Raw genomic sequence first — 69,681 nt, 5'->3', positions numbered from 1 at the left:
GCCATATTTTGTTATATAGCTTTATGCAAGTTAACTTGGTTGGTCATCAACCTATTCTAACAAAACAAGAAGGGTAGGAAAACAAGGAAACAACTAAGAAAAAGTGGGATTCAACACAGTATATGCTTGTAAAAATGTGATAGCTTAGGTTTGGAGACCGTAAGATATTTTATTTAGTATACTCTGATCTTTCATTGTCCTAACATTTTTCTCCTTGACGTTGCAGAAGGTTTTGTTAGGGAAACACGTTGATGATGGGGATTATTACTGTCAAGACTTTGGCGAATCATACAGCTGAGCTAAATCAGGTTTGACTTGACTTAACCTCACTGGAAAATGTTCCAAGTTAAAGCTCTTCAACTGCACATAAATGTAGGGAGCAACGAATCTAGAAAAAGATAGATGCATTTGATCTTCCAGTTGTATGTTGCCAAATCTATGAAAGATGTTGTAGCATATCCCCAGGTACTCAGTTGTTTTTACTCTGTCACAGTCTATACCTTTACACCTGTATTATTTCTCTCAAAGGATTATTTATTTTCTTTTATTTGTTTTGTTTATCTCAGAATGGTGTTCCGATCCTTTTATTTGTTTTGTTTGTCTCAGAAATGATTATATATTATAATTTTAGTATATTGAAACAAAATTAACATCATAGATTAAATGTTAACTTATGTGTAGAAAAATCTGATTGGAGAGTTGATTAAGATCAAGCAACAGTTGGCTGAGTCTGAGGGTACCCCATTCGAAGATGTTATAATGCCTATCCCTCTGCACTCAAATCTCTTGGCTAAGGAGCTCGGAACTGTGAAGGCTAAGATCATTCGAGGTGTGGGTTATGGTCTTCAAAAGGACACATTTTGTTCTTCAATCCCTACATCCACGTCTAACCCAACAAATGCTCAACTTATGAGGTACATTGTTCTACTGGAAGAGCGATTTGCTTCTCTTGAGGGTGAAGAACAACCTCTTACACATGATGTGGATGAAGAGGGTGGTGAGGAGGGTGATTTGGATGTGCTTTAGGTGTTGATATCCTCGTTAGTTTTTTGCAAGTTATATTTTGGATGTACAAATGAAGCCATGATATTTCCAAATGCATATATATCCCTTAATTTAGGGCTTTGGTAGGTTTTTGGGTCTTCGATGTCCGTATTAGCTTTTGTTAGGATACAATTTGGATGTAAAAATGATGCCTTGAAATTTCAAATGCATCTAGCACTTGATATGTAACTTTTCAAGTTACTATCTTTGTAAAATATTGCCTATTACTTCTTGTTGTAAAGTGTTGATCATATATACTATATATTGGAGAAAAAAGTTTGTTTATCACCCATTCCCAAAATTAAAAATTAATATTTTATAATTAGACTTGAAATTAATTTGTCACCAACAGTACTGCATTTGGCAGGTAAAAATAATTTTGGCACTAAAATTTAAAAATGATTCAAAAATAGTGACGAACTAGTTTTGTCACCAATATAGATAAATTTGGCGGTAGAAAAAAATTGGGGGCAAAAGTAAAAAAAAAAGGGTAATATTTGAAAAAGAATGGGTGACGAAATGTTAGAGATTGGGTGACTAATTTATTTCGTCACCCATACCCATTTTAGTGACGAACTTAGCATTTCGTGACCTAAAGGAATCAGTCACGCACTATAGGTGACGAAACTAGTGACAAACTTTTTTTGTCACCCATACCAATGGGTGACGAAATTTTCAGAATTGGTGACAAAAGTGGTTTGTCACTCATTGGGTAAATTCTTGTAGTGAGAAATCCGTGTGAAATACTAACAGATATGTAGCTCACACGGATTTTCGTGGTAAATTTCTTTCCCGCTCACTTTTTTGGAATAAATTCAATTTCCCTCCCGTAGTAGTACTACACACGGATTTCTGTGGATTACTGAGCCATACACACGGATATCAGTAGCAAGGGTAAATGTATTTCACACGGATATCCGTGGCAATTCCGCTTATATCCAGCACATTGATCCAAATCTGAAGCATATCGATCCCTATTTCTCTCCCTCCTCTCCCCGAGCTGAAAACAGAGCATGGAGTCTCCGGCTCCGTTCTCCCTCCTCCGGCCACCGTTTGACGCCAAACCACATCCTACAGCTTCGTATCTTCCTTGTGCAGCTTCCTGTGGTAGCCTTGAGCGGCGGCACGGCCTGTATCGGCGGCGGTAACCACGTTTCCATTTTCGGCCGTTTTGGTTCAAACCGAGATTTCTCCTATCTCCGGCCACCAAAACTCGAGTTCTTTAGTTTGTTGAACTAGTATCAAGGAGTAGAACATGCAGAAAGAAGGACCGGACCCGAAGCAACCGTTTTTACGTTGAACGGAGCATCTATCGGAAACTGCAGTTTTTCCGGCCAAACCGGACTGTTTTGGTAATTTTCGATCACTTTTACTCATTTTCTGACTTCGTGCTAGTTATAAATATTTCTCAAAATGATGAAACGAAGCGGAGAAGCCCGGCCCCAACACCATTGGAGGTGGTCGGCGGCGGCTCTGCCCGTAACTCCGGCGACCTTTTTCGGCCAGTTCCGGGGGTCCCAAGAGAAGTTTCTGCTCATTTTTAGATTCTACATGTCGATACGATCATTTTGATATATAGCATGTGAATTTTGGATATCGTATGATTTAGTTGTGAATTTTACAATTTCGATCGATTTTGATAGTTCGATTTGTGATATGTGAAGATCGGACCATCCGTTAGACTTGTAATTTTGATATGATGATCGTAGGACTGTCACAAATGTGGGTCTTGCAGAAACTACCTACCTATATTGATTTTCAATTTGCTTGAGACGTGTTACTCTATGACATTGTCTTGGTTGCCATACAGACGAATACCGGTAATCGAAGACAAAGTTCGGTTATGTCAAGCTCTCATCCAAACTTTTCACATTTCACTTGGAATGTTGCTGCTTGGGCAGACAATGAAATTAGTAGTACTTGCATTGTTGATGATCATGTACTAATTTTTATTCTAATTAGCATTGGTATGAAATGTAAAAAAATATCTTGCTATGAATGTAAAGTTTGAATATTTTCGATTGAGTTGTGGATTTGTTCATTTTATTGTAAATATTTGTAATATATTTAAATTGTAGAAAAATAAAAGTATTTTTTTTGAATAAAAAATAAAAGTATTATTATGTTTAGGTTGCAAATTAATTAGCAGAAATTTTTTTTTTAACATGCTGTTACTTTTACACACAGAAATCAGTGAGAGTTAGGGTAAAAGGATTTGACACAGAAATCCGTGTGAGATAGGTATGTATTTGACACAGAAATCCGTGTGAGATTGGTACGTATTTGGTACAGAAATCCGTGTGAAATAGAGTTGTTCACACGGATGCATTCCATTACGGTGATCTATATTTACGGAAAGATAGTGGGGCCCACTTCTAATATTCACACGGACAAAATAATCCGTGTGAGATAGGTATGTATTTGACACAGAAATCCGTGTGAGATAAGTACGTATTTGGCACAGAAATCCGTGTGAAATAGAGTTGTTCACACGTATTGCAGCTAATTCCGGTAATTTATATTTGTGGAATTATAGTGGGGCCCACGTAAGTATTTCACACGGACAACATAATCCGTGGCGGATGAGCATTACCCCCCCCTCCAAACCACACGGTAATACCAATCTGTGCGTGCACCGTGGGTAAAAGCTATCACACACTGAAATCCGTGTGAGATAGTCTTATTACCCACAGATTAAAATCCGTGGGTAATTGTTGTTTTGCTAGTAGTGCTTCCTGTGCTCCACGTGCAACCTTGATGAAGACTTCCTCCAATGTAGCATCAGATAGATTCCATGCATAAATGGTGAACTTTGTTTTTGCAATCTCTACTGCTTTGAAGACGTCTGCTATCTTGACCTCATTTTTAGGCAGCTCAAACTTCTGAGTTCCAGTTAAATGGTGCATCTTCTTAGCATTAGGAGATGAAGTTTGCACTAATTTTTCCCATCGCCCTCATGAACGGAAGATGTTTTTGCCGTGTAAACATAAACTTCTCCATATCTAGATATCAGCTGTCATATATACACCATTGGAGTAATAATTCATTTTTTGCCAAAAAAAAAGGTAAAAAGAATACACCTAGCTATATGTTGGTAATTACAAAGATTAGACATTAATTATCAACTCCATTACCTCTTCTGGGTTTCCTACACACTGCAAAATGCATGATATCTATGAAAATACGTACCTACTCGATGACACAGGACTTCTGCTTCCTCCATTGAATAGGCTGAAAATACAAGCTACCATTATCAGTAATGATTGACACGATCATGCAGTAATTGATTTACATGATCAAGTCAGTAATCAGAATTAAAAGAGAGATTACTACTGAGATGAGCAGAAACTACGAAAATGAACGGAATCCAGAAAACAGAAAGATGTGAGAGAGAGAGAGAGTGAGACATGAAAAGTTAGGTTCTTTCTGAGAAGAGCATTGGCCTGAGGCCAGAAACTGGCCGGCATGGCAATGTTTTGCAACACAATCCCCCATTCATAAAGCTGAATAATTTCCCGCCAAAATATAAGCTTTTTAGCAGTTGAACCCGTTTGAGTTTTGCTTTGTTGAAACTTAATTGATTAAAGGCTGAGTATAAGTCTTAATGGAAGTGTGTAAGTTTCTGTTTTTCTATCTGGCAAAGCACTTATGGTATAAAAAAGAAAGACGTACAAATGAAAAGTGTAAGCGTTTTTGGCCTTTCCATATATTTTAAACAAGAACTTGACTCTTCTAATTTTTGTAAGAACTTAACTCTGACTTTGATTGTTGGATTAAAGGTTTTACAGCAAGTAATAAAATGCACTCTGAAAAGCCAGTTAACCAATAATTTTACCTAATATTGTTTGGAATGGTGAAATCTGTTTTGGGGGCTGTGAAGCTACCTTCTGCAAATTCTATTGACAAGAAGGCTTTGTTTTTTGTACAAGCATAGAATTGGCTTAAGGTAGCTTCAAAGCCCAATTTGCTGTCAGAGCTTTACTTTCTGTGCCCTCTATATCTCCTGCTGACCAGCTGGTTTCAATTGATCAATTCAAACCAGTTGTTGGGCATTTATTTGCCTTGTAATGTTTCTTTGTTGTTTGTGTTTCAATTGCCACGATTTTTTTTCTGCTGCAGGTGGTTCAGGAATCAAAGCACTCCCTGAAGCCCTGAACCACCAGCTGCTGGTTTCAATTGATATATGGACAAAGAGTACAGTGCCTTTTGAGCATAATATTAAGCTTCTAACCTTTAAATAGACCAGAATCACAATCTTCTTGGTTCTATAATCCATGAATATCTAATTTCCCAAGGCATGCATGTGGCATGATTCATGTATTTTTCACCTTATTTCAGTTTCTGGTTCAAAAGCATGACCTACCCAATTTTTAGGGCTAATAGGATTTACATATATGTTTTTCTTTTATTAGGCTTTTAGATAAATTTGTTCAAGGATAAGCATGTAATTAAAACTTTCATTGAACATGAGCAACAAGAAACAGGTCCTGTGAATGCTTCTTTCACTTAATTCTATATAACAATAGGAGAGATTCTTTACAACAAATACATATTATCAAATATCATTGTACATACCTATTTTTATATCAGCTATAGAAGAAATAGAGATGTATAGTTCCAGATAAAAAATAAAATAAAAAAAAGATTATTGACGTACAGAACAGATGGGGTAGGCCGCTAAATTATGGCAATTATGCCAAGATATTGGAGGCTTGAGCCCCAAGTGCGACCTTGATGAAAACATCCTCCAAGGTAGTGTCAGCTAGACCCCATGCAAAAACTGTGAACTTGCTCTTTGCATTCTCCACGGCTTGGAATACATCTGCAATTTTGACTTCATGTTTCGGCAACTCAAACTTCTGGGTTCCAGAGAGATGGTATATCTTATTAGCATTTGGGGAGAGACTCCGCACTAAGTTCTCCACCTCTTCCTCGTGATTTGAAGATGTCGTCATTGTAAACACATAAGATCCTCCATATCTGGCTTTCAGCTGTAATATGTCATTGTAGTAACAAGTGGTACGTTTAGAAAGTGACTAGAAAAACATACCAACGATGATCTATGAGAATATAGTACCATAGAGAAGTTATGGCACTAATTTATGGTACCTCTTTTGGGTTTCCTATGCACTGCAAGCTGCCATCTACAAAAACTCCTAAACGATCACATAGAACCTCTGCCTCTTCCATGGAATGTGCTGGTATGTATACAAGCTTTATAAGTGAATTAAAGAGGCAAAAGATGTAATTATCCAGTCATTTGACTGGCCTGGCTCGAATTGACAATAAAGTAACACAGATAGGAGGAAGGGAGGGGGAGCGAGAGAGAGAGAGAGTACTTGTTAGGATGATTGCACGATCTTGTTTTGCCCGCTTCACAACATTCCATAGATTATGTCTTGAAGCTGGATCAAGTCCAGTGCTGGGCTCATCCATGTAAACAACCTACATATAGTTTGCAAATGAATGCAGTAAATAAGATATCAAGAAATTTATACATCCAGGAAAATTGTCACACAGCTAGAGTAGCTCAGCAGTGATCAAGACATACTTTAGGATCACCTATCAGTGAAATTGCGACGCTAAGCCTTCTCTTCATACCTCCACTATACTTTCCAGCTCTTTTGTCTGCAACCCCACCATGAAATAGACTGACACTTTTCAAAGATTCTTCCACTGCCTAGAGTAGGAAACAAAATTCAGACAAAAAAACAAGGAAAAATAGATAAGCTTAATCTGCAAGCACAAAATAAATAAATGTATGTAATGACTTACTTGTCTTAATCCAGAACCTTTGAGGTTCTTAAGTCTTCCATAAAAAAGTAGATGCTCCCTTCCAGTCAGGGTTTCCCATAGTAGGCTGCAAAAAGTCCCAAACTCAAGAAGTTGGTTAAATTCTAAATTTTTAAAGGGAAAGACCAGAAAAGAAAGTTTATGCCTTCTTGACAGATCAGGCAGATATCACGGCTTACTCATGCTGTGGACAAACTCCCATGCTGGTATATATTTCATCCATCTGAGTGTTGATGTCCAGACCTTGAACAAAAGCCGTGCCAGAGGTTGACTTTGTCAGACCAATCATCTGTTGAAAGATATAGAGATGCCATAAACCCATAGAATCACAAGAGCAATAACATGTAAGAATGTAGAAGTCACAGGACCACATCCAACGGGGAGAACCAAACCCAGAAATATAAACTCAGCAGACAGAGCACTACCAGAGCAGAGTGAAGCAGATGTAAATAGCTATAGCTCGGGCTAAAGTGACCCAAGTTATTCACTCATGTTGTTCAAATATAGGAATACTTGAAATTATAAATCTCCAATAAACATTTCTGTTATATATTGGAACAATGTAACATTATATTCTTTACAAACTTTCCAGCTACATTTAAAGTGGTAATGAATACTGATTCCACCAGAAAACGGGAAAAAAATATGCAGAAGGAAATTTTCATATATTGTAAGTTAATGGAAAAGGTTCTATCAGTATACTCACCATATTAATAAAAGAGGTCTTCCCAGCACCATTAGGGCCAAGCATACCAAAGCACTCCCCTCGAGACAAAGCAAGAGACATCCCTCTCACGGCAAATTTGTCAGGGTTTCCATCTCTTCCGGGATAAACCTTTTTGAGATTGTTGCAAATAATTGCATGACTTGTATCCGGTTCCAGTAGCAACTTGTTGACCTTCTCCATCTGGAAAGGAAGTGAAAGCTTTGTTTATGTTTTCAGTAAGATGAAAACTCATAAATATCCGGAAGACATGCATGAAGAAAATATCCACTGAAAATTTATAAGCGTATACAACATGAGATATGCAAAGGGTTCTAAACTTATGAACTATTGTCAAATCATATAACAATCACCGACTAGAGAAGGCCCCTTAATTGCCTCAGCTGGAAAAAAAATATATATATATATATATATATAAATAAAACAATCACTGACTGAATCATAGTAATACTAACAGGGAGTGATTTTGGCACTCCACGTTTCAACACTTTTTACATTGCACTCCACAATTAAGTAGTTGAAAGTGGACTGCCAACTCACTCCCCTAATACAAAGTTAGTTTGATCTTTCAACCTAAATGATCTGGAAACTCATTACAGCAATTCGTACCATCCCTAGTGCTGCACCAGATAGACTGGCTTGTTCAGAGCGTTAATAACTGCCTAAAATAAGTATACAAGTCATGAATACTAAGAATTGCAAGAAAGAGTTACCTCTTGCCCAACATCAGGTTTGTCCGTCTGAATAAGCAGTCCAGATTCCTGCCTTTGCAAAGAATGCATCCTACGAGATGACAGTTTCTTCCTTCCGCTTTGAAAGAAAAATAAAGGATATTTCACACTTCCTGATGATGATGCAGCTTGATCTAGGTAATATGCAAGAAAAAGCACCACAAACCACTCAACAGCCATGATAATCCAGACCTCTTTCATCCCATTCTCTCTGTCACTCAAATCTCGCCACCGCATCCCATCAGTCCCCATATAATCCCCATTGAAGGAGTATTGAGCAAACTCATATAACCCGCGATACAGAGAGAAGCCAGGATATAGCTCTAGAACAGTGATCCAACCTCCTACAAGAAACCAAAACAATTTCACAATTTCGTGAGTTTTTTAAAGTATAATTAAGAAGTGGCAAGTTAGAAGAAGTATAGTACGTTTTAGTCCACTTACTAGGGAATGACGGAGTTTGGAGAAAGAACTCAAAAAGAGAGGCTCCCAAAAGCCCAGTTCCAAAGACGCATATATAACCTATGACTATTATCATCAAAACAATCATGATAGTCATGTCAATCAACTCATCTTGCAAGATTAAAGTTAAGAAGTTCCCACTAGTCCACTACATTTCCATGAAAAGACAAACAAAAGAGTCAAACCTGCAGAAGTCTTCACATTTGAAAACATAGTAGATACTAGAAAAGCTGTTGATATTTGCAGGTTGATATAGATGAAGTAAAAGACAAATTGGATGCTGTAGTCATTCAGTGCGAAGAATTTTAATCCTGTAAGACAGTCAGCTTTGTTAAACCAATTCATCAAATACTTTTTTCAAGCAACTGGAAGTACAGCCAGAGTAATATAGTTTTCGAGATTATAGTATTTACCTATAAGTGAGCCAAATATAACAAAACATAGCATGTAGATTGAAGATACTGTAAGAAAATATATATATGAAATCATCCAATAAGGTCTGTCACCAAGTCCATGCATTTTCATCATGATTCTCAATTTTTGTTCTTTCTCATAAACCAGTGACGTCAACACCACCTACATCAGAGTTGAGCAAGAAGGGAAAGGTATAAGTACTCATGTCTAGATATATCAAATTTCTGTGCATAGCATGGAGGATAAAATTGGGAAAACTGAGGTACATTTACAACTATATTTCAAGTGGTAGTTTGAAAGGTTGCAATTGATTAAGGTACAGCCTCGCATAAGAAAAGATAATGTGGTTGAAAACAGATGGATAGGTTCGGTTTCAATTTCAGAGGCAAATGTTGCTAAGTTGTGGAAGCACGTGTAGCATGGTATGTTAATTTTCATGACTTCAATATTCAGATGATGGGAGACAACAAAGAGGATGATGACGTATTAATCTTACAATATTCCCAATCATTATACTTGACAATAGTTCAGAAAAAAAAAGGTGGTTATTTGTAATTTGTAAATGCAATTGGCCAGCTATCAAATTAAAAAATTAAAAAAAATTAAAAAAATTCTAGCAAAATCCATGGCAACAGACGGGACTTGTGAAACTTAACAAAGTCCTATGGAAAAACAATGCTTCCCATACTCACCGGGAATAGCTGTAAAATGACCCACGTGTAGAAGATTGTACCAATAAGAGAAGAAAAGTCCAGCCTGAGACTGGTTTCGGGCTTGGGCATTTCTTTGACAAACTCAAGCAACATGTTTGTACCAGATCCTAGCAAAAACTGAAGGTACGCATTGGATACCTGTGAATATATAAAATTATTAGCACTTATTATTGTATGTCAGTTAAAAACAAATAATAGATCATGCTAGTCAGGAAAGCAATTTAACCAAAAAGCACATGCAGTTTCAAATGTAGGACAATGGAAATGTCATTGATCATCAACTCATTATGGATCATTGATTGCAACAACAGATATGCAATGCCCTGATTGTAGCATGGCCAACATTAGCATTTTTTGTCAGAAACCTAGTACTGGCTGCACACTCCGAACAGGACCAACTACAACAATAATGCTCTAGCTGCATGAAGGTTTGGTTAACAGGTCCCGAGTACTACACAAGCAGTACTCCCACTAACATTCTAGTTCCCCCTTCGTCTCAGTCTTGCTCTATCTTCAGAGTCAAAACCTGCCTGAGTTAGCAACTTTTGGATTAAAGAGACTAAATTCTTTAAACAACTTGTAAGATGTCGCGGAAAATATTCTTATGAGTCACACTGTCTTTAAAAATAAAAACCATTACTATAAAGAAAACTCAATATATACAAGCTAGATATATACCAAATTTACTGAGCGTGGAAGCCGCAGCAAAGCAATAGGACTATTGCCTGTGTCATTCTTAAAGGTTGAATTGTACCATATGCTTACATTAAAGTTGTTCATATTTGAGTTAGAGAAGTCATAAGCTGCAAGAAAAACCACTATCAGTATTGCCCTGCAATACACAATGCTTATCATATCAAACAATAAAGGCAGATATATAAAATAGATAACCTGAAAGTAGTTCATTAATCTTCCTCTCTGAATTCCCATATCTGTAACCTTTATATAGCTCATTGTTTATCTCAGAAGAACTATTGCGCCACACATGCAAACCTTGAACACATCTCACCTCTGGGTTCAAACAAATAGGTGAGTAAAAGATTTAGAAGGTGACATGCAAAATAACTTGTGTATGTGGCCACAGAAATAAATTAAATTTTCAAGGACCGAACAATATGAAGTTCAACAAGCAGAGCTCACATGCTTGCGTCCTGGATGTGTGCACCTTAAATTGTACAGCAGAGAATTGAGGCTTTAAGATCTCATTATAAATAAAGGAGCAAGGACAATAGGACATGTTTACCTTGTTGTATTTCAAAGGATGATATATTAATGGGAACAGAAAAGACAGAGTTGTTTGAGCATCTGCTTTGCACAATATACATCGGAAGACCCGAATAGAAGGCAGGATCAAGGAAATTGGAAAATTCAGGCATTGATTCTGAGCCCTGAGACATTTCAAAAGAACTGACATGAGCCAACAGTAATCAAGATACTCAACAAAATGAAAAGTAGAAAAGGAAAGCTGAGAAAAGACAAACTTACTAAGACATTACTGGCTAAACTATCCAGATTATCAGAGGAATTCAATGTAAAAGAACTCGTGAACATATGCCGAGCCAAAACTATCAGAATGCAGAGATTAACACCGTTAAGTGAATCCAAAATGAACCTACTAACAAACAAGTAGCAGAGAAAGAGAGAGGGTAATATTAACCTTCCCCCATCGAATGATTACTCCCGGTGAACAATACGGTTACAGGACAAGACCCTGTCCTCTTGCACGACTCACTCGGCAAGTCTTTGTACGGAACAACGTCAGATATCACCGCACGGAATTCAGGGTTCGGCACTTGAAGCAATGGCGGCCATTCCGGGGGATGAAGAACGGGACAAGTGAACCCTTGATCCACAGTTGAGTATTCCAATCCACAAACTTTCTCACATTCGCCGTCTCCGTTAGTATCAACACAATCACAGCCACACCTATTCTCAGGCTTGTCCAGTTCATGGTTGACCAAAATTTGGATGAGAAGGAGCATTATACATAGCAAAATTGGGACTGAAACAAGCCGAACATTCTGTTTCATATTCCGTTTCTGCATAAAAGGACATACACAGTTACTTAACTCGAATCTTAGAACCAATACATAATCTTTTGTATCACTATAATAATTTAGCAACTGAAATGGACCCAGAAAGGCAACAGCTTGACCAAAAAGCAACCAAAGAATCAATCTTTATGTACCAAAACGCAAGAAAACCACAAAAACAAGCAAACCCAGAATTCTTGAGGCTCTTTCATTTCATAAAAAAACCAAATTTGAACCCAAACAAGAGGAGAGAGAGAGAGACTTGGAAAGTTAAGTTCTTTCTGAGCAGAGCATTTGCTCGAGTCCAGAAGCTGGCACGGCCATGATCAGATGACTCCTCCGGCATTGAAATGCTTGCCTGAACTTGAGAGACAGTAGCAGACATTTTGAATTTCCCACTCAAAATCGAAGCTTGCTCATTCGTTTTTTTCTTCTCTGAGATTTTGGACGGGAAGACCCAAAGGTCCCGGATTTGGATATATATACTCAAAAATCAAATGAAAGAAACCAAACTATTTGCTTTATTTACGAAAATGGCACCCGGACAATCATGCCCTTTACCGCGTCTTTGACTTAAAATCTTTTATATATTCGTAGAGATAATATATCTTGGTACCTAGTCTTGCGACTATAGTCGAAATCTTTGTTTTTGGTCAGATACTATAGTCGAATTCAGGACTAATATATTTACGAAGATGTTAATGTCGCTAAATACAGCTTCTAAGGGTTGACATCCTCCATTTCTAACCTGTGTCTGTACTCTGTAGCCAAGAGGACGCCCCACTTTTCTCTTCTTTGGTAGAGAAACCGGCAACAATTTTCTATAGGTTGAGCAAGTTTCGGGGCGGGTTCGAAATTCAGAGAAATAGGAACAGTCGCCAGATTAAGGCCAGTTTAAGCCTAAAATTGTGCATAAAAAATAGTTAAAATACAGTAAAATGATTTTACTAACATGGTAAAGATCACTTGTGTGCTTAATTTTATCTAATGCATTTAACATGTAGCTAAAAAAAATGATGCTATTGAAAATAGTTGAAATGATTTGTCTCCGCTCCTCCTCCTTTGAAAACTCAGCACGAAATGATCTTCCTGACTTCTGATTGACAATCGGTGCTTCAAGCCCCAAACCGATGCCATTGTGCCTAGTTATGAAGGCCTTCGGGTCGGGTTTCTTATTCTAAGAGAGAAACCTCCCCACGGCATAAGAGCTCCTAGAGATTGTGGTCGTTCCGACAGTTCCATAGAACTCTTCCATTATCAGAGATTGTAAGGGCAACAACAAAGGTCAAAGTGGCCAGGCACTGTGCTGCAATGCACAGTTACAGCATTTTACATGCTTCGAATGGGGTTTATTTTGGGCCTAAGAAGCTTTCGGGTCCCCTTGACAAAGTCAAAAAAAAAAAAAAAATAGATGAATCCCCTCAACCATCAGAATAATGTGATGCGTGCCGAAATTTTTTTAAAGAAACCCTAGAGTCTCTGACTAAGGGCTAGTTTGAGATTGCAATGACTTTAAAAAAAAAACTGTTATTACTGTGTTGTGAGAATAATCAGCTGTGAATTAAAACAGTTTCGTGTTTGGTAAATAATATTTTTAAAAGTATTGTCAGTACATAAAACAATTGCAGAGTGTGTTAAAGTTGGCTTCTAAAATCTGCTGTCCGTGACCTATAACTTTCAATTAAAGCTGTTTTTTATTTATTTACCGAACACAATAAAATCTAAAATTTTGAACAAAAACTGATTTTTTTTTTAAGCGAAGCATTTCCAAACGGGGCCTAAGGCCATGTTTGGTGTTGCGTTATGGGGCCTAATTAAACTTACTTATTTCTAACTAGGGCTGTCATTTCCGATACGACCAAATAACACGACTCGAAACCTGCACAAAATAAAGCGGGTTGAACCCGCACGATTAAAAAGTGGGTCGGCCGTGGGTCAACCCGTCATGACCCATTTAATAAACTGGTTGGCCACGGGCCAACCCACCAACACGAAGTGAACCCATATAACCCGATTATTTTATACTTCTTCGTGAAATACGTTGGAGTATTTGATCCTATGATTGGACAATTTGAAATATTTTAATTCAACATTATTTGATTTAATTATTTATGAATTATATATAATTATTTATATTTTTCGTTTTGTGGATTTTTTAGTGAATTTAATGAATTTATGATTTTTTTTTAGTTTATGGGTCGCAATGTATCCTTAAATGAGTCATTTGATCCAACATGACACAACCTATTTATTAAATGAGTTAAGCGGGTTGGAAATGGATAACCCGTTTAGTAAATAGGTTGGGTTTGAGTTTAAATTTTCGACACGATTATTAAATGGGTTGAGTTTGGGTTTGTCTCTTGTGACACGACAAATACCTTGACCCGACACGAAGACCTATTTCTAACGTTTTGAATGAAAAAACCAGTGTTTATTTCAAAACCACATTATAAAAAAGACAGTCATTTAACCGTGATTGCTTTCTCAAAACACAGTTTTTATCCCGCATGCAGAACCTATTCTCTCTTATCTCTTAGATTCTTTAATTAGTTATGGGTCAAACATATTTTTTGTGAATATATCATTCACTCAAGATCTAATTTAGAACATGGGAAAGTTTTGATCGCAACATCAAGGGAGTAAGGCACAGCCTTTCCGATTAATGATATCGGTCAATCCAAATCACATATAAACTACACTCTTTATCTTAAAAAAAAAAAAGAGATATGGTTTCTTGCAAGACAAGATAGACTACTATGCTTTTAATATTATACAGGACCTACTTGCTCCATGAATCAACAACATTTGGAAATTTCTTCTTAAAAAAACAACATTTGGAAATTTCACTTAAATTGTTTAAAAATTTGTACCAAGAACTAGAACTATAATAAGTGTTTTTTTTTCCTTAAACACTTAAAATAAGAATTAAGAAAATTTTGACTCCATTGAGGATATGAAATATATAGGTGAATCAACAACATTTGGAAATTTCATTTAAGTAATTGGCTAGATTTTAAAAATTCGTACCAATAACTAGAACTATCATAAGTGTTTTTTTTTTTTCTTAAACACTTAAAATACAAATTAACAAAATTTTGACTATCAATTGAGAATTTTAGTTATGAATGCTTAGCAATTTTTGAATTGATTAAAAATTTACAGAAATGATCTACTTATAAATTTCTAAACATCTAACAATTAATTTATAGAAATATAATTAAAAAGTGGATCTCACAACCGTAAGAAATCATCATTTTAATGATACTCATTACAAGCTACCCCCAAAAAACATAATAATAATAATACTGATGAGCTACCTTATTTCTTACAATATAAGTTACCTGTGTCTCAGTTTTCAACAGATTATGTCATGCAAAGGCACAGCACGTAATAGCCATTTTATATGTAGTTTCACCAACATTTTCGAAGAAAATATAAGATAAGATAAGCTGATCATAGTGGCAAATCCGTAAATCAAACACAAACAACGATCAAAAACGTAAATTACTGAGACCCCCACCAGACCACAGTAAAAAGTCAACAACCAAGCCAAAAACCGTAAATCAAACACAAACAACGATCAAAAACGTAAATTACTGAGACCCCCACCAGACCACAGTAAAAAGTCAACAACCAAGCCAAAAACCAACGGCTGTGTGATAAGTAATGTTTTTTTTAGATAGTAACTATTTTTGAAATTGTGGCGCAAAAGAACTCCCTATACCCCGCGCCACTTTCTTCTTTCTGATCACTTTCCCATGCACACCAAAAATCCCAACTCCACGTACGTACATGACTAAACTCCTCATCGGAAGTTCAATCGACATCGGAAATCATGATGGAATTAGTGAGCGGATTCCCGTTGCTCCTCCAGCAATTCACGGCCATGTTCAAGAAGAATCTCCTCCTCGCGTGGCGTCACAAAGTCGGCACCCTCATCCAGCTCTTCTCTTCATTCTTTTTCATTTTTCTCATCTTCTGCATCCAGAAAGCACTCAACGCTAACTCGGCGTCGTCCACGGGGTTCAAGACCATCAAGGACCCTAAGCCTCTGGCCTCGCTGCCGATCCCGCCCTGCGAGAAGAAGGATTTCATCAAGAAGCCTTGCTATGACTTCGTGTGGAGCGGCGATGGGAGCCGGGAGATCCAGACCATTGTGGACGGCATCATGGCTAACAACCCCGGCCGGCAGATCCCGTCGAGCAAGGTATCTTAAGAATTTTAAATGAAGTATATAAACAATGTACTTTTTTCTTCACTTGAATGGATCGGTAAAAGAAGTACGTTAGGGATTTGGAGCTTTTATGATGGCAATGTGAATGGCATAAATAGGGTGGTAAGTGTAGGGTTTTGAATCTTGATTGTGCAGGTGAAAGGGTTTAAATCAAGAGATGAAGTAGACAAATGGCTGGCTGATAATCAAAAGATTTGCCCGGGAGCTTTGCATTTTGCGGTAAGAGATGACAAAGTGATTAGCTATGGCGTGCAGACTAATTCCACTCACGTAGCCAAAAGAAGGGAATTTGAAGATATCACCATGAAATTCCAAATTCCGCTTCAGATTGCCGCGGAGCGTGAGATTGCTAGGGTTCTGATTGGAGGTATTGGGTTTTGTTCCTTACGGCATTCGCATGATTACCACCTTGCACGAGTTTGTCACTCGTTATTTATATGCCTCGTTCAGATCCGAAGTTTAGCTGGAATGTTGCTTTCAAGGAATTTCCACACCCTGCAAGGAAGTTGTACTCGGCAATTGAGTCAGAAGGACCAACCTTTTTCCTTGCAACCGCAATGTTTGGTTTTGTATTTCAAATGACATCCTTGATCACAGAGAAAGAACTAAAGCTTCGAGAGGTAATAATAACTTCAAGTTAATGCATGATTCTTTCTAATTAGATTGCTAATTCAATCAGCTATTTACCTGTTCTTGTTTGACGAGCAGGCAATGACGATGATGGGTCTTTATGATACCGCCTACTGGTTATCATGGCTCACATGGGAGGGGATTATGACAGTTTTTTCATCACTTTTCATAGTTCTCTTTGGAATGATGTTTCAGTTTGACTTTTTCCTAAAGAACAATTTTGTAGTCCTATATCTCCTCTTCTTTCTTTTCCAACTGAATATGGTAAGACTCTTCCATGAATTTGCTTCTTACTCTCTTCCTGCTGATTTCTGCTCTTAAGCAAGCTTCAAGTCCATGCTCTTTTATTTAATGTCAGATTGGTTTTTCCTTCTGGCTCTCGGCCTTCATAAGCAAGGCATCTTCATCCACAACTGTGGGTTTCGTCATATTCATTATTGGCTTTATAACCCAGGCAAGATTCCCCCGGTTAAGATTTCTAGATTAGGGGTTATTGGTTCAATGGCAGTAACAGGAACAGTACTTTTCTCATTGCAGGACGTGACAAAATACTTTCCTTATGATATTAGGACCGCTAAAAAATATCAAATCATGTGGTCATTCTTCCCACCTAATCTTCTTGCCAAAGGTCTATTCATACTCGCTGATGCAACAGCCACTTCCCAAGATGATGGGATCAGGTTGAGTAATATAAGAAAGTGTGGACCAAATGAGCCAGGATGTGTTATGACAATTGTATGCAAACACGACTTATAACAATACATCTCTGATTGGTTCGTATATTTCTATTTGCTATATATTGATCTTTTCATCTTAAACTTTTGATAGAGTGACATTTACAAATGGCTTGTGAGTTCATTCTTCCTCTGGTTTGTATTGGCTCTCTACTTCGATAACATTCTCGCAAATGCATCTGGTGTGAAAAAACCACTTTATTACTTTTTAACGCCCGGCTACTGGTTAGGGACAGGTGGGGTAAAAGTGAAAGGTAAGTAGTGTGATAAGAATGAAGTTTAGTTTGTGCTTGAGTTTTCATTTTTTGATGGGACTTAAGACCTGATGCTTTTCTTCCTCTGTTCCTAGAGGGTAAAAATGCAATACCAAATGATCATATTACTCCAGATGATGCGGATGTCCTTGAAGAGGAGCACCTTGTTAAACAACAATCTATGGAAGGCACACTTGATCCAAGAATTGCAGTTCAGATACGTGGCCTTGTAAAGACATATCCTGGGAAGAAAAGACCTTTTTGTTGTTGCTGCTGCTGCTGCTGCAAGGAGACTCCACCTTACAATGCTGTCCAGGTAAACAACCTTTTGAAATTTTCAGTTTTCATAAGAATTAAAATCAGAGATCAGAAGGACAAGCTTACCTCTCCAGGTTAAGTGGGACCTATTGTGACAACTTACATATTTTTCATGATCCGGTGCATATTCAATTGTGTTGTACCTTATTATGTCATTTGGATTCTATTTGTGGGAATGTTCTAGTGGATATTTAGTCTTAGTTAGGGTGATTGCTAGACTTAACATGCAACAATGCAGAAATAGCATCTCTGTTTCACTTTTTCTTTTTCTTTTTTCCTTTTTTTGTATGGTAACAATTCATTTTGTTGGATCACCTTCAGGGATTATGGGTGAACTTTGCAAAGGATCAGTTATTCTGTCTACTTGGACCTAACGGAGCTGGGAAGAGCACAACGATCAGTTGTTTAGTTGGTATCACACCATTTACTGGAGGAGATGGTAATAGTATTGAGTTCGTCAGTCTAAAAAATGATGAGATGAAGTCCATAAGGACATGATAAAATAGTAAATTTTTTTGTTAACAGCATTGGTTTATGACCATTCTGCCCGAAGCTCTGGTGGTATGGCAAATATTCGAAAACTTATAGGAGTTTGTCCACAGGTGACCTGCTCTAGCAATCCCTATCTCTCTCTCTCTCTCTCTCTCTCTCTCTCTCTCTCTCTCTCTCTCTCTCTCTCTCTACACAGTGCCACACACTCACATAAACACAGACACATACATATATATTGATGCAGTACGTCTATATACCTGGTAGCTAGACCATGTACCAGTTTCATGGTTTTAACTGTGCTGCAATAATCTATGACAAAAAAAAAAGGGGGACCATGCTTAACTTGTCTGCTTCTCCTATTTCTTGTTAGTTTGATGTTCTTTGGAGTGCGTTGACTGGGCAAGAGCACCTCCAACTGTTCGCTACTATTAAAGGCCTACCCCCAGCTTCAATAGAAACGGTATGTGCAACACTAACTTGAATAGGGAATGTCACATGTTTCTTCTTTGCAAATGTCTGAACTGTAGGTATCACAGTCATACAGTTTATTACAATGCTTCATGATGAGCTCGAAGAAGAATGGCTGTTTGGTGTTTAGTATGAATGCTCCCTCTTGGATGCAGATTGCTGAGAAGTCATTGGCGGAGTTGAAACTCACTGAGGCAGCTAAAATGAGAGCTGGGAGTTACAGTGGAGGAATGAAACGTCGCCTCAGTGTTGCAATAGCCTTTATTGGTGACCCGAAGTTGGTTATTTTAGATGAACCGGTATGGACATTACAACTTTTGGCCACTTGATGAGTTTAACTACTTCCACTGTTTATGAAATAAAGTTTATGATCTGCAGACAACCGGTATAGATCCCATAACAAGAAGGCATGTCTGGGACATCATACAGGAGGCCAAGAAAGGGCGTTCAATTGTCCTAACAACCCATTCAATGGAAGAAGCTGACATTCTAAGTGACCGGATAGGAATCATGGCAAAGGGGAGGCTCCGTTGCATTGGAACTTCAATCAGACTGAAGTCACGGTTTGGGAGTGGTTTTATTGCTAATGTGAGCTTAAGGGGAGGCGCTGATAGCCAAAGTCATGAATCTGTGAAGCAGTTCTTTAAATACGTATGTTAATTCTGAAATGGTTTGAACTTTTTCTTTATATGCACTACAAAGGTTTAACTTGTTAACGTTTTGACAGCATTTGGATGTTTTACACAAAGAAGAGACCGACTGCTATCTGACTTTTGTTATTCCTCAGGAAAAAGAGGGACGTTTGACGGTAACCATTTCTCTTTCCATTTTGTTTTATAGAAACCTTCTTTTGCCTTTGGTTCCTGTATTGATCCGACAGGACTTTGTAAACAGCTAGCTCATGTTGCTATGCTATGCACTAGAGAAGAATGAAACATTTAAATCAGTATGTTTCTAATTTTAGATGCTAGTTATGGTTTTCGTTATGATTAAACATGGCATGTGCAATAATTTTGAGATATTAAGCTACTGGTACAGCCTGACCATATGAGTTACTTGTCTCGATGTTCATTATTCTGAAGTATACCTCATTTCTCAAAAATATTTCATCAAAAGAAAATCTTATGAACCTTCTGTTCCTAATTAAAGAAGCCTCACTTGGATGTTATATGATCCTGTACAGAATTTTTTTGCTGAGCTTCAAGATAGGCAACATGAATTTGGTATCGCTGACATCCAACTCGGTCTCACAACTCTAGAAGAAGTTTTCTTGAATATATCAAGGCAAGCGGAGCTAGAAGCCGCCATGGCAGAAGGGAGGCTGGTTACTCTCACTTTAACGTCTGGAAAGTCAGTTGAGGTAAAGCACAACTTCTATCTCATTATATTACTCTGGATTTCTGGAAGCAAGAAAGATTCGCAGCGAATATAAGATCGTTAGTGAGTTCATGTTTTCTTGTTTTACTTTTCTAAATGTATAGCAATGATATTGCAGATACCCGTAGGAGCCGAGCATGCTTGGATTCCAGAAACAGAATCTGAAGAGCATCCAAAAGGGCTTATGGTAGAAGTTTACTGGGATCAAGATGAGTCTGGTAAACTCTGCATTGCTGGTCACTCAGCCGAAACTCCAGTACCTCTGAATGTTGATCCCATGAGTTTGCATTAGGACACTCAACCAGTTCAACTGGAATTGTGATTCACGCCAACAAAATCAGTAATCCCAATTCCCTTTGAATCGGTGGTCATACGTTAAAGTAGTACATAAATTCTTTCGTAAATCTGATGAGCACCTGGATTGGGAGTGTTAGCCTTGATGTAGAGTTTCCACCGCTTTCCAGCTTGAGCTTTTAAAAGCTGATTGCAGGGAGGTCTAGGTTCCAAACTTGCAATTCCCATATACCACTTTGCGATGCAAAGTGAAAGTCTCCACGTACGTAGGGAGGTCTCAACTTGACTACATTGTTAGCTCAGTCGACGGTCATGTTTTAGATCATCACTTTGAAAATTTCACAGAAAGTCATGCTATAATTAAGGTTCTTCACTTCTCATATTATTTGATTCCCATTTGTAACAATGTTTTCAAATCTGAAAAAATCGAGAAGAATTATTAGGTTCCCTCCTAGATATTGAGACCTACATCATAATTTCATGGAAATGTTTGACCGCACAACCTGTGGAAGAAAAATACACAAACAGAATTGCGTACCGAATCGTTTCATACGATTAAGTCCACCGTAACAAACATGCAGGTGCAGACAACACCATAATCAGTCACTATACAATACAGTAGGAATGGCTGGAAAAGTGGAAATCATGTCAAAGGACAACAAACCAGTCTTTAGATTTAATGCACGATAGTCGAAGCATGAAAGTATGAAACCTATAATGTACATTCACACATCCCAAATGCAGACAAATCACGAGAGGCTCTTGACCCAACACAATCCTCTAACTATATAACCACATCATGGTTTCACAACACTTTGAATCACACTGCATAAATCAAAAACCGAGTTGAATATCAGCCGCTTCAATTGGAATAGAAATCCAAATGGATTTAAGAATTCATCTTCTCCACTCTGCTTGGCTTGCCTTCCCTGCAAAAGCAAACAATAACAAGGTAGCTCAGTATACTTTTTGAGCAACTGTATTGTTAAGTGAAAGGACCAACAGTTTTGACTTCTCACTGAACTTCCAATGGGAAAGGACGACAAAATCATTCATATGTACTGAGACAATAAGAATAAATACCATCCGTCCAAATCAGCAAAGATATCATTTCTTTTTAAGAAATTCAATTATAATCATTAGCCTCTGAAGAAGGTTAGAATCATTCCATTACCGTCTCTTGAGGCTGACAGAGATTTGTCACCTTTGATTCCTCCTTTTCCACCTGATTGAACAAGTTTCTGTGTCCTTGGAGACTGTGAAGTGATTTTGCCATTAGCTGATGATGGCAGAGAATGGCGGCGAGTGGAGTTAGTTTTCTCAGTCTTTTCAGTAGCCTCCAGTCCAAGCCTAGGAGATCCTTGTGCCCTCAGCTTTGCCTTTGCAGACTCAGTTGCTGCCATATAGCTTGGCAATGTTGGACTGTTTTGCAACCCATTCTCTGAACGTTCTTGTTTGGCTGGAGTTGAAGTTTTCCTGCTTGATTTCTGGTTGTCATTGCTTGTTAAATCTTCCTTTTGGCTCAAAACCACACTTGGAACAGGGATGTTTTCATCTTTTTTACTGCTCTCTGTTAATATGTTTGACTCAACTGCAGCTTCATCACTAAGTGTATTTATTTCTTTACCAGTGGCCTCTGTCAAAGGCTTCAAATCCATTGCAACTTGATCATCGGATAATAAGTTAAAGACCTCTTTTGCTGCTGATGGTTCAGGAGTTATTTCTGCATCAGGCAGATTGGACAGAGCAACAATTGGCTCATTCTTCATCTTCTCAACAGAATTATTTGTGATCCCTTCAAAAACATTATGACCCGAAACACTTGATGCCTTTTCCAGATTCTGTGTGAGATTCTGAGCTTCAATTTCCGTCTGCACAGAGTTCTCTACTATGGGAGTATGAACCTTCCTCAAGTTACGTTTAACCTTTTCAAGCTCAATTTGTGGATTTTCCTGCACTGGATCTGCTGGCTGGCTGGAAACTTTCCTAAGGATACGTTTGGGTTTCTCAGATTCAGAGGTAACTTGCACCGAGACACTTTCAACATTTGCAGCCGGAAGCCTCCGGGTGCTTCGCTTTACCCTGCCTGTTTGAGGATCCCGATGTGTTCTCTGAGATTTTGAATCTTGAACTTTTCTTGGTTGGGGAAGTGGTTTCCAAAAATGTGTTGCTGACCAACGTTCTAACCAGTTTGGGACTGAATTTGGATCTCCAGGTTCATAATGTAAACGCAGAGGCATCACAGTAGGTGAGAAAGCAAGAAGCTGAAAAGAAAAAACCAAACTGTTACACCATGCCAACTTGAAATTATCCAAATCATACAAACCAAACTGTTGCAATTCAATCCAGGAAATTCTTTGTATAAAATTGTTAAACAGAATGTCGACTTACCTTACTAATAAAAACATTAACCGTCAGCTTTGCCATTTGAGTAGAGATATTAACTCCAACAGGATCCACTAGCTTGCCCTCCTGATGGACAATATAAAAGTGGAATATAGTTAAGGGTAGCACTAAGGAACACATAACCCATGCCTAACTACATTTATAAATATCATATGACAAGTGAATGCACCTGACACAATTAGCTACAATATAATATACCTAGGATGAAGATAACAAGAATCTCACAAGGTTCCTTGCTAAAAGATAGAAATTAATAAGTAATAACTAGGAATTGGTAATTGACCAAAGTACTTAAGACTTGTACCAGAGGCGTAACATGGCATCTTTTTTGCACTTCAAGCCCAATAATAGACTGCCTGACTTGTCGTCCACGACTGAGTGCCTGTAGCTTGACAATGCCCAACATACTGCAAAGTGTAGCAACAGCTTGTCTCCTCACCAAGTGCCCACGGATAAGTGCCTGTAGCCTTATTATGCCTTTGAGGGCCCAAAAGGCGCGGCGAGCCTTCACATAGCATACCAATATCAATGATTATTCAACTAATGTAAAAATGCTGGTACTAGGTAAAAACATACAAACGACTGAAATGATTTAGCAGCTGATTTAATACTACTTTAGCAAGAGATTTACCAGATAACCCCTAAAGGCAGCCTGTGCCTTTGTTGCAGCTTGCTCTTGTCTGATTTTGTCAGGATCATACGCTGCATTTTGTGGTGTAGAGCCTTGTGAATCTGTACTTTGGCTTCCTGGCTCTCCATTACCTAATACGCTTGGAGCTTCCTCGTTTTCCAATTCTAACCCTTTGTTATAAGCTGTGGTGTTTGTGCTTTCATGAAAAGCTGCAGGTGGATCTGCAACAAATTCAGTTGCAGCTGCCCTGGCAGCAACCACCACCTCTTTCTCATTTGAAATTCTCTGAAACCATAGACATAAGAATAGTATTTGCGTAGGTTAATGCTTCTATAAAGATAAAGAAAGTAAGTAAACTTCTCAGATTGAAGGTATAGCTCTAGTGTTAAGAATAAAAATGAAAAATAAAGTGGAAGTTCCTTCTAATGTGAAGACTTGAGAAAACTATTTAGAGTACGGTGTAAGCATTTGTTTTGAAGTTGTAAATTCCTACAATCTTACCTCTCTTCCTTTTGATATATTAGGTTTGGATGGCTTCTTCCCAAACAGAACAGTCTTGATCCATTTAGCCGGTGATTTGCCCATTGCAGGAAGGCTAATAACACACAATCCTGAAGCCCGTTTTCTGCAGAGTTCCATACGATCACAATTTAAATATACATGAATTACAAATTGAAACACAAAATAAAACTAAATTAATGCAATGGATTCCAAGAAACAAGAAGAATAATCATATAATGGTATTTTTGAAAAATATCCAGAACCAAATACCGTAAGAGCAAATCTCTGGATGCTTATGATAACACCAGACAACTTATGAGGTAGTATTAACTACAGACAATCTAAAAGAAAAGGCTTTATCATTCTAGCTTAGTTCAATTCTGTCCTAATTACAAACTAATGAGGCATGAATTTCTAAGAACTGCATAAGTCAAAGTACACACCCAATAAGAGAGAGAGAGAGAGATCCTCAAAGCATTTTTCTTTTGATCTTAACAGGCCTAAAGTTTCAAACTTCCAACTACCAACACCTTGAGAAACAAGAACCATAAGCCCAGAACATAATCCACATTTGATCTATTTGAGCAAATTAACTACCATACCATACAAATCCCTCAACACTATCAGAACCAACCACCATTTATGCCAATTTTCTTCACCCAGAAAGAACCAACTAAGCAATCATCACATCACACGTACCCACTGAACCCAAAAAGGAAATCCACCCAGAAATTCCAAAACCCACAAGATCTTACAAGCTTCCCAAATTGCAAGACACAAATGAGGTCCAGCTACCCCAGATCTGAAACTCACTTACCAAATGTACAAGTAGAACAACCTTCCAAATCCCTAAACCAACTTTCCCTTTCCCTGCAAAAAAAAACACAAATCTCAAAAAACAAATCAGACCCAGTAAAACACACAACACCACCCACAACATAAAAAAGCAAACTTTCTTTCAACTAAGAACATCAGATTTTGAGAGAAGGAAATGTACCATGAGTTCAGTGAGAGTGAGCCAAGCCCAGAATGTGATCTAAGAACAAAGACAACTATAAAGCCATGTACTTTACTTTGCTTTACTCTCTGTACTTCTCAGACTGATAACACCAACAAAAAAAAAAAAAAAAAAAACTTAATTTGAAAATTTGGTGACTGGGGAAGGAAGTGTCTGGTGTGGTAAGGTGTACTTTAAAAGAAGTTGCCGCACATGTCCGATTGGCTGGCTCTACTTGTAACTTGCAGACAGTTTGACTATTTTTTAATCCAACGGCTGAGATGGAGGGATTACGGTGGACGTTAGAGTAGGGAATTGCTTGGCGTTGGAAATAAAGAAGGATGCGTTGGCAGTCCCCAGTGCAGTTGAGCCAGTTAACTTCGGAACCAAGGGTGCAGCGTCCTTTATTTATTCCCAAGCATGGTGTGAAATGACTACAGTACCCTCACGGGTGGGGGAAATTGGGATCCTAGGCGCCATTGGGCGCGTGGGCTGATCGTGGCCGTAGATCTGAGCGGCAGAGGTGTTTTGGGGGAGCGGTGGGATGTGTGACGACTGCGGTCTTTATATGGGTCACGGAGTGCGAATGCAGGAACCCCAGTATGGTCATCACCTTCTGTTTTTACCAAAACGCCCTTCACCAACACACTTCGGATAATTTTTTTTTTTCCTTGATATCTTGGTTATAAATAATTGCAGGGTTGCGGTGGGCGGGGAGCAACCGGATTCATTGGAGGGGACGGTGTGGGACTAGCATGTTTATTTGGTCGGTAACTGATCAAATAAATTACATTCATCCACTCTAGAATGTAAATCCAATGATTAAATAAATTATCTTTAAGACGAGTTGTTGTGTTTTCACCTCTATCCACGACTACAGATTTTTGAGTTTGGTGCTTGATGGAACACATATATAAAAATTAGACCAATACTAAAAAGAAGTGATTGATGAAACACCGAGTTTGGTGCTTGATGAAACATACAAAGAAGTGATTAAAGACATTTTGTTAACGCATGAACTAGACCAATACTAAAATTAAAATGTAACAAAAACACATATATAAAAATTTAAACGTGACTTGAAAGAAGAATTAAAAGAAAAGGAAAAACACCGAGCTCGTTTTCTCACCAAAACCAATAGTCTCCTTCACTTTCCAAGTTTCCATCATAAATAAAGAAAGTTTGTTGCAAAACTCAACAACCATATCAAATGCTTATAATCAACACTGTAAAGTCAGACCTGATGTAGGTGCAAAAATAAACTATGCCATTAAAGGAAACCCTAACCAATAATATTTTTTCTAAGATTAGGAGCTACCATATTTCCAAGATTTCTCATTTTGGACACAACACTTTTTGAGGTACACGGAGTCTAACATCATGCAACTCTTTCACTAAAAATAGAAATAAATAAATAAATCATGCACCTCTATATTAGAGATGGACACCGTTTGGTTCTAACCGTAATGGCACCACCAGTTAAACGGTATATCTCTGAAATTCGGTCTCAAAATATCCACCCGGCAATGAATTGTCCGGCCCAATAAAAATCAATTCCGAATTTCCGACCCAAAACTGCAAGCCGAGCCCAATAAGCCCGACCTAAAAGTGAAAAACCACTTTCGTCCATATCTCAACTGCAAAATCAGTTTCAACGGCAAGCGATTTGAAATTCGAAATTCGAATCCCCTCAAAGCATAAAAGGACTGGGTCCCATACAGCGCCAGCCGTTGTAACATTATCATCATAAACCGTCGCCTCCGCAAGCCCCTATCCGTTGTCCACGCGTCCACCACCACTCGCAATCACAACCGCCGGATCTCACTACTTCACCAAGTCAATACCAAATTGCCAATGGAATATTGAGACGTGGAGAAATAAGATAGACCTGGGAGTACAGGAACGCGAGTAGGAGATTTACCACACGGGGAGCGTGTGGTGAAGATTCGAGTTTTGTGTGGGGTAGTCCTACAGTTTTCCCGCCCAGACGATAATCGGTCAAAATTGGGAAGAAAAAGAAAAAAAAGTTAAAAAAGAAAAAAAAAATTGAGTATAAATGAGAGCCAGTGTGTGATACAATCTCATTTTGGTTTTGAAGAAAGAAGAGGATATAGAGCAATCAAATCGATCAATGGAAGAGCCCCAATCGGCCCAGTCTGCTCAATCCGGTAAGATGTGTGGCTGTGTAGCCGGTAGAATTTTGTATGTTGTTAAGTGAAACTAGTAGCGGAATTGGGGTGGGGGGCTTAGTTTTTTGTATGTGTTTCAGGGAAGCTTCTGCGATACGCGCTGCGATCTGTGACTAAACCGAAGGAGGAGAAGCCACCGGCAGCAGAATTGTCCAACCCCTCTGCGTCTAAGAGGTACGGTACAGTACACGGCATCAAATCCATATAGTTTGATGCAAATCCACCGACTGTGAACTGTTGCGATTTGATTTGTATGGATTCAAATGAACTGTTTTCGTTGCGAACAATTTTTATGTAAGCCGGAGTTTTGTGAAACGGCTCAATTTTTTGACAGCAAGACTAGCATTAGAGATGAGTATCATTTTCAGTCTACCCTAATTTCGATGTGCTATACGTTTCTCCGATGCTTGGTTTATTCTATGCATAGTGGATCGAATTCCTTTCTCTTTGGATTCGATGTTCTGCCTGGAAATTATATTGAACTGTGTCAATTCTTAGGGCAAGGCCTGCATCAAATGTGAGCAGAAGTGTGAGTGTGCTTGATCTTTCGGGCAAGGACAAGCCTGTCAAGCCACCGAGGAGGCTCTCTGTTCCTAACAAGGCGGCTGGAACTGCAGCTCCGAAACTGGGTGGGAACATCACTCCCATTTCCGAGGCTAGATCAAGGCGGCCTGCCAAAAGCGAAACGCCTGCTTCTGATGCTTCTAGGCTGACAAGTCGGAAGAAGTTCAGTATTCTGTCCTCAGAGTCATACTGGCTTTCGCAGATTAAGCTGTCCGAGGCTGCTGGCAAGCACTCAGTTTCACTTGGGTTTTTCAAACTAGCCTTGGAGGCGGGATGTGAGGTACAACTAATTTACACCTATCTTTTTAGATTAAACAGGTGGTTGCATATGTATGAACATGGCTTAGTACGAGTTCATATGTGATGTATCAACGGATATGTGTATATGCCCTGGTGTTTAAATTATATGCAAGAGCTAACTACGGTCACTCTTGTCACAGCAACCTCTTCAGCGATTGCGAGATGAGCTAAAAAGCTATGCACTTCGTCATAAACTTGGTGATGCTGACCTTGCAGTCCCACTGAAAGAGTTATTTGAGAGCTACGGTGTTGTAGAAAACGAGCAGTTGCAGGTCTCCGAAACCTGTTCCCACGTACCTGAAGAGGGGACTCGGTCTTCTGATGAAGATGCCAAGAGCTCTTCATCTACAATGGGAACTAGGAAACTGAAACCCAAGTCGTTGAACACTGATGCTGCTCAAGTTTCTCCGGTCAAAAACAAAGCCAAGAAGGAAATGCCTCAGAAGAGCACTCCTGCAACCAGGACTAGGGCGTCTGTGGCAAAGAAGTCTTCAACTCCAGGACCTGTTTCTGACTCTGGGATGCGCAGGTCAACAGCAAAGAAACCCCAGAACCTGATTAAGCAAGAAGCTAAGAATGAAAGGGATAGGAAGAAGCAGGGGTACAAATCCGCTGTTGAACAAGGCAAGTGTATGAAATTATTTCGTTTGTATTTTTTGTGTGTTGTGTGACATCGTTTACTTGTTTAGTGTAGTGTGACATCATCTAACGATTTGTTTTTGTTGCAGGCTCAGTTAGCACTACATCTGCAGAGGAAGCACTGAATGAGAACAAAGAAAATGAGGTTAGTTTGTCATTATATGTATTGCCTTGTTCATTACACCTCCTAAAACAAACATGTTCATTGCATCTGCATTTGTTTTTCTTTTCTTTTTCTTTTGCTTCATTCTCTTGGCTTTCCATTGACTCTTTATTCTTTTGCTGCAGGATGCTGCCTCAATGGAGGAGATAAGTTTGACTGAAGTTGCATAAACACATTGTCCAAGATGCTAAACCAATTGCATTCTCATACTCCTGTTGGGTCTGTCTTTAGTGTTTTTTTTTGTGGAGGATTCTTATGTATATAAAGTTTTAGGTCAAAGTTTTCAGTCTGTTTGGTGAAACCATTTTGATTTGCGTGTCCTTGGTTTAAACTGGGGTTGTTTGTTTATTGTTATTCAACTGCTGGTGATTTCGATTGTACTAAACTGCAAAGTTATCTATAGTACTATTCTTCATCATATTGGCATTTACAGATATTGGATTGTATTCTAAGTTATCAGATGCGCATATAGAGTTGCTAGTCGCTCTTTAGGACTATATGAATCTCCATTTCATATTCATTCGAAACTCTGGGCTAGCATGATTGATGCTTAAGTGCTCTATAGCAAATCCATTCTACCAAAGCTGTAGTGAAAATTCTGTTGAAAACAAATGAGTTTTTAATTGTATTCACATGTTGACTCAAAATACAAATTGTATACATAGAAGTTAACATTATAAGCAGAAAACAATTACTTATTGTATGTTACAAGTTTCCTTGCAGCAGTGGTACCAGGCATAAACCATTGCAGCCTTTCAGCTTCCCCATCTTTCAAACTAAACACTCCCGAGTTATCAATTTCACCTTCCTCATCACCGGTGAAGTAGATGCAATTACGTCTATAACCCGGCGCATCACAAACAGCTACCGAGTGGTTATGTCCCAAGAAAATCGTCCTCTCACCCAAATCTGTGATGTAGTGCCACTTCTTTTCAACATAATAGTAAACCTCAAACCTTCTAAGGTTATCGTCATAGCTTTGATGCCCAAAAACATAGCTTGTCCCCGAAAAGCTCAACAGTATAAATTCCAGTCCTTCTAGGCTCACTAAATAAACCTTGTTCCCGTTAAAGAATGAAGGTAATGCACGCTCATTATATTCCCGTGAAAACCTACAATCAAGATCACAAAGTACAAGCCTCCCTAGTTCATTCACTGCAAGCAACTCCTTGTCTGTGGATGCAAGAATGTCGTCGTACTGGTTCCCATAACCTTGTAAAACAGTCCACTCCTGGTTACCGTCTTCGTAACAAATTAGGTTTCGCTTCTCTCCGAAGATTGCCAGGACTTTGTAGTCTCTAGGGTTGCATAACGGGTCTGAGGATAATATGGCCTTGTGGACGGCGCCGTTTGGAGGGAGCTGTGGGAGATTGTTGACTTGGTGGCCGGTGAATGGGTTGAGGAGAGTGAGTGATGAGTTTTGACCATCCAACAAGATGAGCCAATCGGCCGAGAATCCACATACGGTCTTTTCATGATCGTTCTTGGGTAGCTCGAAACGGTGGACTTGGTTGGTGGAGACGTTGAGGAAGAATCTGGAGTGTTTGGTGATAATGTGATGTTCTTCAGGTTGGTACTGGCTCGGAAGCATTAGCCATGGGGAGTTTTCATGAAGGGGTTTGGTGTAAAAGTTCACCATGTTGATGAACAATGGAGCAAATTTATGAAGAGAATTAATACGAACTTGAAGCGCTCAAGCTATATTAATAGTCATAGATATTAAATTGCCATAGATATCAAGGAGGAGATTCCTTTCCCTACTGGGAATAGGAGTCATGACACAGTAGCTCCTATTTCTACTGGGAATAGGAGTCCTGACACTGACCTTAGTTTTCTTACCAAGTAATTGTTTGATTTTCTGTTCTCTACTTGTTCCTCAAGCAACTGAGCTCTTTCAATAGAGACGGAGTCACATTTCTGAATTGACAGTTTCATTTTCCTTTTTGTACTTATTAAATCAAATGGTTTCGAAGTTGCATCATATGCAAGACACTGTATTTTCAAAAATTCAATTAGCGAAAGCCAATAACATTACTTGCACTCAAATTAAATATACGAATTACATTGGATACTCTACACATTGGCAAAAAAGAAGAAAAGAAGAGGCTAAAAGTTAGTTAACATTATGACAACCTAGGCATAAACCATTGCATTCTTTCAGTTTCGCCATCTTTCAAACTAAACACGCCCGAGTTTTCAACTTTACCTTCATCATCATCAGTGAAGTATATGCAATCAGGTCTAAAATCCGGGGCATTACGCACAGCTACTGAGTGGTTCTGTCCCAAGAAAATCGTAAACTCGTGCAGATTTTTGGTGTGGCACCACCGTCCTTCATCATACCTGTAAACCTCAAACCTTTTAAGCTTGTCGTCGTAGGTTTCATGCCAAAAACAGTAGCTCGTCCCCGAAAAGCTTACCAGCATAAATACGTCTCCATTTATGCTCACTAAATAAACCTTTTTACCTTTAAAGAAAGAAGCTGGTACATGTTCGTTACAACCTGGTGGATCGCAGCACACAAGCTTCCCCAACTCACTCACTGCTACAAACGCCTCGTCCGTTTGGACAAGAACATCGTCGTAGTGATTTCCATAATCTTGTAACATAGTCCATTGCTTCATACCTTGTTCGTAACCAATTAGCTCTCGTTTGTCTCCGAAGATTGCCAGGACTTTGTAGCCGTTAGGGTTGCAAGACGGGTCTGCAGACAGTACGGCCTTGTGGACGGTGCCCTTTCGAGGGAGTAGTGGGAGGTTGTTGATTTGGTCGCCGATGAAAGGGTTGAGGAGAGTGAGTGATGAGTTGCGATTGTCGAACAGGATTAGCCAACCTAGTGAGAATCCACATATGGTTTTTCTTTTTCCACATGCATCCTCGGGTAGTTCGAGAGTGTGGACTTCGTTGGTGGAAACGTTGAGGAAAGATCGTTTGATGTGTTTTTCCTCGACTTCTCCACAAATGGAATTTGCAAAACAAGTCCACCAACCAAGTCCACTGGAAATGGAGGATTCAGTGCGATGACGATCTTCGGAGTGGTGCTGGTTGGGAACCATTAGCCATGGGGAGTAGCTCACCATGTTGGGTGGGAAGGGAAAACAGAATATAGAAACTAGGTACGGATGGGTCGATGGAAACTTGAAGCTCGTAATTATTTATATATGAAAAGGGCCAAGGAACTTCCTATTTCTATGGGAATTTGGAGTCCTGATTATCAACGACTTCAGTTTTCAGCCAGCCTCTACTGCACAAATGGTCTCCTGATGTTGACAGGATTAGGGCTGACATTGTGATTCGGCTCCTAAACTTTCAATTTTTTTTTTTTTTTTTTTATAAAAATAGCAGAATGCTATTGTAGTAAAGTATTGTTTTTATCTGGAAATACTGAATAACGTTCATAACAAACCAATGCAAATTGATACACGAACATTCTTTTTTACATGAGCTTAACCACCAAGCAATGTGGACAAGACATAATTGAAAGACCAAACAATCCTAAGAGTCATAATCCGCGAGGAAAATATCGAAATACAGGATAAATGTTGATAAGTTTGCACAATCATTCTCAAACTAGCAATGCCACTTATAGCATGCATCCGGACATATTCAGACTGCCCTGCCAGCACCTTATGAAGGAGTTAGTCTGCTGTCCAACTCTGTTCCACGATTTCCCTAACTCTTCGGTTGTACTCTCGCTTGTTCTCGCTGAACATGCGAGCAGCTTCTGAATTTGCAGGAGAATTTGGGTTCGGATCACATAGTAGTGACTGCAATAAGCAAATGGTAGATGTTAAAGTCTTAGATCCATATTCAAGAAGGCTAGATATCTAAATCACATGTGCAGTATTACTTGTAGGTATACATTAATCTCACACACCTAGATACTTGCATGCTTTGTGTATTGATTATTATAATGGAGGAAAAAAAAAACAATTATATCCATACAATCAACTGTACCTGGATAGATGTGAGTATAGCTGCCACATCATAAATAGGACTCCACTGATTTTGCAAAATATCTAAACAAATACTTCCATCGGCATAAACTGACCAATTTGAAAAGAAAATTTGAATTTGAATCAGAAACCAGATAAGAAATATGGAACATGAAGCAGATACTAATGTCAAGATACAACTTACTATTTGGATGAAACATTCGAGAAACAAATCGCACCGTTGGTGGTTTGTTTGGATAATCTTCTGTGAACTGAAGAGTCAACTTAAACGTGCCTGCATAGTTCGTTGATGTGGATATTAATGGTTAAGGTCATGTAGCAAAAATATTGAAAGGAAGACAATTATTAGATATTTTCAGCTTCCAGTCTACAGATTTTTATTCTTAGAAAGTAGAACTTTCTTTAATAACTTGGTCAAATAACAGAACATGGACAATTTATTCATTAATGTGGAGGGTAAAACTCATCCATCATTCCACTTATTGAAAGTGAAGTTTGATCTAAGTGGGGATACTCTCCTTTATTACTTTTCTGCTTATGCAACACAAGAAGTATGATTTAGCAAACAGTGATAAACAGTAATAGTCTACTAGTTTATTCTTAGAAAGCAGAACAACTTTCTTTAATAACTTAGTCAAATAACAGAACATGGACATTCTATTCATTAATGTGGAGGGTAAAACTCATCCATCATTCCACTTATTGAAAGTGAAGTTTATCTAACTGGGGATACTCTCCTTTATTACTTTTCTGCTTATGAAACACAAGAAGTATGATTTAGCAAACAGTGATAGACAGTAATGGTCTACTAGTTGAGATAATATGTTTGCATCTCTTTCAAGAGATAGATAATAAAGGCTTAATGTTTTTGACGATGAGACACCATAAGTGTTTGAAATAATCATGCATACAACTTTGTTGACACAAATGAACTGTACCAAGAACGACCGATCTAAATCTAAAATTGCCCTCAATCTAATTACTCCAACAAGAAAACAAAACTCATAGTTTATTAAAACTACCAGGCATTTTCTGTTTAATTCTAGTGCAACATAAGTTCCAATATGATGTTCATCTTCATCCAAGAATGTGAAACTTAGAATAAAGTAACTAAACCAAAAGCTTCAGAAAAAGGATTTACTGACCTCCATCCCAAGGGGTATCATCAGGACTGCAATCCAAACCAAACAAAAAATGAGAAATGGCTTATCCAACTGTACTTAAGCACTACGAATAGCAGATTATTTTTATGCATTTCATATAATCCAACTCACCCAAATATAACGGCATTCCACAGCATTATATTGTTGTCTTGGGGAGCCCCACTAATCCCTGCAGGTGGGTCCTGTTGCAGCCTCTTGAAGTCTCTCATCAGCCTCTTCCTTGCAGGAGTCGACATTACTACCCCGCTACCACCTATAAATCGAAGTAATCACCAACAAGGAAACTCAAAACACAGGTTTTCAACATAAATGCAAACGATAAGCTAGCAACTTGTCCTAATGCCCACCAAAATAGAACACTACTTTGATGCACCAAAATCGCACACAAAGGAAACATATTTTCCATGAAACACAGAAATTATGAATACAATTACTTCAAATTGCCACATACATATTTTGAGTCGATTACATGCAAACAAAAACAAAGCTCAAGACATCAAAATCGAGCTCAAACACTTCAATTAAGCCACTTTTCAGATGTTTACAGCTTCATTATGCAATAAAACCAGAAGAATCATCTTTCTGATACCATTTGTCACTACGATAAACCCTAATTTACATTCTAACAAACAAAGCTACAAACTTGGCCCCATCCAAGCACAAAGCTCGAATCTTGGAAATTACCCACCTCATAATTAATCAATTTGAGAATCAAAATGGGAAAACAGAGAAACTAAACATGATTCGATGGAAATTCTCTTTACCTGGAGCTCCTCCGAATCTCCAAGAGGTCTCGATCCGAATCGGGTTGCTGATTCAGAGGCCAAGAGGGTGATCGGAAAAGGGTTCTGGGAGGTGGGTTTTGATCAGATCGAATCCATTTAGGTTTTCTTGGAACACAGAGGAGCTACAGCTATTTAGTGAGAGAGAAGAGAGAGGAGGGTGGAGTTTGTTTTGTTTATAGTTAAGGAAATGTGAATGGAGAGAATTTGGAGATGGGGCTGGGTCGGTCTACTCAGCAAAGGTCCCAACTTTGGCTAGTTGGCCTCTCTCTTTCTTTATCAATCAGCCTTTCTCTTTCTCATAAGTGAATGGAGGAAACTTTCTCTACCTTTTTCTTTTTCTTTTCTTCTTTATTTGTTCTTTTTTTTTTCTCTCTTTTCCGTTCCATGGGAGACTCAAAGATCAAGTGAGAGACTATGAGAAGAAGGTTATGTTAGACCGCTGAGTTTGTCCGATCATTCAATTATTTCTTATTGTATTTATAAGATTATAATAAGTAAGCTTTATTTCAATTATGAAATAAGATGAAGTGTTTGGTTTTATTTTCATAATTTTGGATGGTGATTGGTAAACAAACGTGTCATGTGACATGATCACTACACATAAGGTTTTCTCAAAATTGAGAGCTATCATTTTAATTTTGTTTAAGGAAAACTGAATTTGGAGAGAATTGAGTTGTGCTTTCATTGATAATAGAGGTCTCTTTATATAGAGGATTACAAGACATAGAATTAGAGTTGTATAAGGAAAGATAATCGTACAATTAATCGGATATCTATGAATATCTCCGATAATATCTCTAATTATAAACCCTATTACAACTAGGTCAAGTAACCTGGAGTTTAGGCCAGACACATATTCTGAATTTACTTGAACACTCCCCTTGTGTCGCCCAAACGTGGTGCTCCTCTCGTTGCCTCATTAAAACCCTTGCAGAGTAACAAAAACCTTGTGAGACAAAAATAACCTCGCGAAGGGGAAAAAGAGCACAACACACTCTTCACATTTCGAGACCATACATGTAGACATCTCCCCTTGATATCTGCATCTCCCCCTGATGACTACGGTCATGGGAGTTCGGATAACTTCTGCAAACGATGCTACCAACATGTTTCTCAAAAGTGAAATTTAGGCAATGACTTAGTGAGAAAGTCTGCCACACTGTCATAAGATCGAACCTAGTTCACTTTGATCTTAAGGAGAGTCTGTTGTTGTTGATTATCCTTGGTGTTATCGCTTTTGATGTAGCCTTGCTTCATTTGTTCAAAACAAGCAACATTATCCTAAATGCTCGCAGGCTCATATGTGATAGACTTCAAACCACAATTGTTTGAACATGCGTAATTATGGATCCAATTCATATACATTCACGAACCACTTCGTGAAGAGCAATGATCTCTGCATGGTTCGAAGATATAGCGACTAGGGTCTGTTCTGTAGACCTCCAAGATATCATGGCCATGGTGAACACTTAACTAGTTTGGGAATGACCTTTGTGTGGGTCAGAGAGATACCCAACATCAGCAAAACCTTCCAAAACACTTATGTTGTTTTGGGATGGGGATAGAGGACGCATGTCAGTTTTGGCGACGTTCCTAGTGTGTGATGGGTCAGAATCCATCGTCTCTTTGTAGGGATAGAACAAGCCATATCAATCGTCCATCTCAAGTACCGAAAGATATCTTTTACACCGATCCAATGGCTTCGCGTTGATGCAAAGCTATACCTTAGCTAACAAGTTCACTACAAATGAGATGTCTGGTCTTGTGCATTGAGCTAAGTACAATAATGCGCCTATTGTACTTAAGTAAGGCACTTATGCCTCTAGCACATCTTTGTCATCATCCTTTCGACGAAGAGGATTCTTTTCAGGATCAAGACTACGGACGATCATGAGGGTTCTTGAAGGTATGACCTTGTCAAAATCCCTAAGCATCTATCAACACGATGCTCAAGTTTCAAACTGAGACATAATCGTGTCCTCCAAAAATCATTTATCTCAAACTCGGATTTCAAGTGTTTAATGGTTTCCTTTAACTCTTTAAAGGATTCCAATGAAGATCATGTCCAACATGCACCGCGATAGAATTTGAAATTTTTTATGGAAACGCGCGGGCATATCTCTTCCCAATCAAGTAGTCACTTTAGTGAGTGTTTCAACCTTATTGTAAACGTGCTATGTGGTCTAGAGCCACTTGACTTGGGTAAATGAAGTTCACCATGAACCTTCATGTATATTTAGTATGTAGATTCTCATAGAGATACGTAGTGACCACATTCGTAAGCTGCATGTTCAGTTATTCGATAACTACCAAACTGACAAGGTAGTAGAGTGCAATGACATCCATTACGAGAGAATATGTCTCATCGTAGTCGATTTCAGGGCGTTTTGTGAGAAGTCTTGCTCCATAAGGCGAGATTACAATATCTTTTTCTCAACACGCTTTCTAACGAATACCCATTAGCCAATATGTTCTATGTTAGGAGGAGTTGGCATCACTGGCTCAAAAACCTTCCTCTTCGTTAGAGAATCCATCTTAACTTGGATCGCATTTTTCCATTCAGGCCAAATTTCTCTACGTTGGCATTCATTCATCAACAGAGTATGGTTCGATATTATCGGACTCAACAAACTCATGCGCAACGAAATGCACAACTACATAATCAATTATGATAGAGTTTCTATCCCACATCTCATGTACACTAGTGTAATTTTCAAAGAGCTCTATATTCTCAGGAATAGGTTCTGACGCCGACGTTGAGGCGTCCCCCATTGATAATCGTAATCCGGAAGATTCTCATGAGACGGATTTTGAGTGTCGATGATCCAAAGATTGGGTTGTGCCAAAGTATCATTCGAACGCACGGGCCTCCCACACATCCTAGCTGGGGCCATGGCCTATACACTACAAAAAAAATTCATTTGGCCACGGCTTTGTGCCGTCGCGGAAAGCCTGTTTGCCGTCGCAAAAGACCAATGGCGACGGCTAGGCGACGGCAATTACACCGTTGTCGTTGGTGGCGTCGCCACTGCTCATGGATACGGCAAAATGCCATCGCAACCGTATTTAGCGACGGCAACAAGCGTAGCAATGATTTGGTCGCTCATTTGGCGACGGCCTGTAGCGACTGAAAATGCCGTCGCAAGTAACTTATTTGCTACGACGAATGCCGTCGCTGCCAATAAACTATGTTTTTTTTTAATGAAATTTTCCCTCCAAATTTTATTAGAATAAACGGAAAATTGATTTTCCCTCCATAATGAAGCAGTCGCCACCCCAAATATTTTACATATGAAGCTTTAGCAACAACCAATTTTTTTCTGCCATTTTACACACAATCAAAAGATATAGTAAAACAATATAAAGCACCAAAATAATCCTTTCATTCATAGCTATCTCACAACTGATAAGTGCCAAGTTATATTTCATTACCAAGTACAAATTGAAATTAACCAAACGAACCAGTCTTTCATAATTATAAGAATCTACCATACTAGATAACTGAAACTCTGAAAGAAACATTCCCAACCTAAATATCGTTCAAAAGCAGACTTGACCACAATACTATTTATCATTAACTAGAGGGCTTGGTGAATAATGGCGCGTGCTCAATTTCTTGATCACTAGTTGAATCTAGATGAACTCCTTCTCCTATGGACTCCCTTTCAATTTCATGGCCACTGGTTGGATCTTGAACCCGTCACATAATGATACAGCATGTATATTAGATTAACATCTAATTAATTCAATGTGCACAGGTATATGCAAATTCATAAAACACATGCACGCTAAGAGTGCCTCATTACTTTGGAGAAGACATTGAGTAATAAAAATAATAATAAGAATTATAGAATTCTTGTCATAAATTTTATATTAGAACCCTAACATACCAATTAAAACTCAACAGAGAAAGATCAAGGGCATAACTTTCCACTACATTTACAACCAAATATTGTCATTGACAACAATATAACAAAAAGAGGGGCCTTACCTGGAATCAAAACACAGTAGATAGAGCTTATGGTAAGAGGAAGACAAATGCCACAGATCGAACACAACGAGATTATAATGCAAAGAACCTGTAACCAAAAATAATAAAAAATAATTTAGGCAAAGTCTTATGTATGGAAAAACCAAATTGGTTAAGTCTCTTCATCAAAATCAAAAACACCAAGATATGATGAAGAGTCATAACTAAGGTTTTTCTTTTTAACATGGCAGAATAATGACAGACAAGAAAAAAGATATGTTTTCGGACTTAGAATATACATAACTAGACAATTTTTAGATTGAGCACTTAATTAACTAACTAGTTTGACAATCTGACAGGTAAGATATCTAACATAAGAGATTACATAAGCACAATTGAGTAATATAAAAGGCATCGTACATATAGCAGTTGTACTATAAGCAAGATAAACGCAGTTCAAATATAGTTACGAGAACTGACCTAAATGACAAAGAAGACGAAAGCTCATCTGGGGCATATATTCTACCTTGATCAGGAGGCATTAGACCAAAAAGCTGGAGACCAGTAACAATAATACATCAGTTGCATGAAAAAAAATCCAAGAAAAGGCAAAACTTTTAAAGAGCTTATCTCAGTCATCCTTATTCTTAAGGCAAGGTTTATTGGCAGTAAAAATAAAATAAAAAAAAATTGTGATAGCCTACATCATCTTTTTCCCAATAGTAGAGTAAGCTACCTAGATATCAGAGTATTGCAAGACTCGTTTTCTTCCCACTGCTGGGAAGAAAACGAGTCTTGCAATACTCATTAAACATCAATGTCAGCAAGAGAAGTGGAATTGTGGAAATGGACGCAGACCGAAAAGACCAATCATTGTAATCTGCATAAGAAAAAGTGCAATGAAAATAGTGGTGGATGTATGGCCAATACTGTCTACATGTGTCATAAACTGTTTCATACACATCTTCAATCTGCAACATAATAATCATTAATATCTAAGTGCTCAAAATGATGCTCAACCATATATTCATGGTTAAATGTCTATCATTTCAGATACTAGCACCATGGAAGATATGTAGAAATTTTAGAAAATACTGAATCATAATTTCATGAGACAAGCAGAACTAAAATATTTTGAGACTGTAGCCAGAATTTAATCATACTCTATAGGAGAGAACAGATAAAAGTCCCAGAAAAATGTTTATATAGATCAGTAATTCAGTACAGAGAATGCATGGCTGCGACAAGGGACTGTTTTATAAGCTTGAAGAGGCGTGACAGAGACCATTGTGGAAGCCATAACAGAGGCACTGAAACGAATATTATCACATCGTGAAACTGATGAATGTTATGTAGATCAGACGTTAAAAATGAACTTCTAAAGACTGAATAAACAGAAAGAGAAAGAGTCTATGTTTCTTTCTTTTTTGATTTTAATATACGAAAATAGAATAGGGCATGGGGAGAGACATATCTATAAAAGGATGTGTATGTGTAAAAGTAATAGTACTACTGCTACTGCAATCTCAATCCCGATACAAATAACAACACCAACAATGATGAGAATAATAACAATAACGAACTTTGATTTTAAAAGCAAAGTTAGAATATCAACCTGATTTATATATACAACATAGCCCAGACAGAAGTGCCAATCAGAAATGGGAGCAGAAGTGGTGTGACTACCGCATATACCATGCCAATTAGCAGACAGTGAGACTGAAGGAATGATTCTGTAGTAGGGTAATGAATAAAGATAATGAGTTTTCTCTTTCCCCCGGCCATATGTACAAGACTTTATAGCATCCCAACAAAGTAAACCTGGTTGAAGCATCCCAACAATTATAGAACTTGTACAATGATCTATTTTAGAACCAAAAGAACAAAAGTACACAAAGCATATACTTCAGATACAATACAAGCATGCATGTTTCAGTCTCTAAACCCAAGTACAAACTATTTAAATAAGCATGAATTTAGATTACCTATACTCAACGCTTGAGTTAGAATGATATGAAAAAGATCTATCCGAACAAATGGAGGAATCTGAAGATTTAGAATGTCCAAGACACCTGAAATAACCTGTAATTCAAATAAATAGATAATATCACTCTGTCTGAAAGAAAATAAACCAACTGCACCTCAGCATTCTGATTTATACTGATGTAGGCCATTAACGTTTCTCCAATACATCCGATAAATGCTACACTTTCTTCAGCCAAAACAAAATAATAATCACTAGTAGTAAGGTACAATACCTTATCTACAAGCCCATGGACCAGTAAAGTTGCTTTCTTGTCCTTTGGAGTTTTCTGAGAAATTAAACAAAGCATATAATAATGTACATGCATTACGTACTCCTGTGAGATTGTTTGTACTAATAATGTTGTAGACACCAAAGCCAACTTATCAGTTGGTACTTGCTTATTCAACTAGTTAATACTTAAAACAAAAACAAAAAAAGTAAAACAAACTGGGGTTGAAAAGAAGGAGCTTCCAGATTCTGCAAGTTAAGCAATTTCCCAAGCTCAAGAGCAACAGTTCCAGAAAACATGTTAGTCTCAAGGTTCCTGAAAACATATTCTCCTTTTCATCAAAGCAAGCTGAATCAAACAAAAATTAAACTTGATTTAACAAACAGAATGAAGAATTAGATGGAGATAGAAGCAGAGCATGCAAGTATTTTAGAGTGCTGATGTATCCCAAGAAGGTAGAGATTGGTCCAGTTAAGTTGTTCACATTAAAGGACCTGCAGTTTACTCAAAGTCTTAATTCAATCATTATAAGCCATTATTGGACAACAAAGAATATGGAGTTAAGAATTGAATTTACATATATTCCAACTTTGTTGAAGCCCATTCACTCAGTATATTACCACTAAGAAAATTCCTCATGAGATCACTGTAAACAAGGCAAACATATTAGCAATAACACTAGCATTCGAGAAAAAGTACACAATTTCAGATAGTCTCATGGTTCATTACAGATAGTATCAACAGTATGTCTAATAAGCTGGTTTATATTGCTTCTGTAACCAACTGCTCAGTATTAAAGAAGAAATCTAACTAGAAATTGGAAAAACAAAAATCAACAATAAAAGCCACAGAGAAAAACAATAGCATATCCTTATCTAAATATAAAATGGTAAATCAGAAATTCAAAAGATTTCCGGATCCGAATACTAAACATGTATATCAACAGAGGCGAGATCTAACAAACCTTAAGCAAATCAACCGGTCGTGCATAATACGGGAATAGAAACTGATGTTGGTTTCTGACTAGGAAGTGCCCGGAGATCAGCCATCACCGAGTGACAGATCCAACGACAACTAATATGGCTGTGCAGTTACAATTCCAATTGAATCAGTTCAAATTTTTCATTCAGTTAATTCAACTGAAATCAGAAACATTAGGAAATGAACTATTAGACCTAGCCAAAGCAAGAACAATTAGTTGTACAGATCTGGAATGAAATTGAAGAAACAAAGATAGAAATTTACCGGAGGCGAGAATGGACTTCAAGTCCTTGGCGGAGGAGCTGGCGTTGCCGCCCAAAACAGCGAGCAAATATGCGGGAACAACCTTCATCTCTACTCTAGCTAAGGCTCAGACGCGGCGGTAGATTGGAGGCTGATAGAGCTTGTGGTTTTTTCGGCAGATTCAGCTATAACTTCATAAAAGCGATCACCACTGGTTGATTTTGTAATAGCATATTTTTCCTGAATCCCACAACTCAAAATAAACAAAATTGATTCCAAAAACTAACAAAATTGAACTAACAAGGGAGATAATATGCATACCCACTCAAAAGCACAAGACAAGATGCAGGCCACAACGCAAGAGACAGACAGATCTCATTGATTTCTGGGTATTAGAGTTTAGAGTTTGAGCGACGGATTCAATATGGAGAAAGAGGAAGAAAAATAGGAAGGAGGTGGAGTTGAACTGGCAGATGTCGATTTCGCGGATTGCTATGGTCGACTTCGTTGTGGGGACTGGATGGAGTGAGCGGGAAATAGCAGATGGAGGGAGCGAGAACAAGAACAAAGTTTATGAACCCAGAAAACCTAAAAAGCTTGCCGACATGTTTAATTTTGGCACTTATATCCACCCAAGCGTCAGAAAAATAAAACAGAAGAAAATGTATAAAATGAAAATACACGACGGCACGTATTCTAGTAGCTAAAATTAAAGAAATTTAGCGACGGAAAGAATATGCCGTAGCTATTGAGGGTATATTTATGCGACGGCAATGTCATGCCGTGGCAAATAATTTTTCTCTTTGCGACGCTGCATTTGCCGTAGCGAATTTTAGATCAACGGCGACGGCATTCTCACGCCGACGCTAACTGGTGAAGCCAAACGAATTCTTTTTTGTAGTGATAACACCATAGTGCCACTCTCTTTAGCGTTGGCGCCATGCCTACCACCGTGTAGGGTGGCGATACGTCCTCTAGTAGGGACGTCCATCCTTGCAGGCATATTTGTAGCAGATATATGTAATCTCTTCACTTTAATAGGGAAGTGACCAGATGAGACATAGTGGGGATAGACCACGACAATTCTTATCGTTCCTGCTGAACATCTGTGTTCTTATCTCCCCCTAACGACAATAAGAATGTCTCATCAAAGTGACAACCCGCAAATCTAGCAGTAAGGAGATCTAAGTGGCGGATGATTGTTGGAGTCTCAAATCCAACTTGGTTGCCCATTCGTTTACAAGGACTTATCATAGTGTGCTGTGGCGGCGCAATTGGCACATAAATGACTCACTCAAATGTGAGTAAATACGAAATACTTGTACCCAGTCACTAGCTGTAACGTAGAGATACATTGAGTGTCGATAGGTAGTAGACGAATTAGCATAGTTGCATGCAATATTGCATCACCCCAAGCGGATATAAGGAGATTGGTGTGCATTACCAATATCCGAACTACCATTATAGTTGTTTCTGCGAGACCATTTGTGTGTGGTCATGGGAATATGATGTCCAACATCAGTCCCAATGCAATAACCATCGAAAGTCTTCGTTGTAAACTCTATAGCATTGTCAAGTCCAATTGACGGAATAAAATGATCCGGGGAGTGAGCCCGTTGTCATATGATATGTGCTAGGAGTGTAGCATAAGCAGCATTACAAGTGGACAACGGCACAACACGTGACCAGCGTGTTTGCTCGTCAACCAACATCATGAGATATTTAAATGTCCGCAAGTTGGTTGAATCAATCCATAGAATCCCCATGGATTCTATGTAAGAACATAATGAGTATTTTCATATCCTTTGCATAGGACGGTCTCAGTCCTAATTTCTCTAAGGAATAGGCTTTGTAAAACGAGCGAGAGGCTTTAGAAGCAACCAATGAGGATTTTGGTTAGGCCTGAGTGTCTGAAATGCTATTTGAAGCAAAGTTGGTGATTGCAGCATCACCTGAGGAGTCATCACCATGATGGAACCCATCCATGGCGTCATGGATAGGGACTGTGCCAGCCCAAGGCTAGTGGTGGACAGCGGCGGCGCAAGAGGGAGCGGCGGCGGTCACACTTAGTCTAGGAATCAACTTTTGATTCATGCTTCATTTCGCTCGAAAAAATGGATGTCCGTGTGAAGTCTTTAGTAGACGAATCATCATGACCAAGATGACCTATCATGTCGTAACAAAGCCATTATGTGTCTAAACCCAAGAGATCATCTCTTATAACTTTATTGGATTTAATAGCTCGAATAATGACATAAAGTCCACTAGAGAGACACATAAACTTCTTTAAGATGCGTTTTTGTTCGCAATCATTAGAGGTATTGCAAAGGAACTCATTTCCGTTCTCTACATGTGTTTTCGCATGGAATCTGTTCGCTATTCATAGGTACTATTTGCTCTAGGAGCGTAGAGAGTTTTTGTGACAGTTATCAATGTGCCATTTGGCAAGGGGAACTTGGGCTATTCCATGTCCTTGAATTAATATTGATGGGCCAGCCATCGTAGTCACAAAGTAATATGCTCAGAATCAAAATAGAGTCATAATGAAAAAAACTCGAAATTTTATTCATAAGTCAACGGAGTACATCATTGTCTCTTAACCATTACGAGAATCTAATCAAATGCTAGCTAATGCAAAACAAAGGTGAGTAGGTGAGTAGAGAGATGTCAGTGGAGCAAGGCTCGCTTAAGTATCACTTATCTCAAAACCTTCCTAGACATCATACTCATTTTGGATGAGCCTATGTGAAGAAAAACTAAACCAATGACATTTACTACAAAACATATGGAAATTGCATATCACATCTCTTGGAAAAATAAAGACCTAATAGAATTGACGATCTATTGATCACGCAAGATTTGTAGTCTTCAACCCTTCACTCTTGATCATCTTCTTAATCTTCTTGTTCCACATAGTAAGCTTCTTTTGCTTCACAATATGCTTTCTAGGTGGTGACAATTTCTTCCCGAGCTCTACAAATGTTTTTCCAATGACCGGATACTCCACATCGAGAACATACATCTCTTTGCTCAAACTCCATTGATTGAGGCGCTCTGAAAACGTCATTTAGATGGCTCTTAGTGTTGGCGTTGCCTCTATTTCCCTTTCCACGTTGACCTATTTGATTCAGTGTTCACCTATTTTGGCGATTTCCTTCCCAAGTAGAGTGATTATATGGGCCAAAACGTCCAGAAGTATCCCTAATATTAGGGTTTCCCTCTTAGCGCCCTTTCTTAGGGGCGCGACTATAATTGAATTCTTGAATATACTCTATTTCCACGGATCTCAAATTATAGTTTTTCACAAGGATGTTGTCATGCTTTTCAGCGACATTCATAGCTCCAATAAGCTCATGAAACCTTGTGATCCGTCCTGTAGTAACATCGATTCGATAGTTCTTAGCAATCATCAATGTAGAGACGAGAAAGATAAAGAGAGTCTTTTCAATCAACATCACATCTGTGATCTAGTTACCACAAAATTCCATTAAGGATTTAATGTGAAGTGCTTCCGAGTTGTAGTCAATAACTGACTTGAAATCACAGAAGCAGAGGCTATGTCATCTCACTTCTAAGTCAGGAAGCAGGGAGTCACGGAGATTGCCAAATCTTTCTTCAAGTGAGACCCATAGCATTCTGGGGACTTCTTCATTCACACACTCATACTGGAGTGAATCATCCATATGACGAGTCATTAGGATGATGACTTTCACCTTATTTGCCTCTAAGGCTGCTCTATTTGCTTCCAAAGATTGCGCTTGCTCAACAGTTAGCACGTCCTAGCTAGGCTCGAGAATCATATCCAGAATTCTATCGGCCTTGAGATACTGGCAGACATCACGAAACCACCTGTGATATCCAGAGCCAGTTGTTCATAATGGAGCAAAGTCCAATTTGTTCAGGTTACTCATCCTAAAAGAGAATAAGAAGAAGGGTTAGTTTCGGAGCAGGAAAAGTTACCACGAAAACATAAAATTTCTTAGCGTAATCGCTCTCAAGAAATTAGGAATTTTTTAGCGTAATCGCTTCCAAGAAATTCAATTCCAATTCAGAGGTATTGGATTAGATTGAAACAATGACGTAAGTGGTCGATCATAAATTCTCTACAAACTTTAAGTTTAAATATCTCAACAAGCTCCAAGCTCCAAGCTTGGAGTGAGCACGAACCCCCATAGTTCGGCTTAATTAGGTCTCCCCTATGATCAAGAAAGGGGGTAGAAGAAGGGAGTTTGCAAGTCCCCGACAAAAAGAAGAGAAAAACAATAAAAACTTCAAATGGAAAATTCCACAAATGGTCACTCAAGTTTCAAATAATATATCACTTTGGTCACTCAACTATTACACTGTCAATTACTTTAGTCACTTTGTTAATTTTTTTCATTAAAAAAAATTATTTCACACAACATTAATGATATTTTCATCAAACCAATTGTGAAAAATTGATAACTATGTATTACAATGATTGGGAGAAGTGATTAAAGTGAGAAAAAAAAATACTCATTGGGTGACTAAAGTGATTGACAGTGTAATAGTTGAGTGACCAAAATGATATATTTGAAACTTGAGGGACCAAAGTGTCGAATGAGTCATAGTTGAGTGACTATTTGTGGAATTCTCCCAACTTCAAAAACGAGAACTTTTAGTAAAAATTACCTTGAAATAGGTCGCCGGAAAAATTGGCCTGAAAAAGTCGCCGGCGGTGACCTGTCGCCAGTGCTGACGTGGCAGAGAGCAGTGACGTCAGCGGCTTGGGCCTGTTGCAGTGGGCCACCTTTTTCTTTTCTTCTCTCTGAGCCGCGTCACTTCTTCCTTCTGGGCTTCTCTTTCCTCCTTTTTTTTTTTTTTTTTCTCTTTTCCTTCTGCGGGACATTCAGTCGGCCGGTTCAGCAAGTTATAGGTCTGTTTTTGAAATTTTTCTTCCGGTTCCTGGATCCTAGGATCGAAGGGCTGCTGTTGGAAAAATTTGGTAGAAATAGGAGGTCCGAAAAGTGGTGAACCGGTAGAGTATTTGCTGCGGGTGGTTTGGAGCTTCAGATGGCCGGTTCGGTAGGTTTCTGGCCGGTTCTACCGCCGGTTCTGGATTCCTGGGGTCGAGGGCTTCAAGTTCTGTGTCGGAGGCAGAAAAGGTTTCAAAGTTTTGTATTCAGATTTAGGGTTTTAGCTCCTTGAATCAGGGTTTGGCTATTTGTTTCAAGGTTAGGGCTTCGTGCTGATAATGTGTTTAAGGAAAACTGAATTGGGAGAGAATTGAGTCGTGCTTTCATTGATAATAGGGGTCTCTTTATATAGAGGATTGCAAGACATAGAATCAGAGTTGTACAAGAAAAGATAATCGTACAATTAATCGGATATCTATAAATATCTCTAATTCTAAACCGTATTACAACTAGGTCAAGTAACTTGGAGTTTGGGCCAGACATATATTCTGAATTTACTTGAACAAATTTCTAATTATTATTTTTTTTCTTCTCAATTTAGTGTCGTTACTACAACCATTCACTTTTCCAAAAACATGCATTTAGTTTTAGAATTTATCTATATTAAAAAGAAAAATCAATTAAATCGGAGATCGTCATTTTCTCAATCACCCTATGCGGCTCTACTTATGCCCGGGTGAATACAAGATCAATTAGGGCAACAAAAGGCACAAAGATGGTCGAAGAACCTGACCACGTAACGATCAAGCCGGGCTGAGGCTTAGACAGGACCAAGGCGTGAGCAGGGTCTATATATGTGGTCTAAGGGCGACCAAGGCATAAGCAGGCTCGAGGCTCAGGGCTAATTAGCAGGCATGAGAATATACACACGAGTAAATATGATATACATCTTACCAATTAGGTCGTGTAAATACATAATTCCTGATCAAAGTACAAGCTAATGTGAGCTGGTAATGAATACCACAGTCAACACCACTACTCTAGTACTCATCTAGTAAAAACACTAAAGTTTAATACACAATTTGATGATGCATGGAACCTTGCCTGAAGTAATTCCTCGAATCAATATTACAAATTAACAAATATTCAGGAAAAAAAAAAAGGAGTCTATATATAGCATATATCAACTCTTGTGATCCTCACTCGGAGATGTAGACGCACTCTTGTGGGTGGCAAATGGCAATGAATTAGGTGGCTGCAGAAACATCAAACTCCCGGGCTGCGAAATATTCACAGATGAAGAATTCGGTTTGTTCAAATAGCTTGATGCACATCCAGTAATATTGTTCCCTTTAATTGCTGTTTGCAGATAGGAAGAAGCAGTAGGACCGTTACTACTACTAATTCCCGGGAAGTGCTCACCCCATTTCAATTTCTGAGCCATGATGTTATTAAAGTGATCTCCACCTGCATTCTGATTATTATTGCTACTTCCACTCCCACCATTACTACTACCGCCAATGATTGATGTAAGTGCGGCTGCTAGGGCAGATTGAAAACTTGGATCCGCTGTAATTGCCTTTGTTGCGGCCGCAATTGGATCCGGTAACTGAAACTGTTGAGGAGTTGGATTGTTCTTCTGCATGTAGTTTTGGTACATGCTGTTTTGCATAGGCTGCTGCTGCTGCCTTCCAATAATAGGATTCTTGTTGTTGTAGGGTAACTGGGTCCCATTTCCATAGGAAAGGAACCCACTGTTAGTCCATGGCATGGTGTTGTTGGATTGATCAGAAGAACCAAAGTTGAGGCTGGTGGGAGGGTATGGTACTTGGTGGGCAGAATTTAAAGTTGATGAAGCAAATTTATTCAACTGGGATGAGGAAGAGGAGGATGGGTTTGAAGTGAGGTCCAAGGTGATGGTTGGTAGTGAAGATGACATGGAAGAGTTGGGTATGTAGAATCTCGATCTTGAGTTATCTGAAACATAGTAATTGTATCCACGAAGGTCAGCAGCCGCAGTTGTGGCCCCAGCCGAGGGGTTCAGGCCAGGCAGGGACGAGCTGGATGATGAGCCGGACAGCAGCATGGAAGCGGCAGCAGAGGTGGTGGAAGCCATGGCGGTGGCTGACAGTGGAAGTGGGTGATTGTGTGCTCCTTCGTACGTGGTGATTAAGATGGACATGTCATCCGCGCATCTTTGCACCTAAAAATCAAAGAAAAATATCATGAATACAATGTGAATTACATATTTAGACCACATATACGAATCATGTATATATAATATATGTAATAGACAAGTTCGCGCATGTTACCTGTTTCCTTACTGGACATGATGGTGCGATGGTGCAACGATAGTATGCTCTAGGGCAAGGGTTTCCTTTTGCAATCTTCTGTCCATATTTCCTCCACTGGCATCCATCATTCATCTGTGTCCAAAGTCAATCAGGTATTTTATTAATAAACTCCATTATGCATGTCAATAAGTACATATAAAGTAATTAATTAATTATTACTAAATTATTTGTATAAATACTAACCGTTGGGGTGTCACATCTAGCCCTGACTGAAACCCTAGCTTTTTTTACTGGGTTCTGCTGCGCAACTTCATCTTCTATACTTCTCATGGTCTTGAGAACTTTTTTCGGTGGCCATGTCTCGCCTGCTTCTTCTTTGCGTACTTCTTCAACGCTGCTTGAAGGGCTAGGGTTTGACAAGGGCACCTGATCAGTTGTAGCACTACTTGATTTAGCAGGTGCTTCATATTTGCAGTCTAGTCCCAAAGACAAGCTCTTTTCATCATCTGTATCCTTTTCTTTCCCTTCTTGAGTACTAGGGCTTTTGTTCTTTTCCTCGACCTTTTTCCGCTTGCTGGAAAAAGATCCGAGGCTGAGGGAGACAAGCTGCTCGGATTCATCGTCGTCTTGATGATTATTGGTTGCATTGTCATCCTTACTGGATTTAATTGCTTTCTGTTGAATGTCATGGTACTGCATTTGGAGTGTTTGGTAGTCCTCCATCATTCTGTCTAAGTACTTCTTCAGCCTTTGGTTTTCTTCTCTCACCTCACCCATTTCGGCCCTAGCAGATTCTAGCTGATAATCCTATAGAATTAGAGTTTTGAAAAGTTAACTAAATTAGTACTAGGCTTTGATTTTCTTCAGCCCGGATGCCAATTAATATTATCAAAGATTTATATAATTAAACAAACAAGCTAGGCTTTGATTTCTTCATCCCGGATGCCAATTAATATTATCAAAGATTTATATAATTAAACAAACAAGTACTTGAAAAAGCTCTGAGTACCTGTTCCTTTAGGCTTGACGAATTAGAAGCCACTGAATGATCAGGTTCAACCGAAGAGGACCCTTTTATGTTGCTCGTGGTTGATATCTGTTCAATTAAGCATAATCATTGAGGATTAATTAAAGTTCAAGGACTGTAGACATATACACTAAACAGCCAGTTAAACAAACATCATTGTACGTTTGAATAATTATTAACCTCATGATCAATTTAATGGTTTACTTTGCAGAAGGGGAATAATTAATTCTATGGCCTAAAAGTTTTCTTCTTTCTTTTTTTAATTTTTATCAGATAGATCATGGTCAGACCTTAACAAATGGTTAATTTAGACTACGTACAAGATCTAATATTGCCAAAAGATCAATGTAGCTCGCTCTGCTGTTATTTTCATAACCATGTGTTATCCTCTTCTTGAATAGAAATATGAAGGGAAAATACTAAAGATATCGGTGGATGAGATTGTTTCAAAATTACTACCCCTAATTAATTTCCTCTTAATTTTAAGAAAAGGTGCAATATTTTCTTAAATGATCGATGGAGGTTTCGATCAGTTTAAATTACCTGCTTGCCGCAACTCAAATCTTTTTGGTTTGGTGAAGATGATTTCATTTCGTTATTCTCCTGTCCTGCTCCTTCATTTCCAGCCTATAATACACAGATCCACAACAATTAATTTTGATTATATATATATATGTATATATAGATATGCTTGTCGATCATATGCCTGTAATCCTTTAACTAGTGCTTATATTATAAGTTCTTCCCTGAGATCTTCTATCTCGATCCATAAACTAACTTACAAAGAAACAGATCGATGCAATATAGTTATAGTTCATTACTTACTTTGATAACAAGTTCTTCTCTGCTATAACGACCTTCTCCATGATGATCATCATCAAGAGCAGTAGCAGTCCTAGATTCAAGCAGTACTACTCTCTTCTCTTCCTGCTCTTGATCTCCATGATAAGATTTTTTCACGGCAGCCTCCATTATATCCTTTATCTCTTTAGCTTTCTCCTTTCTTTTTTTTCCTTTCTTGTCATCAATTGTGAGGGACTCCTCTTCTTATACAGAGACAGCCTGCAGTATTTGACTGAAACCCTTATAAATTATTCAAACCCTCGAAATGTCAACTTAACCCATTCCCCAATTGCAGCTAGCTAGTGGTGACAGAATCATACACAAACTGCAACTACTTTTAATTTTAATTAATCTTGTTAAAAAAAGTAAAATCAAACTGAGAAAATGGGAGAAGAATTCAACGTCAACGTTTGAGATAACATGAAAAAATATATGAAATAATAGCTTCAAGAGTTGAAGCCGCAAAGATCGGTCCAAACAGGCAAACACCGTCGTTGAAGTTTCGTAGGTTGCCGAAAGTCACATGGGGGTTCTTTTCATAATTTTGGTTCGTTAATTCGTGGTCAAAAAACATTGATTGGCCCCACAAATAGACTCTCGGATTTGAATTAATCATTAACCTCCAATCACCGGAGCTTAGTTTCTGTTCCATTCTCAGAGAGGTGCGTCGTGGGTGGGGTAGGGTCAGGGTTAGGGTTTTGTAAAAGGCAAGATTCAGGTCAACTATGGGTGTTAATTATAGAAAGACTGAAATAGAGGTCAGTTTGAAGAATTGTTTGCTAGCTTCTTCAAAGTCGTCAATTTTCTGGCCATGCAATTGATCATGACCCGGCTTGTAATTAACGTTAATGTTCACATCATTAACACACGTTGGAATTGCAAGCCAGCTAGTAAGATTCAAATTTACTCACCGCTAACCCTAACGTGGTGATAACCATAACCATCAACTAACTATAGTTAACGTAACAAATTATCAGAAAAGAGAAAAAATAATTTAATAATAATATAACTAATATACATTACTATGGGATTACAGAACAATTCTCAGGTTCACCCCTTGGGGTGAAGCAGCATATTCACCCTATCTTATGATTAATGCATAATAACTTTTTAATTTTCTAATTCAACCATTCAAGTTGTATAATGTAACACAAAGATTAGTTCTGTTAAAAATTAATCAAATTGAAAACCTTTTAATTATTCATTTATATGAAATACATGGACGGTTCATCATAATAGCAGTAAGTGTAGTTAGAACCGTCCATTTATTTGATTCAATTAGATAATTAAACGATTTCTGATTCGATTGATTTTTTACAGAGATGATCTTTAAATGCTAATTTAAGATATAGACCGTTGGATTATAAATTTATTAAGTAAAAGTGAGTTAATCGATAACAGGGGTGAATATGCTTGTTCACCCAGGGGTGAACCTAAGAATTGTTCTTCATCAAATGAACAAGTCCTAAACCCTTTCGTCTTCTAATTACTCTGACTTTTTCTTTTTCTCCAGTTCACTGCTATATTCATCTTCTGCATGCCATCACAACATGACTGATCATCATCTCAATTACTCGATCCAGTAAGTAGTAACTACCTCCTATCCTAACGCTCCGTCCATGTCGTACCAGAGACGCAGACAAAAGAATCAAAACAGAGCTAGAGAAAGAAAAAAAATTACACAGAAAGTGAAAGCCAAACCACCATTTGGTATGTGATCTTGAATCACTTCCTACATTTTCCAGGTAGATCTGTAATATTTTACTTCCATGAAACCAGAGTACATACTTTGAATTGATACAGAGCTATTGAGATTGAACTCCAGCAAGTGCAGGAAAACATATTCTCTCATTGTTCTTGTTTCTCTTGTTTTCCTGTACTCTGTTCCATATCTCTCTGTTTTTCAATTCTATCTCAAAAGGGTTTCTCTTTTCAGCTATGATCTCCAACACCTAGACCTTATTTTCTCTGATCTTGTTGTCTCTTAGCACCCTTCAAGTTCTTAGCGCAGACTCAAAGTCTTCCAATCCTTACATACTTTTTTGTGGCTCTTCAAACTGTGGCACCGATTCTGATGGCCGGAAATGGTCATCGGATTCCTAGTTTATTTCCCGAAATTCCACGACGGCGACGGCCCAATACCAAGACCCTTCTCTTCCTTCCGAAATCCCATACATGTCTGCAAGAATCTTCAACTCTTCATCCTCATACAATTCTCTGTTCCACCAGAGCAACGCCTTTGGCTCAGACTCCATTTCTACCCTTCTTCCTATAACAGCCTCAACAAATCCGACACATTTTTGATGTAACCTCAAATGGGTTTACTCTCCTCAACAATTTCAGCGCCTCCATCACTGCCGAAGCTCTCACGCAGGCCTACATTGTCAAAGAATTCTCACTCATTCCTGTCAAGTCCGGGAATCTCAACATCACGTTCAGCCCCACTTTGTCACATAAGAAATCACATGCTTTCATGAACGGGATTGAGGTGATACCTATGCCGGATATATTCCATCTGGCCAATTTGGTCAGATTCGATGAACAAACGGTCAATGTACAAAGCTCGACTCTTCAGACCATGTTTCGGCTCAATGTGGTGGGGAGTATGTTGGGCCAACCAACGACTCCGCCAAGCTTAATCAAATAAAATAAATAAATAAATAACACGATGATGATAAATGATGGACTGATGGCAAAAGACGAATATAGCAGTGAACTAGAGAAAAAGAAAAGCCAGAGCAATTAGAAGACGAAAGGGTTTAGGATTTGTTTATTTAATGAATAATCTTATAATAATATATATTAATAGGTAAAAGTTAGAAATGGTCCCTGTGATTTGGGATGATACTTAATATTAACCTTGTGGTTTCAAGATGTTTAATTTTACCCTTATGATTTGCGAAATTGATCAAAGTTGGTCCAAAAGCTAATTTTGACAAAAAACTTTGACATGTGCAAGTCATGTGTAAGGATAAGTTTGTCATCTTAATAAAAAAATAAAACGAAGACAAAATAAATTAGAAATTTTATAGGAAATGAAATTGAAAATAAATAAAAACTAGAATTCCACAACCTCCTATTTTTTTAATTTTATTTTTCAAATAATATTTAATTTAATTTCTTTTACTATTTTAAATTGAAATGACAAATTTATCCTTGCACATGAATAGCATTTGGACCAATATTAATTAGTTTCGCAAGTAAAATTAAATATTTTTAGTAGAAAAGAATACTTTGATTTAGGGTTTTCAATAATATATTCTATTCATCCCACAAAGGGGTATATATACAAGGACAAGAGGAGTAGTCTAACCCTAATAGGAAACAATCATTTCTATAATTACATGATAACCTAAATAAATAAGAATCATAATTACATAAGATTTACAGTTATTCTACACTCCCCCTCAAGTTGGTGCATAGATATCTATCATGCCCAACTTGTCAACTGAGCTGTCGAATATCTTCCTGGACACTCCTTTAGTAAGAACATCAGCTAACTGCTCTTCTGAGTTTACAAATGGAAAACGAATAACCTTTCTGTCAAGATTTTCTTTAATAAAATGACGGTCAACCTCCACATGCTTTGTCCTATCATGCTGAACTGGATTATGTGCAATCTCAATTGCAGCTTTATTATCACAATGCAAATTCATAGGTTGTTTAAGCTTGTAACCTAGATCTTTCAGGACATTACGAATCCATAACATTTCACAGACTCCATGTGCCATACCTCGAAATTCAGCTTCTGCACTTGATCTGGCCACAACTTTCTGTTTCTTGCTACGCCAAGTGACAAGGTTCCCTCCTACAAAAGTGAAGTACCCAGATGTAGAACGCCTGTCAGTATTATCACCAGCCCAATCTGCATCTGTGTATCCCCCAACTTCCAATTCATCCTTTTTCTCAAACAGTAATCCTTTACCTGGCGCCATCTTCAAATACCTCAAAATCTGAAAAACTGCATCCATATGTTCTTCACTAGGACAATGCATAAACTGACTGACAACACTCACAGCATAAGCAATATCAGGTCTAGTATGTGAAAGATAAATCAACCTTCCTACAAGACGTTGATACCTTCCTTTATCAGTTGGAATTTCATCAGGATAAATGGCAAGTCTGTGATTCATCTCAATGGGTGTTTCAATTGGACTGCAGTCCAGCATCCCCGTTTCAGTAAGTAAGTCAAGAACATACTTCCTCTGTGACAGTGAAATTCCCTTCTTAGACCTCGCAACTTCAATACCCAGAAAATACTTCAGTTGCCCCAGATCCTTCATTTCAAACTCCTTTGACAGATACTTTTGTAACTCATTCATCTCTTTCAGACCATCCCCTGTAACAATCATGTCATCAACATACACAATAAGAGCTGTAATCTTACCATTCTTGCGCTTAATAAACAAGGTATGGTCAGAATTGCTCTGTCTGTACCCAAAGGCTCTCATGGACTTTGAAAATCTCCCAAACCAGGCTCTTGGAGATTGCTTCAGGCCATACAAAGACTTCTTCAATTTACACACCTTGCCAACTTCACTTAGGTAATTCTTAACACCTGGGGGCACATCCATGTACACTTCTTCCTCCAAATTCCCATTAAGAAACGCATTCTTCACATCAAACTGGTGCAAGGGCCAATCTTTGTTTGCTGCAAGTGAGATTAGAATCCGAACAGTATTGATCTTTGCCACGGGTGCAAAAGTCTCCTCATAATCAATCCCATAACGTTGTGTGTATCCTTTGGCAACCAACCTCGCCTTGTATCTATTAATAGTTCCATCTGCATTAAGCTTCACAGTAAATACCCAACGACACCCTACAATCTTCTTTCCAACCGGCATAGGTACTAGCTCCCATGTTGCATTCTTTTGAAGAGCTTCCAATTCTTCATTCATCGCCTTTGTCTATTTTGGATCCGTCAATGCATCCTGCACGTTACTAGGAATAGATACAATAGATAATTGATCAATAACAAGTGCATGTGACCCAGAAATCCTATGGTTAGACATAAAATTAGCTATAGGGTATTTAGCTTTGGCTTTGATATCTGGTTCATATTGTTTCTTAGGAATTCCCTTGGTAACCCTTTGTGATTTCCTAGGTTCGACACTTTCTAACCCAGAAGATTCATTAAAGTTTAGGGGTACCTGAGAAGGATCATTCTGACCGGGATCTTCAGTTGGTGATGCAGAAGGGGGAATATCTTGTGTGTGAGCTTCAGATACATCTTGATTTTGATTCAAACTATCCAGAAAAGTCGTCTCTTCTGTCTCGGAATTCACAACTCTGTTCGGCAGTTACATTTTTTGTTTCGAAATTCACAACACTCTGTTCGGCAGTCGCATTTTCTGTTTCGGAATTCACAACACTTCGTTCGGCAGTCGCATTGTCTATTTCGGAATTCACAATGCTCTGTTCGGCAACTGCATTTTCTGTTTCCAAATTTCTACCCTCAAATGTATCCTCCAAATTTTCCAAGTCTTCAAGACATCAAAATCAATAATAGAACGAGGATTCCCTTCACAACCTCTCTCCCCCTGAAGGGAAGATTGAGAAGCTCCCCCTGAGTAATAAGGCTCGGATTCACGAAAAGCAACATCAAGAGAGACATGTAAAGTGCCAGTAAGGGGATCATAACATCGATAACCCTTCTGGAAGTCAGCATAACCAACAAAGATACACTTACGGGCACGGGGATCAAGCTTGCTGCGTTGAGGCTTGGGAATATGAACATACGCTGTGCACCAAAACACCCGGGGCTCCAAATTAGGCATAGAAGGAATGGTCAACAGTGTATGAAGCTTCTGATGAGGATTCTGAAACTCAATCACCCGTGAAGGAGTACGGTTGATAAGATATGCTGCTGATTTTACTGCTTCTCCCCAATAGGACCGAGGTACATTCATGCCAAATAAGGAAGCACGAACAGCTTCCATCAACTGCCTGTTCTTCCGTTCTGCTAAACCATTCTATTGAGGAGTATAAGAATTGGAGGTTTGATGACGAATTCCATGTGACCGGCAAAACTCAATCATAGGGCCATTCACAAACTCTCCACCATTGTCAGACTGAAACACTCTGATGGATTCTTGATACTGAGTTGCCACCATTTTGTGAAATTCTGTAAACATTCCAAATACATCACTCTTATTCTTCAGTAATGACACCCAAGTCATGTGAGTGCAATCATCAATAAACGTTATAAAATACCGAGCTCCAGAAAGAGAAGGAATCTTTGCAGGACCCCAGACATCAGAGTGAATTTTCATAAAAGGAACAGGACTTTTATTAAGACTTGGTGAATATGAAATACGGTGGCTCTTGGCCAGTTCACAAATGTCACAATGGAAATCCAAATCACTGACAACCGAAAACAAATGAGGTTGCAGCTTCTTAAGATAACTAAAAGATAGATGACCGAAACGGCGATGTCATAACCATACTGCTTCCTTTGCATTCTCTACCCCATTAATCTGATTAGCTTGCCCCAAAAGATGCTTCTGGTTTTCTCCAGTCTCTGTCAGATCCAGGTAGTATAATTTTCCCCTTCTAACACCATAACCAAGAATCCGCCGAGTCAGAATGTCCTGAAACACACAGAAAGATGGATAGAAGGTCACAATACATGCAAGTGCTAAAATAATCTGACCAACAGATAGGAGATTATAAGCTAGTGAGGGAACAACAAGGACAGATTTAAGGGTTAAGGTATCAGATACAACAATAGAACCTTCTCCGGTGACCGGAGTTGGAGCACCATCAGCAGTAGAGCCAATATTTTGAGAGGAACGTCTAAGGTTTTTCACAAGACTAGGGTCATTGATCATATGATCAGATGCACCTGTATCAATTATCCATGTATTATTCAAAGTAGCCTCACCCTTCATACCTGACTGCGCTACATTAGCGGAGGCATTGTCGAGATGCTCTTCCTCTGTAGTAGCAATAGCCGCCTTGCCTGGATTCTTTCGCGGTTTCCTAGTGAAGTCCCACCAATCAGGGTAGCCAATCACTTCATAGCACCGCTCCTTGGTATGACCTACTTCCCCACAGACAACACATTTTTTGTTTGCGTATGGGTTTGGTTTGTCATGAGGACGGCGTGGAGAAGGACCTGAGAAGCCTGGAGGAGGACCTGGTCGGCGTTGAACGGCCATAACAGAAGATTCGGTAGGTACCGAACGCCCAATAGCTTGTTTCTCTGATTGCAGCTTGCGAATGTAAGCATAGCTCTGCTCCAAGGAGAATTTAGGCTTCTTGCGTAGGATTTCTCCACGCACCTGATCATACTCTGGGTCAAGTCCACTAAAAAACAAGTGAACACGCATCCGGGACATTGCTGAAGTTTCTTGAACGACAGCTGCAACATTATCATGTTGAGAGGCCACCCTTTGATCAATCTCCTGGAACATTGCCACTAACTCATTGTAGTAGGTCGGAATGGGCCTTCCATTCTGCTTTGCTTCAAAACACTTTTTATTCAACTCAAAGATTCGGGTTTCATCAGAATCATCATAAAAGGTTTTCTCTACAGCTTCCCAAATATCTTTCGCAGTAGGAAGACGAATATACCGGTTCATGAGAGAGGATTCCATGGAGTCAATTAGCCAACTTTTCACCTTTTCATTGTTTGTGGCCCAAGCTTCATACTCTGCAGAATTCATGGCTGGTTCAGCCTTTACTCCGGTCAGATAACCAACCTTCCCTCGTGCTCCAATGCGCATTCGCATAAGAGGAGCCCATATGGTGTAGTTGGATTCATTCAAGACAACACTTGTGGGGAAAGCAGAGTTGTCTTGTTGGGTGGTGTAATGGTGATGGATGACCGGTGAGGATGACACCATTGTCTTCTCGGGATTTGACTGTTCGCCTTCAATTGCAGGTCCAGCCATTGAGGAATTTGGGTTTTTTTTTTTTTTTTCAGGTTTGGTTTTTCTAGGGTTTCAAAAAAATTCAGGGATGGCTTGATTTTAATGGTGGTGGTACACAGCGGTTTGTGGTGTGCTTTGGGATTCAGGATTCAGGATTCAGGATTCAAAGGATGCAGGCAAGTTCAAAGGATTGAACCTGCTCTGATACCAAGTAGAAAAGAATACTTTGATTTACGGTTTTCAATAATGTATTCTATTCATCCCACAAAGGGGTATATATACAAGGACAAGAGGAGTAGTCTAACCCTAATAGGAAACAATCATTCCTATAATTACATGATAACCTAAATAAATAAGAATCATAATTACATAAGATTTACAGCTATTCTACATTTTTAAACCAGAAGGTTAATTTTGAGCATCACTCCAAACCAGTGAAACCACAATGACTATTTATAACTTTTGCCATTTTATTATTATTAAATTACTTTTTCTCTTTTCTGATAATTTACTAAGTTAACCATAGTTAGTCCATGGTTATGGATTGTGATACATGACAGCTTTTTATTGGGTGGTGGTATCACCATCTAGAGGCTAGTGGTGAGCAAATTTGAATCCCAACTAGTAGGCGTGGAAATACTCTCAAATAATTAATGCCCAATTCTTACCATTTTTTGTATGTTTATATACCCCAAATTGACATGGTTGTTGTAAGGGTTTTATAGTTCAAGCGATCGACTACTTAACCGATTAAGATCTGTAATTTTAGTCCTTGTTGTGGATTTACAGTTTTACACTGTTGCAGTTGTTGTGATTAAGTTCTAATACCTAGGATGAGTGTGGTTGCGAATCTTAATTCCAATATTTTATCGATTTGGCTCAATTTTGTTCAAAAGAAGTTTATATTCGAGTCATTAGTTTTGCTACTCCGACTCCAATCAAGGCTTAGATATTTTGTTTCATGCTGTTTTTCGTATTCAAATTATACATTTGAGTCACGCTTAAGCTTGCTTAAACATGAATAAGGGTTTAGATTAACATTGATGAGACTCTCGCGCGCTCTAAGTCGGGAATGGCAAATGAAATTTTTTTATACATTGTGGATGATATTGTGATTCATCCTCCATGTCATAAGAATGATTCATAATTTTTAATCGTCTTCTCTTTTTTCTATATTGATAGGAGAAAAAAGATAACGATCCACACCGGCCAATACGTACTATACATTACGATATTAAATTTTGTCTTATGGCATGCAAATTGTCCTGCCCATTTTTTTATGGTATATATACATTCCCATTCCCATTCGGTGATTATAAAAACTCTACCATGATGAAGGATGAAAGGACGTGAGTTATGCTGATAAATATTGTTGTTCAAAGATGGATTTCTTCTTTGGATGGAGTCCATGTTTGTCTACGTTTTCAAAGGATTAAATACGGTGGGAATTGTCTTTTGACAGAAAATATAGCAGTTACATGCATATCCTACTCAAGATAAGACTTGAGAGGAAAGTAAAAAAAAAAAAAAACACATTATAGAACGTGCTGCACGCGCAGTCGTTTGTAAGAGAGAGTATGCTCCATCTGGTGGCGTGTCCCATGGACGTCGTCATCGGACGGGCCACTGTGGGCTTTAATGGCCTGATATTCTTCCTCTGTTGTCGAGGTGAGAGTGGTGGCCGAGTTGTGGCCGTTGTTGGTACTGACCCATTCGATCTAGATTGGATCCGATCGATCTGATCTGAGGTTGGGTGTGTTGGATGGCGGGATAGATTGCTGGGCTTGGCAAGGGATGGCTGGGGACAGGCAGATAAGAGGGAGGAGATGGAGGATTCCGGTCGCCGTGGTTAAAGCTGCACCATAGATTTGTGGTTCTGAGGCTGCATTTTCTCTGCCAGGGAGTTGGCTATGTGGGTTCATGTCAGAGATCGTGGCTGGGTGTTGGTTGGAGATCGTGCCAAGGTGGAATGTTCTGGTGGCTGGATTTTGGTTGGAGATCGTGGCAAGGCGGAGGTGCGGTGATGGTGACGTGGTGGTGGCAGTGGCAACACTGGTTGGATCGTGGTGTTGTTGGATTGGGCTAGACCTGTGCTCCTTCCTTGTTGGGCCTACTGGTTGTTGGGCCTGGGCTTTGGCTCAGGACCCATATTTTTATTATTTTCTGTTTTATGTTATGTTTTATTACTTGTTAGTTTTAATTAAATGTGGCTTGATGCAGGTAATAAGTCCCTATCACTATTTGATAGGGCGACGTGGGCTTGGTCCCGGACTGCACCTTTTGTGTGCCTGGTCTGCCATAGGTAGGCGGCGAGTTACTTGCATTGGCAAATGGTCTCAACCTCCTAGTGGTAGTAACGTATCTGCTCTAGGTAGGCGGTGAGTTCCTTGCTTGGTCAAATGGTTGTTACCTCCTAGTGGCAGGGTGAAACTAAGTGTCACTGGATGTACTTTCCAGTGGCAACATGATGGGAAAGCTGTGTGTATGGAACATATGCTAAGTTGTAATCGAGTTGCAAATCAAGTTATCTTTCCGTTGTGTGACCTATGTCAAAGCAAATAGAGTCGCCAGTAGAGCGTTCTTTGCTAGTTAGTGCTTTGTTGAATACAGTTGTTTAGTAGAGACTCATGATAGTATTTCAAGATGTTCTCTAGTTGCATATTGTAATAAGGAGTTTTGGTTTATTGCCCCCCCCTTGTATTCGACAGTTTCATTAATGAAGGCTTGAGAGCAGCCGCACCACCCTTTATTCAAAAAAAAAAAAAAAAACTTGAGAGGAATTATACTACATTAATCATGATTCATACCATTATTAAGAGAGGAGGGATTGTTAGTCAAAATTTAAATTTTGACAAAAAATGACCCTAGAAGATTAATAAATTTTGAGAATTAACTAAATCACAAGGACAATTTTGATATTTGTAAAAATATTTTTATTAAAAAGATAAACAAAAAAAAATTAACAACTCACTTTTATCTCCCATTATCTTTTCTCTGACACAATAACTGTTTTCTTTTTTATTTTCTGAAATAGAAGTTTTAAACACACACCCCTAATTACTTAATACACCACCCATTTAATTTCTCATTCTAATAATTTACTAAATACACAACCCAAAGTACCTAAAATACCCTTAATCTCAAAAATCATGAAATATCCTACTTTTTGACTATATTAAGGTTACTATTTAATATGATTAGTATATTCTAGTATATTGATATTTATTACTTGTGTTAGTTATTGAGAAATCCATAAAGATTTATTATTGTTCCTTTTAAATAGATGTATATAAATAGGCATTGTGTTATTTGAGCTCTCATCCATCAAACACCATGTTAATCAAGTATAAAATTATGAGTTGAACATTCAACCAAAACTATACCAATAGTTTCTCCATAGTGGCGAAACTAAATAGTTGTCATTAGAGGGGCCAAACAAATTAACAATTACAAAGTTTTTTCACATGTGATGTTTTATATTAGAAAATAAATTGATTAATCATAACTCTTAGAACAAAAAAAGAAATTAACCAAAAAATGGGAGTAAAGCGATATGTTTTAAAAATATTTAATACCATTGATTTTGAAATTCTAAATATTATAGTCTCTAACCTCATCTAATTACAATTTATTTAAGGAAAAATTAAATTAGATAGTTTCTAACTTTATTCTTGTATTAAATTGGGAGGCCACGTATAGAAATTTGTTATGTTTAACTAACTATTTATACATAAATAGAATAATATAAGGAAAATATGACTATTTTTTTATTCTTCTAATGCATAGATGTCTGTTTTGGTCATTTAACGTACCTATAAAATCTAATTTGAAATATAAAATAATAGGGATGTGTATTAAGTGATTAGGGGTGTGAATTTAAAATTTCTTTTTTATTTTCTGAAAAGGAAAAAATACACATACAAAGCATGAATGGAGAAATGCTAGTTCTAATAAAGAGAATAATTCACTATTTCAAAACTCTGACATATTTGAGGGGAAATTTCTTTTGACAAAAATGAGGACATTTCTTTTGACAAAATTGAGAAGATCGAATGAATAGAGTGTCCTAGTCTATTGACAAATCGTTTTAATCCTATTAATTAACGGAGCAAATCAACATTGAAGCATATGATATGGCTTTTGAATTGAAGTCTGCTCTGTCCACAATAATACAATAAAGCATAAGCAGTCCACTTGTTAGCGTAAGACTCGGACATGAGCAGCCCCTTGGCTATATCTTGATAATTGATTAGTATAAACTAATTACCTTGGGATCGAGACCGTTGACGTCTAATAATTTGCTTTGATTCATTCCAAGTTATAACCTGGACTTGGAGACAAGAACACACTTAACTGATATGTTTATTGCTTTAGGTGGTGAATTAGTTAATCTTTACTTCTCCAGGAGGAAAATATGACCTATTTAAGTTAAACTTGGTAATCAATCGATCTGTCTGAAAACAATCTTACATACTCTAGTCATATTCGACTAGATTTGAAAACGATCACAAGCACACATTCTTCGAATAATATTACTATTACATCCTTATAATAAAGTGTGTGATACACAAACACCTGCGAAATATGTACAATCCATCGAAATAGTCCGACACCTGCGAAATTGATATATTGTCCAACAAAAAAGAAAAAAAAAAGTCCAAAAAAAAAAAAGTACAATCCATCGAAACAGTCATATGCATGCATGCATCATGCATGATGTGAACAATGCGGAAATATGTACACAAATCCAGAAATTTATTCAACATAAGAATGGTTTATATCCTAATTTGATTCGGATTACTTCTGTATACAGAGCTTTCTTAATTAGTTTAGAGTATAAACATCCTAAGAGCTGGTCAATGCTCCGAACTTAATTCTTGCTTGTCATAGTTTATAAGCATTATTATATCTTACATGTAACGTGTAGGTGGTACTCTAACAAATTGCTTAGTTTAACAAAAAAAAAAAAAAATTAGTCTACTTACGATCTGGAAAAAAATTATTAATTTTGTAAGAGGTTCCAATACGTATACTTAGTTAGAAAACTTGATTTGAAACCAGTCATGCATATATAATATAGGGGCTGTGCCTTAATGAGACAATAGATCATGAACAACTCATTTACAGAGTCCTATATATATTTCATGCACTGGGATTGTGGGAGAATTCATATATACTCTCAAAAAGTCATCTCCTCCCAACCTTGAGACTTCTGCTAGATTCTTGGTTTGTGTTCATTCATTAAAAATAATTTATTAACTAAGTAATATATCTAATTAAGCTAGTCAACTGTTATGATCCAAAGCATCACTGGGATTTGGGTTTTGAATTGTTTTATCTATCAGAGAGCAACTTGTTTGGACCTGAATTTAGTAACCTTTTATTTAAGGCCATTTAGAGAGTGGGCCGAAAAGACGTCGAGTCGTACATTCAAATTGAACGTGTCGCTTAACCGAAGTAAGAGTTTATGAATCATACGACTGAGAAGAGTGCGTCGTCCGGTCGCCTGGTTGAGACTTGAAACTTTGGGTTGGATAGCATAAATTTAGTAAAATGGGCTGTTCAGCAAGCTCTTAGACAATCCAAATGAGAAATGGATGAATGCGCAAACAAGCCGAGAAGGGGACTAGGAGTGCTCGGCCAAGCCCAAACAATAAGTTCGGCCGAGATTTCACTCAAGAAAGAAATCCCCACGAAGAAGGAGTTCAAGTCAATTAATGATTTCAATGGTGAAGATTTTAGATATCGGCTAAGTCAGAGCTTTATGAGACGAATCAATCCTAAAAGGAAGGAGAATCCTAATTAAATTCCACGTCTCAGAGGACAAGTTAGCTAGGGTTTTGATTTGTGTCATGCACCACACAAACAAATCAATATACAACTTTTACTCACAAACTTTTCTCTTGCTATCTCTTAGGTACTTTGCCTTCAGTTCAACTTTCATAACTTGTTTTCATTTCTAGTTTCTCAATTTCGTTTCAGTACTTTACATTCAAGCACTTTACTTTCTTGTTCATTTACTTTATAGGCACTTTAGTTATCGCACTTAAGAGTAGTTCGTAATGTAGGATTATCGTCCATTGATCTCTTTAGGCTAGTCCGGATCGGATCAATGCGATTTGCTGTTCACACACATATCCTTTCACAACGTTTTGACAACCGAGTCCACTTCACCTTTGTCTTCACCATAATTTACGAGTACCTTCACCCAATATACCTCTCGCTTCTCATCCGAACCTTTGAGTTTACCCAAGAGGTGAACGTGATCGAAGATCCCGATCAGGGTTGACACTTAACCGAAGTCCTTGCAATAGAGGTTTTAGAACCTAACGGTTGAGAGGGTTCCTTCCTCGGCCTATAATCACTTGAAAGCAATCATATACAAGTGCAAATTAGATCTAAACCTCGCTCGGCCAATAGGCCGCGACTTGGCACGCCTGCGCTATTTCAAAAGGACGATCCAACCACAAGTCCCTCAGCCCTCATTTCGGCCGAGACGATTTTGAGGCAAATACAACTTAAGCTTTAAGTCATCATAATTAATCTGACCTAGTTAACTTCATGCTGATGAAACTAATTAATACTGGGTACTCAGACCAGACATAGACAAAAAATAAGAGAAATGATGAGAAATTAAACTTATAACCAAGTAATTATCTGATTATCAGTGTTCTCAAACTTGCATTTCTTTAATAGCTACTAACCGTGTTAGATTTAACTCTTCATTTCTGGGTTAAGTTCGATGAAAACTAAAGTCAACGACATATTTAGATTATCACTTAGACTCGCGTATGTGAAGGAACCAATTGCTAAATTAAATGTATGTATGGTGCATTCATCTGATTTATTTTTTATTGTGAAATCAAAAGTCAATTTCTCAAGAGCTTCCCACTAGATATTGTTTTTATGTGAACATGAATATAAACCAGAAAAAAAGAGAAAGAACAAGGAAGTAGGTGCGATGCAAGCTCTCAAATGTCAATGGTGTCTGCATTTTCATAGTTTGTTAAACATGGACTTCATACTACAAAACCTAGCTAGTCAAATTTGATGTCAAAGATGAAAACCCACCGGAACTATTTATTAAAACTATTCCTCTGCATGGATTTTAAATCTTTTTCAAGCAATCAATAGAGCTCAATTTCTTCTCAATGAACTTTGGTCAAACAGTCGACAAGAAGATCGATCATGTTGCACGCCATGGTTTCTTATATTAATGCCTGTAAAATCCATATATAATCAACTTATTTATCAACCATATATGGTGATGTATTATATATCGTAATTATGACAAACCCTAGCTAGTTGTAGCTTATTTTGTATTTTCTTTAACAGAATACACACACACGCACCCAAAGAGTCCATTAGATGGGTTTTTTAAAGAACAGGGGGGTGTGAAGTCGCACTACAACACAGACGGTAATTTCCGATGACGAAAAATGGTCGGAAATAGGGCGTTTTCGTCGGAAAAAGGTTTTTCCGACAAAAATTCGTCATCGGAAAGTCGTCGGAACTGTCACGGTCGGAAATAGTGTTCTTCCGACCAACCGTCGGAAATGATTGGACATTTCCGATGAATGTAACCGTCGGATTTGAGTCTAATTTTTGGTCAGAATTAATGTTTGTTTCGTCCGAGAAAAGTCGACGGAATTAAGGTTTTTTTGTCGGAAATAATTGTATTTCCGACGAATTATTTCCGACAACACTTTTGGTCGTAATATCTATTTCCGACAACGTAGTTTCGACCACTGGTTTCATCGAAGTAAGTCTTTTCCCACGACCTTTTTCCGAGCACAATTGTTGTCGGAAAACTTTTTCCTATGACATATTTTCGACTAAAAACTTCGTCGGAATAAATATTTCCAAGTAACTACTTTTGTGGGAATTAGTATTTGAGTATTTCCGATTTCATATTTGTTTTGTGAGAATTAATAATCATTACCGTCTATACAAATGACTTTTACCGATGAATAATTGTTGTCACAAACAGCTCACCTCTTGTGGGAATAAATATAGTAAATGAAATTACATTCAATTTTAATTATTAGAATTTTTTCACAAATTGAATCATAACTTGAAGAACTAAATAAATATAGTGAAGATTTGAATAATTGATTGAATGCAAACTACATAGTCTTAATACATAGATAAAATAACATCATCCATGACATTAGAATAGTACGAGATAAAATACTAACCTAAAAACAAATAATAAAAGATTACATTTGTCAAACATGTCTAAGCAAACTAATTGCCACCTAAAAGCCCAATACGTACTGAAGTTAGTAACTACAATCTCCACTTAAGCATGATTGAATAAACAAAGACAAACCTATTGTCTTCATTTCTTCCCCTTAAACTTTTCAACTGCATTCCTCAATGTCTCGTCCTATAGCCAATCCAACATGTTGCAAATTACTATAATATCTCACAAGAGGTATGAAAAAGAAAACAAATATAGCATGTTTAACAGTACATATAAAATGGGTCAGTGCTATCATATCATAAGCTAAAGTCATTGACCATATATAATACTCTAAGATACTTAGTGCACATTATTAATACCGCAAGTAATAAAACCATTAATTCTAAACTACTCGCACATTATTAATATTTTGTTGCCTCATATAGATAGATAAGGTTTGTTCGAATACCTTGTAACTAGTGGCTAGCAGCTAAGGATCAAGATGCATTTGCTTCGGAATCTCCATTAGTAGATTTACCCTGTCAAAATAGCAAAACAGGAAATGGAACAAAGTATAATAAGTATGAGGACCTTATAAAAAAACTCCTAATTGCTGCAAAAACGCCTTGACAACAAGAATGTTTTTTTAATGATTTTGGAAGCCACATCCTTTTTACATATATACACAAGAGAAAACAAGAATTCCCACATCCTGTTTGCAAACAAATCACATGCCAACTAGCTGAGTGAACCAATTCAGAGTAGGTAACAAAAAGATTCATTTCCCTACCTGAAACAAAAGTCCTAGGAAGCTAAACTACTAGAAGGTATAGATTCTGCATGGAGTGTATTTCAGACTTCTTCAAACTTTATCAATAGAGTAGAACCATGAGATGTATATCAGACCCCAATTGAGTCTAAATTGAAAGAGAAATCTAATTCTTGTTAGTTCAAGATCATATCTTGCACTTAAGTTGATCATCTACACTGATTGTTTGAAATCCCCTATTCAAATTAAAGTCATGTGCACACATTGGTTAAAAATTGAAATACCTTAATTTTCTGCATCATTTACGTTATTTCCTAAGATAAGTCATAGTCATGTGTGAAGTTTCCCTTGGTAGCCTCAGTTTCCAGCCCTTCCACCTCTTCGTCACCATGTGTTGATTCATTGGGAATAAAAAATCAAAATCATTTATATATATATATATATAGACACACACGCTTACTTTGATTTTAACCACCTGATTCATTTACTTAAAGTTAGAATTAGAAAACAAACTTACCATGTGAGCTAAGATTTTACTTAGAGACACACACTCATTCTACAATCCAATCCAACCACCACTCCCTGATAAAAAAAGATTAACTCAGACACATACACAGGTTCGCCAATCCACAAAGATTAACATCAATAGTTTAGTAAAAAAGTTTAAATTTAAAATTAACATTACATTAACTCGAGCCTGTATATGCAGTGAAGCAATTCTCTCATAACCATTCAGATTATTAGAAAAGTCCCACTGTAGGTTGTAAAAGCTCATACAATAATAGAATATGGTGTCTATAACTTATGCATGTGCTTTCTGTTTATATTCTTGAAAGATATCCCATGAATCAATAGAAAGGTAGTAATCCCTCATGACTCAAAGGTCTGCAGCATTTACAGAGCATGATAGGGAGGTTGAGAGTCTCTACAAATTACAAGATTGGTTAATTTGATCTTCATAATTACGTTGAGAATAATCATTCTTAGATTTTACAATCACATTGTACCTGAAACATTCATTCTTTATTTCCTAATAAAAATAGTAAGCTGAGGAGGAAGTCAAAGACGACAAGATGCATAAAATCTGAAACATTCATTTCTTTATACATGAACAAATGGATCCAAAACAGCACATGATCATAATTAGAAAGTTTAGAAAACATAAAATCTGAAAAGAGGGAATACCTTAGCAAAGCAGATGTGATCACTAAATCAATTTTTTTTTGCAAGTCCACATGCTTGTTCAGATTATCAACCTGTAATGAGACCAAAAGATCATTCTGCATAATTTGTTGATTTGTTTTGGAAAAAGAACACATAGAACCAGACACAAACTTTAAGATGAAAGAATCAA

The 69,681-nt window shown here is 38.0% G+C and overlaps 8 protein-coding genes and 2 long non-coding RNA genes across 13 annotated transcripts in view; 3 read left to right on the top strand and 7 right to left on the bottom strand.

Annotated features, from left to right (window-relative positions):
- LOC112180000 overlaps positions 1–1,130 on the top strand; it is a 3,954-nt gene extending 2,824 nt beyond the window's left edge. The window contains exons 4-5 of one of the 2 annotated variants that reach the window (XR_002928024.2): positions 227–465; positions 682–1,130. This is a non-coding gene — a long non-coding RNA (uncharacterized LOC112180000). Of the gene's footprint in view, positions 1–226 lie in introns of both variants that reach the window. The other variant, XR_005802844.1, reaches the window with a different exon arrangement.
- A 4,381-nt stretch (positions 1,131–5,511) lies between these two features.
- On the bottom strand, positions 5,512–12,382 carry LOC112180733 (ABC transporter A family member 7). The gene is made up of 18 exons (XM_024319288.2): positions 12,177–12,382; positions 11,539–11,920; positions 11,367–11,446; positions 11,125–11,269; positions 10,773–10,892; positions 10,560–10,684; positions 9,861–10,019; positions 9,168–9,330; positions 8,940–9,065; positions 8,737–8,820; positions 8,275–8,636; positions 7,544–7,744; positions 7,017–7,126; positions 6,820–6,904; positions 6,596–6,724; positions 6,384–6,489; positions 6,154–6,242; positions 5,512–6,035 (listed from the first exon to the last, which is right to left on the bottom strand). The coding sequence occupies exons 1-18, from the start codon at positions 12,297–12,299 to the stop codon at positions 5,736–5,738; spliced, it is 2,889 nt and encodes a 962-aa protein (XP_024175056.1). The 5' UTR covers positions 12,300–12,382; the 3' UTR covers positions 5,512–5,735.
- A 3,268-nt stretch (positions 12,383–15,650) lies between these two features.
- LOC112177072 (ABC transporter A family member 2) lies at positions 15,651–20,713 on the top strand. The gene is made up of 16 exons (XM_024315261.2): positions 15,651–16,121; positions 16,284–16,515; positions 16,599–16,768; positions 16,857–17,042; positions 17,137–17,232; positions 17,316–17,513; positions 17,607–17,766; positions 17,862–18,082; positions 18,406–18,523; positions 18,610–18,686; positions 18,947–19,036; positions 19,200–19,343; positions 19,423–19,695; positions 19,772–19,852; positions 20,228–20,404; positions 20,540–20,713. Exons 1-16 carry the CDS (start codon positions 15,750–15,752, stop codon positions 20,711–20,713), a joined length of 2,769 nt encoding a protein of 922 aa, XP_024171029.2. The 5' UTR covers positions 15,651–15,749.
- A 532-nt stretch (positions 20,714–21,245) lies between these two features.
- LOC112177073 (protein IQ-DOMAIN 31) lies at positions 21,246–25,360 on the bottom strand. 3 transcript variants are annotated; one of them, XM_024315264.2, is made up of 8 exons: positions 25,251–25,360; positions 25,071–25,123; positions 24,254–24,377; positions 23,753–24,037; positions 23,426–23,626; positions 23,107–23,187; positions 21,890–22,979; positions 21,246–21,644 (listed from the first exon to the last, which is right to left on the bottom strand). In XM_024315264.2, exons 3-8 carry the CDS (start codon positions 24,335–24,337, stop codon positions 21,613–21,615), a joined length of 1,773 nt encoding a protein of 590 aa, XP_024171032.1. In that variant the 5' UTR covers positions 24,338–24,377; positions 25,071–25,123; positions 25,251–25,360; the 3' UTR covers positions 21,246–21,612. The 3 variants fall into 3 exon arrangements, with proteins under 3 accessions (XP_024171032.1, XP_024171034.1, XP_040366800.1); XM_024315266.2 differs by lacking the exons at positions 25,071–25,123; positions 25,251–25,360 and adding an exon at positions 24,856–24,878; XM_040510866.1 differs by lacking the exons at positions 25,071–25,123; positions 25,251–25,360 and adding an exon at positions 24,697–24,838.
- A 1,913-nt stretch (positions 25,361–27,273) lies between these two features.
- Positions 27,274–29,525, top strand: LOC112178953. Its single transcript, XM_024317231.2, has 6 exons — positions 27,274–27,418; positions 27,520–27,613; positions 27,938–28,283; positions 28,444–28,927; positions 29,032–29,087; positions 29,231–29,525. Exons 1-6 carry the CDS (start codon positions 27,382–27,384, stop codon positions 29,273–29,275), a joined length of 1,062 nt encoding a protein of 353 aa, XP_024172999.1. The 5' UTR covers positions 27,274–27,381; the 3' UTR covers positions 29,276–29,525.
- Positions 29,526–29,796: 271 nt separating this feature from the next.
- Positions 29,797–30,744, bottom strand: LOC112176342. The gene has a single exon (XM_024314210.1). It carries the CDS (start codon positions 30,742–30,744, stop codon positions 29,797–29,799), a length of 948 nt encoding a protein of 315 aa, XP_024169978.1.
- Positions 30,745–31,228: 484 nt separating this feature from the next.
- Positions 31,229–32,185, bottom strand: LOC112176341 (F-box/kelch-repeat protein At3g18720-like). The gene has a single exon (XM_024314208.1). It carries the CDS (start codon positions 32,183–32,185, stop codon positions 31,229–31,231), a length of 957 nt encoding a protein of 318 aa, XP_024169976.1.
- Positions 32,186–32,494: 309 nt separating this feature from the next.
- Positions 32,495–35,226, bottom strand: LOC112180370 (ubiquitin-conjugating enzyme E2 2). The gene is made up of 6 exons (XM_024318897.2): positions 34,989–35,226; positions 34,336–34,477; positions 34,207–34,232; positions 33,246–33,335; positions 33,063–33,151; positions 32,495–32,872 (listed from the first exon to the last, which is right to left on the bottom strand). Exons 2-6 carry the CDS (start codon positions 34,458–34,460, stop codon positions 32,744–32,746), a joined length of 459 nt encoding a protein of 152 aa, XP_024174665.1. The 5' UTR covers positions 34,461–34,477; positions 34,989–35,226; the 3' UTR covers positions 32,495–32,743.
- Positions 35,227–48,258: 13,032 nt separating this feature from the next.
- Positions 48,259–51,686, bottom strand: LOC112177149 (WRKY transcription factor 72A). Its single transcript, XM_024315365.2, has 6 exons — positions 51,482–51,686; positions 51,200–51,283; positions 50,639–50,725; positions 49,873–50,436; positions 49,648–49,761; positions 48,259–49,538 (listed from the first exon to the last, which is right to left on the bottom strand). The coding sequence occupies exons 1-6, from the start codon at positions 51,626–51,628 to the stop codon at positions 48,519–48,521; spliced, it is 2,016 nt and encodes a 671-aa protein (XP_024171133.1). The 5' UTR covers positions 51,629–51,686; the 3' UTR covers positions 48,259–48,518.
- A 15,798-nt stretch (positions 51,687–67,484) lies between these two features.
- Positions 67,485–68,662, bottom strand: LOC121050455. Its single transcript, XR_005803012.1, has 3 exons — positions 68,612–68,662; positions 68,028–68,097; positions 67,485–67,762 (listed from the first exon to the last, which is right to left on the bottom strand). It is a non-coding gene; the product is annotated as an uncharacterized LOC121050455 (long non-coding RNA).
- Positions 68,663–69,681: the final 1,019 nt, after the last annotated feature.

Source organism: Rosa chinensis, chromosome 7 (assembly GCF_002994745.2).
Source record: "Rosa chinensis cultivar Old Blush chromosome 7, RchiOBHm-V2, whole genome shotgun sequence".
NCBI classification, from domain to species: domain Eukaryota; kingdom Viridiplantae; phylum Streptophyta; class Magnoliopsida; order Rosales; family Rosaceae; genus Rosa; species Rosa chinensis.
Note: the sequence above shows the minus strand (reverse complement) of the source record. Positions and strands in the feature narration are given on the sequence as shown.

Coding starts and splice junctions, on each gene's coding strand:
- LOC112180733 (XM_024319288.2), bottom strand. CDS start 12,299: ATGTCTGCTACTGTCTCTCAAGTTCAGGCAAGCATTTCAATGCCGGAG. Junction 8,637..8,736: donor CCAAACTCCGTCATTCCCTA/GTAAGTGGACTA, acceptor GGTTTCTTGTAG/GAGGTTGGATCACTGTTCTA. Junction 6,036..6,153: donor GCATAGGAAACCCAAAAGAG/GTACCATAAATT, acceptor GACATATTACAG/CTGAAAGCCAGATATGGAGG.
- LOC112177072 (XM_024315261.2), top strand. CDS start 15,750: ATGATGGAATTAGTGAGCGGATTCCCGTTGCTCCTCCAGCAATTCACG. Junction 16,769..16,856: donor AAGAACTAAAGCTTCGAGAG/GTAATAATAACT, acceptor TTTGACGAGCAG/GCAATGACGATGATGGGTCT. Junction 17,514..17,606: donor CAGGATGTGTTATGACAATT/GTATGCAAACAC, acceptor AACTTTTGATAG/AGTGACATTTACAAATGGCT.
- LOC112177073 (XM_024315264.2), bottom strand. CDS start 24,337: ATGGGCAAATCACCGGCTAAATGGATCAAGACTGTTCTGTTTGGGAAG. Junction 23,188..23,425: donor GATGCCATGTTACGCCTCTG/GTACAAGTCTTA, acceptor ATTGTCCATCAG/GAGGGCAAGCTAGTGGATCC. Junction 22,980..23,106: donor TTAATGTTTTTATTAGTAAG/GTAAGTCGACAT, acceptor TTTTCTTTTCAG/CTTCTTGCTTTCTCACCTAC.
- LOC112178953 (XM_024317231.2), top strand. CDS start 27,382: ATGGAAGAGCCCCAATCGGCCCAGTCTGCTCAATCCG. Junction 28,284..28,443: donor CCTTGGAGGCGGGATGTGAG/GTACAACTAATT, acceptor CTCTTGTCACAG/CAACCTCTTCAGCGATTGCG. Junction 29,088..29,230: donor ATGAGAACAAAGAAAATGAG/GTTAGTTTGTCA, acceptor CTTTTGCTGCAG/GATGCTGCCTCAATGGAGGA.
- LOC112176342 (XM_024314210.1), bottom strand. CDS start 30,744: ATGGTGAACTTTTACACCAAACCCCTTCATGAAAACTCCCCATGGCTA.
- LOC112176341 (XM_024314208.1), bottom strand. CDS start 32,185: ATGGTGAGCTACTCCCCATGGCTAATGGTTCCCAACCAGCACCACTCC.
- LOC112180370 (XM_024318897.2), bottom strand. CDS start 34,460: ATGTCGACTCCTGCAAGGAAGAGGCTGATGAGAGACTTCAAGAGGCTG. Junction 33,336..34,206: donor TGATACCCCTTGGGATGGAG/GTCAGTAAATCC, acceptor CGAACTATGCAG/GCACGTTTAAGTTGACTCTT. Junction 33,152..33,245: donor TCGAATGTTTCATCCAAATA/GTAAGTTGTATC, acceptor CAAATTGGTCAG/TTTATGCCGATGGAAGTATT.
- LOC112177149 (XM_024315365.2), bottom strand. CDS start 51,628: ATGGAGGCTGCCGTGAAAAAATCTTATCATGGAGATCAAGAGCAGGAA. Junction 51,284..51,481: donor GAGAAGAACTTGTTATCAAA/GTAAGTAATGAA, acceptor TGTGTATTATAG/GCTGGAAATGAAGGAGCAGG. Junction 50,726..51,199: donor ATTTGAGTTGCGGCAAGCAG/GTAATTTAAACT, acceptor TTAATTGAACAG/ATATCAACCACGAGCAACAT.